At 39.7% G+C, this 72089-nt stretch overlaps 2 protein-coding genes across 2 annotated transcripts; one reads left to right on the forward strand and one right to left on the reverse strand.

Moving 5' to 3' along the window:
• The first annotated feature begins 6933 nt into the window (after positions 1-6933).
• On the forward strand, positions 6934-13860 carry LOC121779023. Its single transcript, XM_042176378.1, has 14 exons — positions 6934-7037; positions 7312-7609; positions 8097-8282; positions 8374-8485; positions 8562-8595; positions 8843-8880; positions 8977-8999; positions 9072-9224; positions 9312-10020; positions 10983-11207; positions 12022-12927; positions 13008-13476; positions 13651-13740; positions 13814-13860. The coding sequence occupies exons 2-14, from the start codon at positions 7383-7385 to the stop codon at positions 13858-13860; spliced, it is 3219 nt and encodes a 1072-aa protein (XP_042032312.1). The 5' UTR covers positions 6934-7037; positions 7312-7382.
• A 16577-nt stretch (positions 13861-30437) lies between these two features.
• Positions 30438-33043, reverse strand: LOC121780331 (ATP synthase subunit delta', mitochondrial-like). Its single transcript, XM_042177903.1, has 2 exons — positions 32669-33043; positions 30438-31009 (listed from the first exon to the last, which is right to left on the reverse strand). The coding sequence occupies exons 1-2, from the start codon at positions 32933-32935 to the stop codon at positions 30665-30667; spliced, it is 612 nt and encodes a 203-aa protein (XP_042033837.1). The 5' UTR covers positions 32936-33043; the 3' UTR covers positions 30438-30664.
• Positions 33044-72089: the final 39046 nt, after the last annotated feature.

A 72089-nucleotide genomic window follows, 5' to 3' on the forward strand; every position in this document is an offset into this window, starting at 1 on the left:
TCTTATTCCAAATAATTTAAGATTTTCTTAAATCTTAGAGTGATTGGATTTTATCTTATGGATTTAGATATATTTGTTTCTATCCTGAAATATCCTAGTATGATTATGATAATGATAATCCAAGATCAGTCTTATCTTGAATTTAAGGATTTGATTTTATTCTTATAAAATCTAGAATAATCCAAAAATGATTTAGATAGATTCAACTCTATCTAGATAAATCATAAATTAATTTGGATAGTCATTATCCAAGATAAATTTATCAAATCCGAAATTCATATTTTGGATAAGATAAGGAATTAATTATTTATTTAAATCTCCCTAGATTTATTAAATAATTTCAATAATTATCCAGTGTGATTAATCACCATGAATTAAATGGATTTATCTATTTATTTGGTGTTAATATATTTTAAGTGGATTATCTGCCTTATCGACTTATGTGATAATTATGCAAAAGCCATATTTAAAATGACTAAGCGATAATTACAACAGTGTGTTGTATATGGTCTCCATAAATTGGTCTATATATGAAGCAGTTTCTAATATTATCGTGACCCACCTTAGTGGGAGCAATAAGCCTACGAAATAGCAAGTTCATAAGATTAGACTTCTTTATAGTAAATTGTTTAAACTGGAAGCATGTTTTTAATATTATCGCGACTCACCCTAGTGGGAGCCATAATCCTACGAAATTACAAGTTCATGTGTTTAAAGATATTTATAAGATAGCTAAGGAATTTTGTTAGTTGCGTGCGACCTTCCCTAGAAAGAGTATCAAAACAGAAACGAAATTCCTAGATGCTAATATTTATGGTTAAAGCTTAGGCAATATTTGGTGGCCATGGCACCTTAGTGGTCTCTGGACTATTCGTCGGTATTGTGACCATGAAATTGTTGGAATCCGAATTTGTATGACCTCCCTAGAGGCGTACTTATTTTGGTTTTGACAGTTCCGAGATACATACATTGTTTTGTGGTTGTTTGCAATTATGTATCAAGCTTAGTATGTGATAAATAGTTTTATTTCTTCTCAGCCAAAATTCTTAATTATGTCTGCGAACCTTAAAGAAATCAAACTCGAAGGCCAAAATTATGTAGACTGGAAATATAAAATGGATAAGATTCTCATTGCTGAAAACTTAAAGTTTGTATTCGCCAATTCATGTCTCTATTTCCTTGACAAAATTCTATAAAGAAAGTTTAAGAATGCATTTAATGCATGTGCCTGACAAGTTCTTTGAGATAGAAGGTCAAACTACTTTCTTTTAAGTAGTAAGACACGTCTTGGTTTATATTGATGAAACAGGAATATCCAATAAGGACGATGTCCAGATTCTATTGGAATATCCACAAGAGATAGAATGTTTTGAGGAAGCTTCTGATTCAGTTACTCAAATAGTTTCTACACTCAGTTCATCACCAAATGTAATAGGAAGTGAGTACAAGAAGGTTGTTACTGAAAAGTTGGAAACCTTCAGCATTGTATTCACTTTATTACTTTTGGAGGAAGATAACATGATAGCTGACGAATTCATCAAGGCTGCATCTTTCCTATGTCTTAGTTCAATCGAACAGAAGACTAGCAATGGAAAGAGGGAAGAGCTGAATTGTCATCAATGAAAGCTATAAAGGCACGAAAAATTGGGCGAAAAGGCAAAAGAGAAGATGCATTGTGAGTCGGATTGACCTCTTCTACAGAAGGACAATGACTTAGATAACAATGCAATTTCTAAAAGAGAGATCTAGATCCAGTTGGGCAGTTGTTGCAGTGGGAGCTATTTTTTATGCTCACTTTATTGTTTTGTTTTGATGTATAAGACTTTGTTTTATTGGTACAGTTTAGTTTGGAAAGAATTCAGTTTCAGTTTCTAAACGTGTTAATGATTAAATGATATTCGATGTCATTTGATAATGCTTGCATCATTGAGAAATGTGGATCGAATATCTATCATGGTACCATAGAAAAACAAATTATACATCATAGTATCTAAACAATATAATTGCAAAAAGATTGAGTTTAACACCACAGTTCAACTTCTTAAACAATGAATGATAAAGTATTTATGGTACTTAATCATAAGGCCAAGAAAGTACTTAGTAATTGTTCAAACTGATTTTGTCTAACTCAAGTGACTATCGAGATTTTAACAACTTGTTTGTTAAATAGCTTGAAGGTCAAGTAAGTCTGGTTGATGCACTATAAGTTAGAATCCTTTGGTGGTTCAAAGGATTCAGAATACTATGCAACATAGAAAGACTAGTAAGTCTCAATGGTTTACACCATAGGAGACGAGCAAATGAATTAAGATCAGTAGTGGGAGTTAAATCCTAGTTGACTACTCCAAGCATTCTTCTAAAGAATGGGATAGTCATATAAGAAGATATCGAAGTCTATCGAAGACAAGTTCGATAAGTGAACAGTTTTACTCAATAACACCTTATCATTGATGGGATATACGTTGGAAACAACGAGTTATACCTTAAAGAAACTATCATAACATCAGTACCTTCTACAACACACGAGTTGTGGACTAGAGGCTAGTTTAGTCCAGCACATCTCAAGGTGTAGAGTTATTCCAACACATGTTTTGGAAAAGGTATCCATGTAATTGGAGTTGTGTACTAAGGTATGTTTTAAGGTTGTCCCAAATGATAGAAAAGGTACAAGTTCTATAATCTTCACGGCAAGATATGTGTTTGTTTACACGAATACTAGATTCCTTGATGAAGATTATGATGAGAACTACAAGCCTAACAAACATGATAATTCTCAAGATAATGAGAATATCTATTTTCCATCTTAACCAAGAAGTCATACCATTAGAAACTTATGCACTAAGAAAATCAACGTTTGTACCTAAGGTTGTAAGAGTCGTGTCGTAGTGGGAGCGTTCTTTGCGAACATAATAAGTTCATGGGTCTAAAAGAGTCTTAAGACTCAGTCTTAGATCAACTTGAACATAATCCCTGTAACTACAAGGACGCAATGACTTATTCAGATAATCATTCTTGATAAGATGATAGATTCTGAATAACAATCTTACATAGACAAGAATGTTTGCAAGACTTGCGATACTATCCATAGACTATTTCAGTCAGTGGGAGCTAGTGGACCTGCAAGTGTAAGCATGGATCTCAGAAGGCTAGAAAAATGGCAAAGGGTTATACCCAGAGAGAATTATATTCTCGCCTGCCATTTTTGCCTAAGTCGATCTGTATATTGTCTATTGTAGCCTACATAAATTAGGATGTATGTACTATGATTGTCAAGACAGTTTTCTTTAAGTAGAAGTCTTGAGGAGATCATCTGCATGGAACATCTTAATGGTTATGTAATACAGGACAAGAAAGTTGAAAGTGCACTATATTTAATATTCTTGGTACTCTACGATGATGACATCTATAAAAGTTGATAAACAACTAAGAGGGTTATCTAGCGTAGGAAACTGGTCGTCTACCCAGTTTAAGGATGATGGATTTAAGATAATCTAGTTACATTCTAAGCATCTGTGTCATTAGATTGCTAGAAAAAGAATGTATGTTTTCTTAAAGAATCCTACGTCTACACAATACTTAGACACTTTAGCATTGAAAATTCCAAGAAAAAGTTTTTCTTTTTCTAGACGGAATTATTTTGTCTCTAGTCAAGTGTTTTTCGACATTGAATGAGATCAAGAAGAATGAGACAAGTTCCATTATTGGAAGTCTTATATATGCTATGAAGTGTATTAAGTTAGATATTAGCTTTGCCGTTGGCATAGAAGCATGATATCATTTTAACCATGGCCAAGGACATTGGATTGGGTAAAGAATATACTATAGTACTTGAAGAAGACTAAACAGTATACTCTAGTTTACCAGACATCCATGTTATGTCCTTTAGGTTACATCGACTCTATTTATAATTGATCAGTGATCGAGTCATCCTCTGACTATGTGTTCACTTTAGGAGTTGAATACTGAGACATGAAGGAGTGTTGATCAAATCATAGACTCCATCATGAAAATTACAAGTGTGGTTTCATCGGAAACTACTAAGGTAGTTGTTCATCTCAGTAACATCCTAATAGCTTTGACCGTGATTCTGAGAATGTGTATGAGTATTATATTTTGTTATAATTGCTCTAGTCATATGTCTAACTCGAGGGAAACACGATCTGATAAAGCTAAGCTATCACATAGAGATGAAGTATGAAATTAATTAAGGATTAAGTGCGCAGCAGACGTTATGGTTTCCAAGATATCATCAGAGAACAACCTGGCAGAACTTTTCACAAAATGCCTATATGGCAACATGTTTTACACATGAGGTGAAAAGTATGGTAGTTCGATGTATCATGGCCCGAGACCTGCTTAGAGTATAAGTGGGAGAGTTTTGGCAGTGGGTATACTCGAAAGCATGATTTTGAGTATAAGTGGGAGATTGTTAGGATTGGTATACTGAAAAGCATATTTCGAGCATGTTGCACGGATAGAATTGCTTGTATACAATAAACTCTACAATCCACTTTTAACCCAAGGCGAGAATAATTAATTTTATCGCATTGATGTTTGCTTGTGCATTTATAAGATGTATCTCAAACATTTATATGTATAAGAAGCAAATAAGTCTAATTCTTCTACATAGTAGACTGGTCGTGAACGACGTTCACTGAAGGTGACACAGTCGGTCCTTTGTAGAATAGAAATAGAATTTCGCAACCCAGATAGGCTTTGGCTACCTATCGTGAAAGATTGCAGTGTCAGTCCGCATGTTTCCTTACCTTAGGAAATAAAAGACACTGGTGTGGTATAGCACTGAAGGATCTAATAGTTGAGATAAGTCTTTATTGTTATTTACTGAAAGACGAAGTCTCGGTGATTGTTATTTCTTAATCATTGTTGATATAACATTGAGCATACGATGTTGATTATGCACTACTTTGATTTATCAAATGGTGCGGATTTTTCGCAATCCAAGAATCCTGATATCTTGGGTAGTGGTGATTAATATCTAGAGGTGCTAGTATTGTTATTGCAATGAATCGTGTGCTGGGTGAGTTCAGTTTGATAATATCCTCAAGAGGTGTTCGAAAAAGGTTTTATTATTCAAAAACCCGTCCGGCTGGAATTTATTCCAGAATAATAAATAAAGATTTTGAACTAGACAACTCTTGAAAAAAGATATTAATTAATTAAAGTCAAATAACATGCTTAAATTAATTAATGGATATTTATATCTTAAACACGAGAAATAATAAATTAAAGAGGTAAAGTCCGGATTACTCGTAATTTGGGATTGGACGGGCAGTCAATATTATTTTACTATAGTGGCTGATAATAATATTTTGTTGGACTTGTATTAAATTGGGGCTCAATTTAATTAGTAAAAGTCCAACAGGTTTGACCCAAGTCCAACCTCCATGGATCCCTAATTTGGCCCATAATAACTCTATATAAAAGGATATTAGAAAGAAGATTAAGTGAGATTAACACATTAATTTTCGTGCTCCCCTCTGGGAGTGGACGAAAAATCGGTTTTTGACAAAACTGATATTTTGTCTTCTTTCTAATCAAGCCCTTTTCGATTCTGACAAGCTTTGCCCACCCAAAGGTTAGATTCTGAGTTCGGGATACAGATTAGAAGATTCGTGGTTGAGTACGAAGAACATCACGTGGAGAAGGCGCAAGCAATCGACGATTATTTGGAGAATCAGATCGGTAATTCTAAACCGTAGGAATTCATGTTTTAGGTTTTAATTCTTTTTACATGAATTATGTGCGTTCTTGGATGCAATTCTGTGTTTAACACGTAGTTAATTAATCCCATAATCGGTCAAATAGATCTGTATGTATGATTTATTTGTGAATGCATGACTTCCGCTGTGCATGGGGCTCTAAACCCCAGCAGGTAATACCCCTGAAACTTTTGGATTTCTTCGTTGGCTCTGAAGATGGCATTGCGCACCATCCTCTCGTTTCGCTCGGTGGTTCCCTCTAGTCGGTTGGCATTGTAGCGGCGAGAGACGCGCCACCAAAACCTCTCCCCGGTTTGGTTCGTGCCGGTTTCCAGATCATCGGATATTTCCAAATAGGCTTTGAACATCTTCTCCATCTCCGGCGGAGTCTACGCGGTGCGTACGTGAAGGTCACTACCACGACTATGAGTAGGAACACTACGAGGAAGAGGAGGAGGAGGAGCGCTGGGGTTGTCCTCCAGAGTTGGGGAGCCGCCGATCCCTCCCGATCCTTGTTCGGGTGCCCACCCGTATTGCCCATCGGTGACATCTTGCTCGTCCACCGGATAAGGCCGGTAGCCACCCGGAATTTGAGAACCTTGGGTTTAAGGAGGGGGTGAGAATTCCGTATCCGGATGAGGGAATGGTGTTGGGCCGTTAAACCATTCGTGGTTCCATCCGCGGGAGTCGGAGGGGTGATCGCCGAAGCCGGACATTTTTTTTGCAAGAGTGAAAGATTGAGAATTGATGAGAGAATTTAGATAAGAGATTTAGATGAGAATTGTACAGTGTGGTGTGAAATTTTTTGTGTGGAAATGGAGGTATTTATAGATGGAAAGGTGAATTTTAGGGAAAAAATGAAAAATAAAATAAAAGTGGTGAGAAAACGGATATAATTTATTGGGAAGTGAGGATTTTTTATTAATTTAAAAATGATTTTTAAATTAAATTCAAATTTAAAATAAAATAGAAAAGCCAACGGCATTGCCGTTGGCCAATAGAATGCTGCTACGTCGTCCTGCTCAGCGGCACGGACGTGCTCGATATATGGGCAGCGACGTACCGTCATCGCGAGCACAGCGACAGACACAGGTGTGTCGCTCCATCATCACGGACACGGTCCGCCCCATCGAGCAGTGATGGGAAGGCTCCATTTATTTTCTCTCTCTAAACCAAATAAGAAAAGAGAAAGGACTTAAACAGAAATCACACTCTCTTGCTTCACTTCCCACTGAGTATTCTCTCTCTCTTGCTTTGCATTTTTGTAGAGTATTTTAGAGATAAGTTGCATATGTGCGCGCGAGTCTCCTTGCTTTTGTGAGTAATGTCTGGATTTAATACACAATTGCTATTTGCTGGCTTTAGATGCTGCTGCTCTACACTTTTATTCACACATATTCCTTTATTTCTCGTCTTTGTTGATTTCTGTTAGCGCTTTCAGCATTGTGCGCTGTTTGCGGAAGCTAGATCTGATCTTCGATTGTTGTTAAATTCAGCCTGACTTAGATTGGATAAACATTAATTTTTTAACTTAAAAATGTGGTATGCCCTTCCAACCATTCAATTCTTATTTTGAATTTGTGTTTTACAGATGTGTAGCTTCTGATTATACGCAATCACAATCGCTCACTTCCCGACCTTGTTATTGTAGCGCTATAATAGATGAGTTTTGTGGTAACTTTTCCTTTTTTTGTTCCATTTTTAGTGTTTGATTCATTGGGTAAAGGGTTTGAAGTTTATATATCTGCAAAATGTGGCAAATGCACTACTTGTAGATTTCTCCTATATGTATTGTGTCTTCAGCCGAGTAAGGTGAAGATGGAAGCAGTGGTAGATGCCAACACTCCAGTGGATTACATCGAGTTTCATATTTTTCCGAGCCAAAACAGGTTATACTTCATACAAAACCTGCTACTTTGTTGGGCGATGCATTGTATCTTCTGATCATCTGTATGTTTTCGTAGACTGATACGTTGATTCTAATATCTCATAATCATTTGTTACCATAGAGTTTGCTTCTTCCAAATAACTAAAAAAAGATTGTTGTAATACTTTATTTAGTTTGGAAAATGTTGTGTTTTAAATAGTTACGAATACTTGAGTTGAGTCAAAGTAGGTGATGGAATTAGCACTCTTAGGAGGTGTTCGATTTGCAAGATTGTATCTCGGGATTAAATATTTGTAGTTTGTTTGTTCATGAGATTCAATGCTAGATGGATAATCATGGGATAATTAGTCATAGCTAACCCCCTCCAACTAAAATAATTTTACAACTCAATCATAGATTATATCTTGGTAATATTTTATATAGGAAACCGATGGTTGAAGTCCAATGCCAGTATATCTTGATCATTGGTTGTTTGGTGATTCTAAAAGATACGAGGCATGTGCATGCTATGCTAACAAGAAGGAGAAAGTCAAATCTGGGCTTTTGGAGCATCTATTGCTGCATTCAGTTGACATCAAAGCTTTGCATTCAAAAGGATCTGATGACAAGTATAAACTTTACCCACCAGAAAATTTGCATGACAATGAATGGTTTACTAAATCCACATTGATAAGGTTTAGGAAATATTCTTCTTATCACTATTTTCTTACATATGCCACAGCTAGTGTATCCCCTTTACATGCAAACTTTGTTTTCATGAAATAGGTACCTTCATATAATTGGGTCAGAAGACATGTTAGAAGTCACCAATTCCTTTAAAAATGAGATATCTCAGCTGGAGGAGGCTCGCACTTTCCATCTTTCTATATATGCAAAGGTAAAATCAATTAATTCCACCGGTGTTGATCTCTCTTCTGCAATGGGGAATTTAATCTTTTAAATTCTTTCCTCAGGGTAGAGAGAATCAGTTCCAAAGTGGGCTATCTGGTAAGCGTCCTTGTTAAGGGCAATCTTCTTTAAGTATGTCGATTTGTAATTCACTACTGTCAACACTTTTCTGGCTTTATTTGAATATGTCAACAAACTCAACACAGGTCGTACTCGTAAGCATAAATAATCTAGCCACGACCTCTTGCCTAACAAAAAGAAAACCAAGACCATTAGGAAAAATAGAAGTTTGCCATCATTTGTGTACAGATATCACGTTAAGCTTTCCCTTAATTTCCTCTGTCAGATAACAGCTTCACGGATGATGTGGGACCTACAGCAGAAGTGAGTTGATTTTTTGCCTTTTGAAGTTTATTGCTTTGTTCAATCTGGATTGAAGATGCTTGTCTGTGTTGTTAACTGCCTATTATGGTTGTGCAGGCTGAAGACTCAAATGCTTCCAAGTATGTCTGTTACTTGCCTGCTGCTACCTAAAATTCCAAATAGCAGACCTATACTCTGACCATTTCCTGCAGGAATGGATTGTTGTGGGCCATGGACATGAGGCTCAATGCACTGCGAGAAGAGTTGGCAACTGCTTTTGACCAAGCTGCTGATTCTCGATGCTCTGTGGAGGAGATGACTGATATAGAGAAGTTTTCTCGACATCTTGGATCAACAGATTTGAGGTACCCTTAGCTGTTAGCCTCTTCAAAGTATTAAATTATATTCATTGGATAAGCTGTTGATCTAATTCTTAATGCCTATCATTGCAGTGATTCCTTAAGCAAACATATAGAACTGAGACATGGAGCTAAAGCTACCCAAATTTCGAGCACTACACATTTCTCAAAGAATGACGATTTAAAACCAAAAGACAGGAGAAATGAGATGCCAGTAATGTATAGCGTCTCGCCCGCCAAAGCAGCACAGGTAGAGAGGCAAAGCTCTACAGGAACCGATGAGTCTTCTTTCTCAAGTGAGGAAGAGCAACTATCTGTGGAAAGAAGTCGGACTCTTATAAGATCTGCTTCACCTAGGAGGTCAGCGTCTCCAATGCGGAGAGTACAAATTGGACGATCTGGGTCTCGAAGGTCAACTGCAATTACTATTAAAAGTCTGAACTATTTTCCTTCTCGGGATAGAATGTTACATAAAGACTCTGCAGACGATAGCGATGAAGATAGTTTGGAGCAAGCACCGAAAAAACCAGAAAATAATGCAAGGAGAATGAGTGTACAAGATGCCATAAATCTTTTCGAAAGAAAACAAATGGATCAAACAGTGGATATTCAAAAGGCTAGGTCCTTGTTGAGTGCAACGACTGGATCAAACAAGTCTGTATTGAGAAGATGGAGAAGTGGGATGGGCAAAGATTCTTCACAATGTCCTCAAGATGATGTTACTGAGGATTCTGCTTCTGAGATTCAAAATAACGTAGAAAGTAGGGATGTCAATGTAACCCGAACCCGCGGGCCGGCCCGAATAACCCGATAAAAATACAGGGTTAGGGTTGTAATTTCGCAGCCCGAATTTAAAATCGGGCCATTCGGGCTGACCCATTCGGGTTGTCGGGTTAGGCGGGCTGACCCGTTCGGGTTACGGGTTGGCCCGTCGGGTTGAAGGCTTCTGCACAGCGAGCAGTTTTTGTAACGGTCATAACTTTCTCTACAAAGCTCCGATTGAGGCGTGCAATATATCCACGCGAAGCTCTTTCGAAGACGAAGAGAATGATATGTATTAGAGGTTTATCAGACTTCAAAAAAATCATAATTCTTAAAACAAAGATAAATTATTATTTGACTTATTTACAGCTAGAATAAATTAAATTTGACCAATCATAATTCAAGAAAACTTAGAGTTACTCTAATTAGCTAACATCTTGATAATTCACTCTTTAACAATTCAAAATATTTTTGTTACATCTACGATGCACCTCTCACGTTATGAAAAATTTATTTAATTTTCTACGAATTGATTTATGTTTGAATTTTGAAACAAAGTGTTGATTTATGTTTTAAATACATAAACATAAACATACTATTTATAGATATTTTGTAAATAATTATGTAATGAATAAGTTATTTAAATTTAAATAACTTAATCTTTTTTAAAAATATTAAAGAAAATTAAAAATATGTATTTCATTGTTGAATGACTAATTAAAAATATGTATATAATTAAAGAAAATTTAAAATACGTATTATTTTTTGAAAATATTAAAAGAATTAAAAATACGCATTGGCCCGAATAACCCGGTGGGTTAGCCCGAAACCCGAAGGGTTAGGGTTAGGGTCGAACTTTTATAACCCGAAAAAATCATAACCCGAATAGCCCGTACCCGAATGGCCCGACAACCCGAACGGGTTGGCCCGAACCAGAACGGGTTGGCCCGATAACGATTGACATCCCTAGTAGAAAGTAAGGAAGTTATATATAGTTCGCAGAAGTCTGAAGCAGTGCAGGTTGTTGCTTCAGAACACTTTCCTTTCGAGCATTGTGATTCAGATGCGAAGTTGGACTCACATGTAAAAGAAGCATGCACTCCTGTAGTTATGCAAGAAGACACTTGTCCGACAGAATCAACTGATGTTAATGATAAAATAGTCACCTCAGCAGAGTGGAGCCGTCAAAAAGAAACAGAACTAAATGAGCTGCTGATGAAGATGATGGAAACCAAACAGTGGCGGATCCAGGACCCGAAAATGGCGGGGGCGGAACTTATATTTAAATATTAAATATTTAATTTAATATTATTTTTAATAATAAAATAAATAAATATTATATTAATATTTAAGTTGCACTAGCTTCATTAATAAAATATAAACATGCTTCAGCTTGCAAATATGTATTATTCATTTTAAAATAAAAAAATATATAAATATAAACATGCTTTAGCTTGCAAATATGTATTATTCATTTTAAAATATAAATTTATTGTAAATATATGTACATTTTAAATCACTGTAAATATTATATACAAAAGTGATATAAGTAGAGAACTAAATATTTATATTTCAAAAATATTTAAAATGTTTATTTTGTTACATAGAGAATAATTAAGATGCATGGATCAAATTATAAGTACTATAGGATAAAAAAGACTTTAAAACAAGATTAAAAATGATTTTAACTAAATAATAAATATAACAACATAATATATGCAACTTAGTAAAAGTTTAGATTACATAAAGTATTTAAAGGTATTATTTTGATAATAAAAGAAATATGAATGGATAAAATAAAAAATGAAAAAAAATATGTGTTTGTTGAGGATTGAACCCTAGACATCTTAGTTAAAAAGCCAACAAACAAACCATTGAACTACTACATTTTATATGACATTTATTGAAAATAAAAATATTTCTACATTCTACGGAGGGGGCGGATATGCTATTTTTGGCTTGATTCAATGAAAAATTTAGGCTCTCCGGACGGTCGGGTAGGGGCGACCGCCCCCACCTGCCCCCACCTGGATCCGCCACTGAAACCAAACCTGTGACAAGCCGTATAGCTGTGGCTGCTGGTAGCAAAAGACAAAGCTTGCCGTCTGAGAAGAGAGGTGGATTTTATGACCACTACAAGGAGAAGAGGGATGAGAAACTTCAGGGAGAAGTTTCTGACAAAAGAGAAGGGAAAGACAGGCAGCTAAGAGGGATGCAACAAAACATTGATAACAAAAAATCACAACTGAGCCCAGCAAATGGTAATGCTGGTAGAAAAAATAATGCGAAGCAGCTCAAGAAACCACAAATTAGTCCATCTCAAGCAAATGGGGCTGTTAAGAAGGCATCTACAAAAGCATCTTTGCTGCCTGCCACTCATAAATCATGGCCATCAATTCCATCACCCGCAGCTAGAGGGCCATCCCCTGGAGCTAGAGGACCATCAGCTGCTACAACCCCCAATGCTCTATCAGCTTCTGGCACAGTGCCAACTCGTAGAAGGTCATGGCAAACACCACCAGCTTCTCAGGTTAGCTCAAATGTAGAGACATCTCAAATACGAGTAAAGTCTGTAAAGCTGAATCAAAATGAAAGCAAGAGGAGCCTGAAACCTGTCATTGAAACAAAGTCTAAGAAAACTGTCAAAAGCAATGTCCAGACTGCTACAGAAGAGAATCTTGTTTCCTCAGCAGAGCCTAACTTATACCACAAGGTGACAAAGAAGAGCAGCGTAGCTCCGCTGGAATCAAAGCCTTTTCTTCGTAAAGGCTCTGGAAATACTACCTCCAGTGTTAATCCAACTGTGAAGAAAAAAGCATATCCTCAGGAACCAGTAAGGAAGGCTGAGGATCTGATGATGTACGATGACAAAACACCAGTTTCTAAGTCCTCTGATCTAGTTGTTCAACATGAAGAGAGTCCTCCACAATGTAACAACAAGGAAGACGTAAGTGAGGTTAACCCCACCACTGCTGAAGCACCACCAGGGTGGAAGAGCCTGAATTTAAACCTGATGCTGACGTTGAGGCTGAAGAAGAATCAACCATTTCACCAACAGCTTGGGTGGAAATAGAAGATCAAGATCACTCCATAAAATCTGTTGAACACGGTAACCAAATCGTGGGTTCACCGGCTTATAAAGCGCCAATTGGAGCTTCAAGTCCTCGAGTCCGTCATTCTCTTTCACAGATGCTTCTTGAGGAGAGCAGTGAACCTGATTCTGTTGACTGGGGGATTGCTGAAAATCCTCCAGCAATGGTCTACCACAAAGATGCACCAAAAGGATTAAAGAGGCTGTTAAAATTTGCTCGTAAGAGTAAGACTGATGCAAACTCAACAGGTTGGTCAAGCCCATCTGTCTTTTCTGAAGGAGAGGACGATTCTGAGGATTCCAGATTCACAAGAAAGAGAAGTGCTGAAAATTTGTTGAGGATAGCAACCCATCACTCAAAGAACAACGGGCACCAGAAGAACTTCTCTGACTATGACAACCATGGTATAGCATAATCTGGAGTTGTAGAATGTAAGACTGATATAACTAAGATATTCAATCACAATTTAAAGCAATAGATATAACTAAGACTTCCAATCACAATTTAAAGTATAAATCTAATTCATTCTTTTATGCTGAAGTTGTTTATCCTATAATTTGGAACATTTTGTGTTTCAGCTCAAGCAAGTATTAGGAAGCTTGATGCTCAGAGTTTATCACAGCAGTTTCAGGAGGGAAATGTTCCTGCTTCTTTGACTACAACGAAAGGTTTTGCCTTTTGCATTCTGCTTCCATATGCTTAATATTGTGTACTAATTTTTTTATATATATTTTCTTTCAGCAACAAGGTCTTTCTTCTCTCTTTCAGCATTTAAAGGCAGCAAATAGGACATGAAAACAGTAATACCAATCCTACTGGTAGCTTGCGACTCGGAGGTACGGCTGGTTATAATTTTCGTTTTTGCACTATACATTTTCATGAACCAGACAAAGTAGAATGCTGCAAGAATTGGTGAGGTTCGAGTGCGATTTCTTGATCTAGCCTCTAGATCTAGCATTTGGCTTGTAACGAAAGACATTACTTGGAGTCTTAGCTATGTCTCTAGGACACCAATCACACCACAAGATTTGTATTTTATCTCTTTTGGATGATTATTGTGTTGTATTTGTGTCTATGCAGCTTGGCATTTGTGTGTGTCAAATCTTGTGTAATCATTCAAATTTTAGTTTCGATTAGTCCAATACAATGCGGAAGAGATCACCTCTTACGTTGTAGTATACTACTAAATTTCCTAATACGCTATTAACAAGTTAACAAGTTGACAAATAGATCTCATTTTATGAAAATAGAAGATATTGCATTCCATGTGGAAATTCTTTATAATAATAAAATAAGGACTTCAATTCCAACTTTTGTAATATATCTTCTACTACACTAATATAAAATAATAAAGTTTAACTATCCTAATTTCGTTAACTTTTAAATTAAAATATAATAGAAATAAAATAAATTACTAATAAGTTTTTTTTATCGTCAAGCCGTATAAGATAAGATGTGCCTAGTATATAAGGTTTAAAGAACTATATATTTTTTTTATAAATTAAGTTTGTATAAGTATGACTACGTATCAATTTTATTAGTACTACTATTAGTTTACACAAAATTTGTATCAATTTTATTAAAACGAATCATCAAAATATTACTAGTATTAATTTAGACAAAACTTGTGTCATCATGCATATGGCCTTTTCTACAGTTTTTTACATATTTATTACTCCATCCGTACCCAAAGATTATGCACATTGAGTTCGACATGAATTTTAATGTAAAATTGGTAAAGTAAGAGATGTAGAGAGAAAAAGTAATTAAAGTATTATTAGTGGAGAATGAGTCTCACCTCATAAAGAGAAAAGAGTTTCCAAAATTGGAAAGTACATATTCTTGTGGGATGGAATAAAAAATTCTAAGCACTCATTCGAGTCACCCTGCGGGCTAATCAAAACACTATTGATAACATTAACATGTGATCAGTTCAATACATGATGCAACGTTTAATTATGATAATATTGAGCTATATATGATTCAACTTACACATGATTAAATACTTTGTATAATAAAATTAAATATGAATATATTTTGAAATTTTTTTAAGATATTTATAAATTTAAAATATTCTTAATGGTAAATTTAATTTTTTAATTTATTTATCCATTATTATTAATAAAAATCTAATATATATATATATATATGTGGGGTCCTGTTAGGTTGAGATTTTTTAGCTTAATTGAGAATTGAGATGCATTTTCAGCCACCCATCCACAACATTTTCGAAATGTCAACTATAAGTAGATTATGTCAACTCGAGGGTATTATCGTCAATAGCTTGCACATCAAATGTCAATAGTCTGCACATCAAATGCCAATAGCCTGCACATCAAATGTCAACAACTTATAGTTGACATTATATGTGTATAATTGGCATGAATTGTATATGTAGTTGACATTATATGTGTGTAGTTGACATGAATTGTATATGTAGTTGACATGGATTGTACACATAGTTGACATTATATGTGTGTGGTTGACATGAATTGTATATGTAGTTGATTGACATGAATTGCATATGTAGTTGACAAAAAATTTAAAAGAAATTTATAAAAAAATTTAAAAAATTTAAAAATTAAAAAAAAGTACTACCTCCGTCTCCAAATATTGTCCCACTTTAACCCGGCACGGGTTTTAAGAAATATAATGAAAAGTGAGTTGAAAAAGTTAGTGGAATGTGAGTCCTACTTTTATATATTAGTTTTATAATAAAATGTGAGTATGAATGAGTTAGTGGAATATGAGGTCCACTACCAAAAATGGTAAAAAGTGAAATGGAACAAATTTTGTGGGACGGACGGAAATGGAAAAATGGGAAAAACTTTCAGGGACAAAGGTGGTATTTATTAAATAAAATGTACCATGAAATTACCATTCTGCCCTTTCATAATTAATTAATCTAAAAATATTTTCCATGTTGCAAATTATGGACCACTCATTTAATAAAAATGAAGGGCTGATAATGCATCTCCATTCTCAATTAGGCTAAAAAATCTCAATTAATCACAACCATATATATATATATATATAGAGAGAGAGAGAGAGAGTTGTGATCAATGTTCGAACCCTTCTTAAACACCGAACTAGAGACCAAATTTGGGTCATCCATTTTCTTACTCTTGTGGTCAGGATTAATTTACAATTAATTTAATATTTAATTCAATAAATACTTTTTTTTTAAAAATTTTTTTAAAATCTTTTAAAATTTTTTATTATTTAATAAAAACTTGTTGGAGTAAATAATGAACTATATTCACTACATAATGAACTAAATGACCGTATGTTATGAAGTAATTTTTCGTATTCATTACATATCGAATTTACTTCAACTGAAAGATAATTATGTCATAACACATTATGAAGTAATAAACTAATGAAATGAAGTAATAAACTAATGGAATGAAGTAATAGCATGACTGAATGAAGTAATAAGTCCATTACTTTTACTTGATGTTTAACACAGTTAACATTGTATTTCAATAAAATGTCATTATTTATTGAATATAGTTCATTACTACCGCTTACGTTTAACACTAAAATTTATTGTATCATTATTGTATTTCAATAACATGTCAAAATTACTTCATAAACATACTTCATTTAGTTCATTATTTACTTAATATAGTTCATTATTTACTCGGCAAGTTTTTATTGAATTAAAAAAATAAAAAATAATAAAAATAAATTTAAAAATTAAAATAAAAAAGTTTTTATTGAATAAAATATTAAATTAATTATAAATTAATCCTAACCACGAGATTAAGAAAATGGATGACCCTAATTTGGTCTCTAGTTCGGTCTTTAAGAGTGGATTTGGGGATAATGGGACTATATATATATATATATATATATATATATATATAGGGTTTTCATCTACCAAAAGAAGTCCCTAACTATAGAAATAAAGACCATATATGGACCGTTAGATTTGGAGATTAATGGCCACGATCTGGAATGCCTCCTCGTTTTTGTTGGGTCATAATAAGACGGATTTGTGTCATGTGAGGGGTAAATTAGGAATAAAAAAAATTAGGAACCGTCGTTCCATTTTTTAAGTGCGAATTAATTGGGAGTCATTCCTCCACACGCTAAACTCTTCCACTTTCCCTCAAATCCTCTTCTTCTTCCACAAAATCAAGAAAAAGCCTACCTCCACACAAAACGGCTACTCCACAAAATCGGATACTCCTTAAAAACCCTCATCCTAATTTACGATTCTGAAATCGACGAGGAGGGTGAACCAAAAGCCTACTTCAACAATGGTCGACACTCGAGCTTCTGGATCGGCGAGGTATGACGGGAAAGGTTAGTAAGATTTCGTACAACGATTGACTTAAAATTGACAAAATCTGGCAAAATTTTCACTTCAATTGGTTGGATGTCACGTAGTGTATCAGAGAACGACTGTGAAGAAGAAGATATCGCCGATCCCAAAAGCACTGAAAGGATGTTTAGATTACCACTATTTTAATGAAACAATGTTTAGAGCTTGTAATTCTCATTTTTTAAACCATGTTTATATGTCGGTTGGATGTCATTGTTACTATATATTATTTCATCTGTAAGATGAGATAAACTTCCATAACAATGACCTTGGAATGCTTTCCTCTTGTTTCTTGTAGACGATAGCCCATGTCACGCCCGCATTTTCTAAGGATAGAAAACACGGTTCATCGCGACTAGGGGAGGGTTAAAGAAGCGGAGAAGAAAGGGGGAAAACAACACAACTCGACCATAGCTCGAAACAAACGGGAATAGCTTGAATAAAATCAGAGTATCAATTCAACAATCAATAACTTCAAATGAAAATATCTTAGTGATACACGAACTCAAAAGAAGAACAACTACTTAGCGGAAGCATTTAAGAGAAGGAATATGCCACGTATGAAGACATGACACATTCTACACACTTAAATTTCTTCAACGGTCTTGCTCAACACCCACCGCACCCGTCACGCTCATCCTGCACATTTTTTAAAAAGAAATGCAGGGCTGAGTACTTGATGCACTCAGTGGACAAACGCCAAAACAATTTTATAAAAACAGTTATATCATGACACCATTGAGTGACCTCGGGGTTTTAACTTGAAAAGGCCCGAGACACTAAAATATCACTAACACAAACTTTCAACTCATCCTCAAATCTTTTTTCCTCATCATTTCAAAACACAACCATTTCTCCTTGATTTATTTAAGAAACTGCCATATCTGTTCTTTAGAGTGTCGTGTAAGGGGGCCACTTCCCACGAGCACGAAAACCGGCCAACCCGTTCGATGACTCACGGTCCTCATCGTGTACACTAGTCCGAGTAGGGACGCACCCTTGCTAGGACCCAAATTCGATTAAACTCATAGTAGGGACTCACTCCCACTAAGCAATCATCAACATCAACATCAACATCAATCTCATCAACATCAACATCAACATCCTGTGAACGAGAATGTGGCCGCAAACTCGATCACTAGACCGGCCGACCCAAAAGACGGCTCACGATCCCCATTGGTGTACACTAGCCTGAGTAGGGACTCACTCCCTAGTCAGACCCGAATTCGATTTCAATAGGTCTAGTAGGGACAACTCCCTTGCTAAACAAACAGATAGGCATTTTTCAAAACAAAAACATGGCATGATATTCCCTTTGCAAACTTTATTTTCCTCAAAAACGTATTTGAAACATAAATCATTTTTCTGCATAGGCCGAGCATCATCTCACATCACATCAACAAGTCGAACAATTCACAACCACTCAAAAAAACTATACAGCGCAACACATGACAATCACTTTCACTTTAAGCACGTAAATCACATAATCATGTAATAATCGCAATCGCAGGCATTTCGTCACATAAAATGATGCTTAAACCAATATATTAAATCGAAAGCTCTTGAAAATACTTTAGTTCGAAAGCCCACAAAATACTTAGTTAGAAAGCCCACCTCGTTCGTGTAATTTTATGAATTTGAATTCCTGACTTCGACTTGGATTTTGTCCGCAGAGAAATCCCTCCTCGAGTCCATGCTTCTCTTCTCTTTCATTTATTTTTGAGGCCGACCATCGCCTTCCCAACTCCATCGACCCAACACTCCCAAAACTATTTTCTCCTTTTTTATTATCAAAAGCCCAAACATTAACTACTCCATTCCAAATCCTTTATCAAAACCCTCTGCCAAGATCAGCAATTTCCCATTAGATTTACTAACCCAAAAAAAATGTGTGTTCCCCACAGTGAACTCCAATTCCACTCCTAACATCATTCTTCTTCTTCTACAAACAATTTGTACAGCAACGTCTCTATCTCCCATCTCTCTTCTCAATTCCTTTTATTCTTCCCCTACAATGCAGCCCCAATTTACTTTTATACACAACAACCCCTTCTCAATTTGAGTGTTCCATTTATTCGGTTTATGAGCAGAGGCTCGCGGACTGGATTCTGGAGTAACTCATCTAGGTGGAGGGACGATAAATTTATTTGGCAGATCAAAGATATAGCATCCACGGTCACCACCAGATCAGGGTTGTCTACAGGAGATCCATTTCCGTTCGATTCGGAAATGAGAACGAACAAAATCAGCCAGCACCTCAGGTGGACTGAGAACGAACAGAATCAGCCAGCACCCTGGAGGAACCATCCAAATTTCAGGTGGACTGAGAACGAACAGAATCAGCCAGCACCACAACAAAATCAGCAGTTTGCACCTCAGCCCGAGAGACAAGGTAACTGGTCAGGAAGGAACCAAGAGGGGCAGGGCAACTGGATCAATCGGAACTAAGGAGACCACTCGAGCTAGGGAAACAGAAATCAGAACAATCAAGGGAACTCTTATGTACCACCGCACCAAAGGAATTTTCAAAACAATTACCATGGTCCAGGAAATCAGTATAACAACTCCTCAGGAGGTCAAGGAAACGCTCGTCAGAATCAAGTGAGTGGACCGACTCTGAGTATAGGGCCAGGGCCCAGTCAGCCACCAAAGAGTATCGATGATATGGTGCACGACCTCGTCAGTTCTCAGCAACATATGCAAAACAACCTGCAATTGAAGAATGACGTAGTGCACAAGCTTCAAGACGCTCAGCAGGAGCAAAAGCCAGCAATGGATATGCTGGCAAAGCAATTATCCCAGATAGCCACCTCTTTGAGTGATATGAGGGGAAATGAAGGAAAGATTCCCGCCTCAGTAAGGCCACCTGATAGAGCAAATATAAGTCAGATTACCTTGAGATCCGGAAAAGGATATGAGGGGCCAGTGGTAAGAACGAAGGAAGCGACAGATCTCAAGGATAACCTTAAGGCACGAGACTTGGAGAGATCCTTGCCTAGGTCAACTGAACCATTCTTCCTTGATCCAGAGCCGGAGTTGGAGAACGAGGCAGTAGGGGAGGAAACTGGAGAGTTCTCGGCTGAAAGTTCTACAGGAGCAGGGAAGCGACTGAAGCCTTTCCCAAGCCGGGGGGAAGCCAAGAAGAAGAAGGAAGAGCCGGTAGATTTCATGGATATTTTTGGGAAGCTGGAGATTAATCTACCATTCTTACAGGCTTTGAAATTGTCGGTGTTTAGAAAGTTCATCAAGGAATTTATAGCTGGGAAGGCTAGACCCAGTGGAAAAATTTTGATAGGCGAGAACGTCTCCGCAGTGATTCAAAAGCGGATGATGCCTTCGAAGTGCAATGATCCAGGTATGTTTACTTTCCCATCTCTATTGGTGATGTAAAAATCGAGCATGCTATGTGTGACTTGGGTACATCCATAAATGTGTTACCACTGTCTATATACAAGAAGTTGGTAGGGGTAGGCATGGTGGACACGAAAGTTGTGATCCAATTGGCAGACAGGTCATGCATTTGTCCTGAGGGAGTGCTTGAGAACGTGATAGTAAAGGTACATGACTTCTTGTACCCAGCTGATTTTCATGTGATTAAAATGAGTGATAGTGAGTCTGCAGAGTCTGGCGGAGTACTTTTAGGGAGACCTTTCCTACGTACCGCTAAGACTATCATTGATGTTTTTGACGGCACCATCTGCCTTGATTACAATGGGGAGAAATATACATTCAGCATCGATGAGGCAATGAAGAAACCTCTTGACGTTGAAAATTTGCATGCTATAGATGTTATTAACCCTTTGGTCCAGGAATATCTTGAGACTGAATTGATGCAGGAGCAGATTGCGAATTCTGAGATGAGTCAGGCCATTGATAGAGAAGTAGCCAGTTGGTGTGAAGCCATGAAGACGAGTGAGTTATCAGATGAAGAACTAGCTGAAGCGATTCTGGAATTCTGCACTAACCCGGAGCTAGCTAGATCAAGGAGGACACCTTATGTGGCGAGCATGGAAAGATCTACTGAGTCTATGAAGGGAATAACAACTGAGTCGACAGAGAAAAATCCCTTACCCCAGGAAAAAGATGTCCCCAAGAAAGAGTTGAAAACACTTCCACCTGGGCTCAAGTATGCATATCTAGAGGAGAATGACAATTTCCCAGTGATTATTAACAGCAGCTTGACCAAGGGACAAGAAGATGAATTGTTGAAGGTAATTATGAGGAACAAGAAGGCTATTGGGTGGACACTCTCTGACTTGGTGGGAATCAGTCCGAATGAAGTAAGGACGATAGAAAATGCCTTAGATAACCTAGCTGTGCAGCCCTACTATAAGAGCGAGTTATAAGCCTAAACACTTTGAGCTAGCATGTAAAAATTGGGTTGCCACTTGATGCTTAGGGAGTAGAGTATAAAAGAGGAAAAATGGGTTATGGAGGAATAAGCTGGACAAAGTCCAGAACTGGAGGTATAAGCTGGACGAAGTCCAGAAATAGGAGGTATAAGCTGGACGAAGTCCAGGGGAGAAATAAAATAACAATTCGGAGGTATAAGCTGGACGAAGTCCAGGGGAGAAATAAAATAACAATTCGGAGGTATAAGCTGGACGAAGTCCAGGAGGAAAATAGAAAAAGAGAAAGAATAAAAAGGGGGAAAAGAAGATTAATTACCTAAGGGCAGGAAGTAATAGTTACCTGACACAGGAAAAAAGGAAAAAAATGGGAGACGATAGAAAGGAGAAACTCTCATAACCCGACGCATCAGTGGTGTAACTTTAACTTTGGAATGTTTCGATCCTAACATCCCTAGTGAGACATGAGTGATCGAGCGAACCTAACCGCTGGGAAATCAATAGGCTATCTTGACAAACTGACGAACCGTTTAGGTAGCAGAAGGAAGGGGGAGGATTTGAAGACTGTAAACGATCGGAGAGAACTTGAGCTTGTGGGGACAGTCGCCAAAAAGTTGAAACTAGTGCATGCTTATCTGTTGTGTTTTGTTTTTCTCTTTGTGTGATGTTTTCTTTTATGAGTCTGTAGTTATCTAGGTCTAGGAGTCTGTTTTTGTGTTAGTGTCTTGTTTGTAGAGTCGTTCTTGGGGACCGTGCGTTGAAATTTGCCTTATTCATTTTTCTTGTCTTTCATGCTTGAGGACAAACATGGTTTTAAGTGTGAGCAGTTTGATAAGGCTAATTTCATGCATAGGTCTAGGGGATAAATTCGTGAATTTGCTGGGTCTAACACATGTCTTAAGCCAGGTGTATAGAAGAAATTCGCCAGGTCCAGGAAAAGAAGGAGGCAATCACACGCCCGAGGAAACTGGCGAATAAGTGAACATTGTGAAAGAAATTGCAAGACGGAGTAAATCTCAGAACTGAAGGGTAGAATGGAGATTTCTATGAAGGTTCTAGAAGATTATGTCCGTGTCTATAAAAGGAAGGATGCATGCATTCTGTAGGGATCTTCTCGGTTGGAGACCTCACTAACAGTCTGCAGCTAGTTCACTTTTCTATACACTTGGGTTCTTCGAGGGAAATTCAGGGGGTTTCGCACTTGGGTTCACTTTCTACTTTCTCGTATTTTCAAGCTGTGGTGTAACACCGTCCTGTTGAGGGCGAAGAAACAAGTTTCCGTTTATTTTGCTCGTATTTTGTGGATTTCACCGAGCTTCGCTGCTCGAAGCTCGGCACTCTGTTTTATCGACTATTCCCGTGTTTTATGCAAGTTTAATTTTCTGTTATGTCGATAATGTTGATTTCTGTTTTTGCCGTTGTAATTTTATGGAGTTTGAGCTAGCTTACTTGTTTTGGATGCGTTTCGCAATTGTTTACTGAATCTGTGTAGAGTAATGGCTGGATCAGAGTGATCGGAGTTTGTTGGTGAATGAATCGGAGGTTTGAATTTGGTTTGTAGCTTGATTGTGGAAACGTTTAAATTCGGTGTTGATCGGAGTAGATCTGTTAAATCAGAAGTTATGGAGAAGAATCGAGTTATGGATGGTTTCAGATTGCTTGGATCCGGAGTGGATTAAGCGTTCGACGTGAGATCTGAGCAGAGTTGGTTTATTTTGATGCCTAGTCTTCGTGTTTTCATTTCGCTTCGTCTAGTATATGTAGATCTGAATTATTTCCGGTTTATCGTAAGTTTCCGACGACCAAACTTTTACATTCTGTTCGAATCTGGGAATGTGCTCTGTTTCCTTCATCTTCGTGTTTAATTCCGTTGAAGAAATGCATGCCGTGTTAGTTAAGTGCTCAGTTAGTTATTTGCAGCTTTATTAATTGTACGCGCTATTTCTGGGTCATGGTCCCCACTGTTAGTTGATTTCTGTCTAGCTAAATTAGATAGTCGTTTACACGGTCTAGGAAGTGAGTTTAATATACCAAAGTCTCGATGATGTTTGATCTCAGCATATTTACAGTTCTCTAGGTCTAGCGTTTACATTTCCTGCCTAGGTCTAGTAGTAGTTATACCTCAACCCTGTTTGCGTGGCAGCAACCGCCTTTGTCAAGAGTCTCTAAATGCTTTCTTACGTTTCCATCTTCGTGGGATCGACCCCTGCTTCTCTATACTAATCCATAGTATTCGGGTTGAGGGATCTTTGAAGGAGAGTTTGTGTATACAACGACAGAGTATTCCTTGTTACATTGAGTTCCAGACCAAGTGATCTAGTGGATTCATAGGACTTGGTGTCTCGACCTAGCATCGCATTTTCACAACAAATGAAAACACATAACAAACTCCCACTCAGTTTCCTTTGTAATTAGCCAGGGGTTAGCCACTTTGCTAAAATTCACAATTAGCAACATAAAACTAGTGGTGGAGCTTGAATGAGAGTATACCTCCAGTGGCGGAGCTCGAACGAAAGTAATGGAGTAATACTATTTAACTTTTTTTATAAACTTCGCTTGATACACATAATTGATATATTTGATATTAATTGAATTTAAAAATTTGTGAACACACACTACATGTGTTGCACAATCATTAAATACTCACATTGTACACACACTCACTTAAAACACACTACGCACACATACATAACTCACTATATTCACACACTACCCCACTCACAATACACACAGTATATGCTATATGTGTATGAGAGTGCATGTGTGTAACGTGTGTGAATATATGTGTGTGTGTCAATGTGTGTGAATATGTGTCAATGTGTATGAATGTGTGCAGTGTGTGTAATTTCATAAATATTTGGAATTCCACTATTTTTATTATATGAAATTCAATTTGTAGAATTGAATAATTTTGAATCGCAATTCAATTCCAAATCCAAGAATTTTTATGATGCTAAACACTGGAATTAGAGTTTTTCAAGATCACTCACTTGACCCGGCGCCCTTTTTCTCAAAGTAGAAATACGTACAACACTATGTATCTAACTTGATAGACATACATAAAGTGAGCATCAGGGACGGACCTAGCACTGGCCAAGCCCCGCTAAAGCGGTCCGAATGAAGTAAGGACGATAGAAAATGCCTTAGATAACCTAGCTGTGCAGCCCTACTATAAGAGCGAGTTATAAGCCTAAACACTTTGAGCTAGCATGTAAAAATTGGGTTGCCACTTGATGCTTAGGGAGTAGAGTATAAAAGAGGAAAAATGGGTTATGGAGGAATAAGCTGGACAAAGTCCAGAACTGGAGGTATAAGCTGGACGAAGTCCAGAAATAGGAGGTATAAGCTGGACGAAGTCCAGGGGAGAAATAAAATAACAATTCGGAGGTATAAGCTGGACGAAGTCCAGGGGAGAAATAAAATAACAATTCGGAGGTATAAGCTGGACGAAGTCCAGGAGGAAAATAGAAAAAGAGAAAGAATAAAAAGGGGGAAAAGAAGATTAATTACCTAAGGGCAGGAAGTAATAGTTACCTGACACAGGAAAAAAGGAAAAAAATGGGAGACGATAGAAAGGAGAAACTCTCATAACCCGACGCATCAGTGGTGTAACTTTAACTTTGGAATGTTTCGATCCTAACATCCCTAGTGAGACATGAGTGATCGAGCGAACCTAACCGCTGGGAAATCAATAGGCTATCTTGACAAACTGACGAACCGTTTAGGTAGCAGAAGGAAGGGGGAGGATTTGAAGACTGTAAACGATCGGAGAGAACTTGAGCTTGTGGGGACAGTCGCCAAAAAGTTGAAACTAGTGCATGCTTATCTGTTGTGTTTTGTTTTTCTCTTTGTGTGATGTTTTCTTTTATGAGTCTGTAGTTATCTAGGTCTAGGAGTCTGTTTTTGTGTTAGTGTCTTGTTTGTAGAGTCGTTCTTGGGGACCGTGCGTTGAAATTTGCCTTATTCATTTTCTTGTCTTTCATGCTTGAGGACAAACATGGTTTTAAGTGTGAGCAGTTTGATAAGGCTAATTTCATGCATAGGTCTAGGGGATAAATTCGTGAATTTGCTGGGTCTAACACATGTCTTAAGCCAGGTGTATAGAAGAAATTCGCCAGGTCCAGGAAAAGAAGGAGGCAATCACACGCCCGAGGAAACTGGCGAATAAGTGAACATTGTGAAAGAAATTGCAAGACGGAGTAAATCTCAGAACTGAAGGGTAGAATGGAGATTTCTATGAAGGTTCTAGAAGATTATGTCCGTGTCTATAAAAGGAAGGATGCATGCATTCTGTAGGGATCTTCTCGGTTGGAGACCTCACTAACAGTCTGCAGCTAGTTCACTTTTCTATACACTTGGGTTCTTCGAGGGAAATTCAGGGGGTTTCGCACTTGGGTTCACTTTCTACTTTCTCGTATTTTCAAGCTGTGGTGTAACACCGTCCTGTTGAGGGCGAAGAAACAAGTTTCCGTTTATTTTGCTCGTATTTTGTGGATTTCACCGAGCTTCGCTGCTCGAAGCTCGGCACTCTGTTTTATCGACTATTCCCGTGTTTTATGCAAGTTTAATTTTCTGTTATGTCGATAATGTTGATTTCTGTTTTTGCCGTTGTAATTTTATGGAGTTTGAGCTAGCTTACTTGTTTTGGATGCGTTTCGCAATTGTTTACTGAATCTGTGCAGAGTAATGGCTGGATCAGAGTGATCGGAGTTTGTTGGTGAATGAATCGGAGGTTTGAATTTGGTTTGTAGCTTGATTGTGGAAACGTTTAAATTCGGTGTTGATCGGAGTAGATCTGTTAAATCAGAAGTTATGGAGACGAATCGAGTTATGGATGGTTTCAGATTGCTTGGATCCGGAGTGGATTAAGCGTTCGACGTGAGATCTGAGCAGAGTTGGTTTATTTTGATGCCTAGTCTTCGTGTTTTCATTTCGCTTCGTCTAGTATATGTAGATCTGAATTATTTCCGGTTTATCGTAAGTTTCCGACGACCAAACTTTTACATTCTGTTCGAATCTGGGAATGTGCTCTGTTTCCTTCATCTTCGTGTTTAATTCCGTTGAAGAAATGCATGCCGTGTTAGTTAAGTGCTCAGTTAGTTATTTGCAGCTTTATTAATTGTACGCGCTATTTCTGGGTCATGGTCCCCACTGTTAGTTGATTTCTGTCTAGCTAAATTAGGTAGTCGTTTACACGGTCTAGGAAGTGAGTTTAATATACCAAAGTCTCGATGATGTTTGATCTCAGCATATTTACAGTTCTCTAGGTCTAGCGTTTACATTTCCTGCCTAGGTCTAGTAGTAGTTATACCTCAACCCTGTTTGCGTGGCAGCAACCGCCTTTGTCAAGAGTCTCTAAATGCTTTCTTACGTTTCCATCTTCGTGGGATCGACCCCTGCTTCTCTATACTAATCCATAGTATTCGGGTTGAGGGATCTTTGAAGGAGAGTTTGTGTATACAACGACAGAGTATTCCTTGTTACATTGAGTTCCAGACCAAGTGATCTAGTGGATTCATAGGACTTGGTGTCTCGACCTAGCATCGCATTTTCACAACAAATGAAAACACATAACAAACTCCCACTCAGTTTCCTTTGTAATTAGCCAGGGGTTAGCCACTTTGCTAAAATTCACAATTAGCAACATAAAACTAGTGGTGGAGCTTGAATGAGAGTATACCTCCAGTGGCGGAGCTCGAACGAAAGTAATGGAGTAATACTATTTAACTTTTTTTATAAACTTCGCTTGATACACATAATTGATATATTTGATATTAATTGAATTTAAAAATTTGTGAACACACACTACATGTGTTGCACAATCATTAAATACTCACATTGTACACACACTCACTTAAAACACACTACGCACACATACATAACTCACTATATTCACACACTACCCCACTCACAATACACACAGTATATGCTATATGTGTATGAGAGTGCATGTGTGTAACGTGTGTGAATATATGTGTGTGTGTCAATGTGTGTGAATATGTGTCAATGTGTATGAATGTGTGCAGTGTGTGTAATTTCATAAATATTTGGAATTCCACTATTTTTATTATATGAAATTCAATTTGTAGAATTGAATAATTTTGAATCGCAATTCAATTCCAAATCCAAGAATTTTTATGATGCTAAACACTGGAATTAGAGTTTTTCAAGATCACTCACTTGACCCGGCGCCCTTTTTCTCAAAGTAGAAATACGTACAACACTATGTATCTAACTTGATAGACATACATAAAGTGAGCATCAGGGACGGACCTAGCACTGGCCAAGCCCCGCTACAGCAAGAGCTTGGCCGGTGCTGGACCCAGTATCCTCGTCGTTACCGCCATCGTCGCTCTATAATTGTGCGTGTGAGAAAATCTGATTTGGGGAAGAAGATAGTCTTATTGGGCTAAGTATATGTTATGTTGGGCTTGGGTAATTAGGGTTTAGTGGTTGCAATGAAAGCCCAAATATTGAAGTACTATCTAATTAATTACTCTCTTCGTCTCAATCAAGATGTCCACATGCTTGAGTGGTTCAAGATTTTAGTAGTTGTTAGGTGGAGTAAGTAAAAGAGGAAAAAAGTGGTTGAATATTTTAATGAGGAGAGAGGAGAGAGAGATTTATTTCTAAATAGAGAAAATGAACATCTTGAGTGGGGCAAACTAAAAAGGAAATATGGACATCAGTAAAATGGAGGGAGTACTATATATTAAATCTACTTTATACATCTTCAAATTATTAAGAGTGTGCAATAATAAATATGCTATCATATTCCTAGTTTCCACGCACCATTTTTTGCTTTAATATTTTTGTGATCTTAATATTATCGTGTACATTTTTAGGATATTTCTTTATTCTCTTTTTTCAGTATTCATCTATTTTTTTAATATTATGAAAATTTATATACCTCTTTTTATATCAGTATATAATTATGTGTTATGTATGTGATTTTTGAGCAGTTACTTCCTTTTCACTATGAAAAATAGTGGTGGTGATTTAATGTCGTCCTCTCAAATGTATATTAGAAGAGCATATAAAGTATTGTCAACGTCAAGCGCTCCAAATATCAGTGAATTAATTTTTCTCAAAATTGATAATAAGACTATTCTTTGATAGTTTAAAGTCATGGCGATCCGTCTAGAACAATTTTCATTTAGCGTTTCCTAAAAACTATACTATAAAAATTATATATAAAAATAAAATTGAATATTTTAATATTATTTTTTTAAAAGTTTGACACCGGCTTCCTTAAAATTCTAGTTCCGTCCTTGATGATCATATTCTAAGAAAATATCTTTATTATTGATAATTTTACACAAAGTTAAATCCAATTTTTAGTATTTTCGTTAATATATAAACCTTTTAATTTGTGTATATCTTCTTAAATGAATGAGATATATTGGAACTTATGTATAAGAAAAGTTAATGAAAATAAAATTGAGTAGAGAATATAACATTGAAAAACTTGAGTGAAAAAGTATTTCCTCTGCCCGTTAATAAAAATTTCATATTTTACTGATTCTGAGTTTTAATAAATGGTTTCACTTTGCGAAAGAAAGTGCTAGAAAATGTTAATGGAATGCAAGTGAAGTGAGTTAATGAAGCGCGAGTCTTACTTTTATATATCGATTTTATTATAAAATGTGGGTGAAGTAAGTTAATGAAATGTGGGATCCACTTGCAAAAATAATACTCCAACAGTCCCTACGCAAGTGATCAAGTTCTTTTCAACTCGGAATTTAAGAAAACGATATCTCTTAAATTAACTGGAGAGAAAATAAAGTATGAGACAAAAAAAAAATAAAGTATGAGAGATAAAGAAAGAATAAACTAATAAAGTATTGTTTTTTGCTAAAAAAATGATATTAATCACTTAATTTGATACAACCCAAAATGTTGTTGTTGATCGCTTGAGATGAGATAAAAGGAGTAAAATTGAAATAATATATTTATTGACGGACAAATGTTAAATGAGACATTTATTGGCTAACTAATATAGTATATATTTTACAAAATTAAAGTAATGCATAACTTAAACATAAGAGCACAAAAGTCTGATAATTTTACTCTTTTACTCTTCCATATTCCGGGCTTCCTTGCAAGCTTTTCGGTTCAGTCAGATAGTCAACCAAGCCGTTCGGGCTACGGGGCTTGTACAAATAAATAGCAAAGTTATGATTTCTGGTTATAAACAATTCACTAGCAACTCTCATTTTTTAAAAAAATTTATTTGGACCAACCCATGAATTTGAATTAGGATTAATATTTAAAAAAACATATATTGGGTTATTAACAATTAGGTATTATGAAGGCTCTTCGTTTCTGGAACATATTTGGTCTCGCACCGCTGGAAATTCAAGAACGTCCTATTTGAAATACCTTTTATATCTCAAGACATCACATTTTTGTAGGGTATATAATTTATCTAGATATTGAATTCTATGAACGAAACTGTTAAGGATGAAATTCTATGAACAAAAATGACTTATTTGATAAAATACTATCCGTAGATGAGTTATTAAGCATACCAAACATGATTTTTACATCTCTAACTAATGTAGCTTTTGAAGTTGGATGTCATATAAATCTATGAATGCATATAGTTTTGCAAACGAGCAGTTTTGATCAACATTCTAGTGTATTCATTGACCACAAAATAGAAAAGCTCCATCATAAACTCACATAGTTAAAAATGACCTTAAAATGAGACCATCTAATTGTAAATTTGTTTTCTGGCCACAACCACCATATCACAAGTTGAGGGAAATGCATCAAAGCCAGTATTTATTCCATAAAACCATATAAATAAAACTCAGAGATCTAAAAGTTCGATCACCAAGCATAAGGCCTTTAAAAAAGGGGGACAAAAAGAATCCACAGAAGCAGAAATAAATCAATTCCGGTGTAACTTTAACCTGTAAGGGCAGCATTGAGAGCGCTGTGTACGTCTATGCCAATTTGTGCTTCAGCTTTCTCCACATCGGTTGATGCTGTATTTAGCTTTTGTTGAAAATCTGCGAGGCCTTTCTGAACCAGATTTGGGTCTAGGCGGTCTACAGGTGTGGCCTCAATAGCAATTATATCTGCAACAGAGTTTGCATGGACAAAAGCAAACCCGCTGCTGAGGAAATATTTGGTCACATCATTGCCTTCATGAACTGATAATATCCCAGGTTTTAGCTCCGCAATTGTAGCTACATGACCGGGTAAAACACCCATTTGTCCCGTAGTTGCTGGTACTATGACCATATCAACCTGTATAAAAAGCAGAGACGCATTCATCACTTTACATGTTCGCTTCTAGGCTATATCAACACTCAAACCACACCAGTGAACGGAACAATGAATAAGCGTAATTTATAATACATTGATTATATTACTCCAATAAATTTAAATGATCCAGGAATTGATAGTTATAAGTTCAACTAAGGTCTATTAAACAACATAGTAGCATTTGCAGATAATATAAAACACAGAAATTTTCCATCTTGGCAAACAAATTAACCATTAACTGTTCTACAGTATTTCCGTGTTTGAAAATGAGTGATGTGATGTTAGCTGCATTGACTTGAAGGTAATAGTCATTAGCATGGAATAGATAATGAATGCTGGATTAAATAGTATGAGCATATCGTTCACAGTGATTGTAGGTATCTCAAATGAATGAGAACAGACAATTCAACAAGTAAATTTTACTAGAGCTCCTAATGATTGGCAGAATAACCCCTAAGAGATCTTAGCCAAAGATTATAGCCTGAAGAATGTGGAATCTCCTAAAATAAAGTAATTATCTGAAGAGTGGAAATTATATTTGGACATAAATATAGAATTCACTTAGCAAGAAAACGAATAAGAATCAAAATTTAACAGACTCTTCCCTAGGAAAGAGCAGGGGCACACTTGATAACACAGCACAAACACAGGTAACCCTTAAGATTGACTGAAATAAGTAAGGAGAAAATCTCTAATTTGCTTACTAAAAATACAAATGTACCTAGTTGACAATGGAGAAAGAAATCAAAGATCATAGTACAGAAAAATAGGTCCTAATACTCGGTGGCAACGTGAGCTCTAGGAGGGCCAATTTTGCATAAACATATACTCCCTCCGTCCCTAAAAAATAGACTAGTTAATCTATTTTGGGTCGTCCCCCAAAATTAGATTAAGTCTCAATAAGGAAGGTTTTGAACAAACACACACCACTAATAATGTGGACCCCACAATCCAATAACACTACTTCCACTGCCTTTTTCTCCCTCCCTCTTACTTCTTCCTAACTCTCTCTTACTTTACCAATTCGTGCCATATACAACTTTGTCAATTTTTGGGGGACTAAGGGAGTATTACTTTGTTCTTCAATTCTGCAAATTTATCCAAATTTCCACATATATACCCCTTCAAAACTCCTCAAAATATCCTCAACATATATTTTTACCCCACCTAAGTTGAATTCCTAGCGAATAAATTTTCACCTAAATTTTTGTAAAAGGTCCAAGATAAAACCCTAAACCTATATGCCAACTGTCCATAGGAAGAGTCTGACAAAAAATAGGTTGTAAGAAGCAAGCATCTTAAAGGAAATATGAAGAATCCATCCTAAAAGGTTAATGAAAAAACAAGCAATAGAAACACCTATTTCCACCTAAAAACATAAAATTGCATATCCTGGAGCTTTGGATCCAAATTTAAATAAATTAGCTAGAGATTTCCGATTTAAAAATGCAGCATACAACCATAGTCACAGTAAAAGAGGGAAAAAGCAATAATAAGCTACAACAGCTTAGGAACCATTCCAAGAAGAATAAATTAGAGACAACAGTCAAAACCTATAATCTATCAATACCAATTCGCATCAAAACATGGTTACCAATAATCAAATTGCCTAGAACCACAAATGGGTGTAGGGTAGGGTACCTCTTTGGAAGATAAGACAGAATCATAAGGAAGCACCAAATTGACAGTGAGCTTGGACGGAATGTTGGCCGGGGTGGGTGGTCGAGGCTTCATGTAGGCCGATGGGGTTTTCGGCGGGTCCATATTCGGATTCATTTTCTTCCATGATTCCACAAACTTGGTGTCTTCGGCAGTCTCCGCCGGTAGATCGGTAGAAAACTGACGGCGCCACCTCAATGATGAGGCGGAAGCTCGGTTGAAGAGGGATCGTGAACCATGTCGCAGCATTTTGGGGGAGTCAGGCGCGTGTTTCAGTAACAGAGAGAAAGAGGAAAGGACTGACAAAATGAGATTTGCGATTTGAGAATTGTGGAGATGATATACCGTGGGCTTCACACTTAAGGCCCGTTAACACGAGAGCTAGTGTAAATAAATGAGCAGATTCGGTAGAGTGCTTTATACTTGTTTCCCAATAAAAAAATAATAAATTCAGTTTGAATCCACCGTAATACGAATTCTAAATCTGTTAGAGCATCCGCACCATCATCCGCAATGGTGCGGATGTCCCAGCGGATTTTCCAAAAACACCTCATGTCACGTTATAAGGATCTCTCACTGCACAATCATGTCATAAGGACATCTCATTGCACAATGGCAGACATCCCCAAGGACATCTCGGCAGACATCCACAATTAAAAAAAAATTACAAATTCACCAAATTAAACAATTTACGTAATTAAAATTTCAACACGAATACGGGAAAAATGCAACGATTTTATTTAAATAGTAAAAAACATACATAATTATTTATAAAAAAAAATACATAGTTAAAAAAAATTACACCCCAAGGCTTCGACAAACGCAGCCCCTGTCTCATTCCTCGTCGTCCCCGGTGTCAGTCCACGCGTCACTCCCGGGCAGGGTGGCATCCCCAAATCGCGCCTCAGACTGTCAATGGCATCCTTCAACATCATCTTGTATAAGGGATCAGTCGATGCATGCCACTTGTCCATGGTGTCTAGCAGGCTCTACGTTTGCTACATGCGGGCGAGATGGGAGAGCTCGGGATTGAGCTGGGAAGGAGCTTCCGATTGCACCTCATGGGACCCGCTGGCGCTTCCCCTAGCCATCCACATCGCGATCTTTTGCCCAATCGGGTGACGGCGGCGGGAAAACGATTTAGGGGTCGGGAACTCTTCCTCGGCGTCGGGGAGGTCGTGGGAACCGGCACTGCTGTTGTACTCACCGGAGGCGTTGATCTTCATCCGCTTCGGCCGGCCAGCTTCAACACCCGCACTAAACTTGGCGGAAGTCTGCACCACAAGATAGACCTCCAAATATTTGAATTCGCCGAAATTCAAAGACCTGTCGGGGTACTGCTGCATGGACAAATTCTTCACATCCTCGGTGGACATGCCGCAGTTGCTGTGCGGAGGTTATTTTGGTAGATGCCGGCAAATCGGATGAGTAGCCTCCTCAGCCGGCTCCCACTGTTTCAGGCATTGCTCTCCATCGTGAGGCTTCCCACCTGGCGGTTTGAATTGGAGGTAGCTTTGGCTAATGCGTCACCATATTCTATCGATATGCTGGTTTGCCCCGATGTAGGGATCCTCGACTACACCGACCCAAGCCTGAGCCTGCGCGACGCACTCCGGCACGCTCCAGATGGTCCTCTTTCCTTCGCCGGCCTCCTCCCCCTCCCCCCCGGCCCACGCCCCACCCTCGTCCCCCGCACGCGAGGACGAGGTAGTGCCCTTGCCCTTGCCCTTCCCTTTGCCCTTCTTCTTCGACCTCCTTCCTGCCGTTGGCATCTCAATGGGAGACTCCCTGACCGGAGATAGCCCCAACTCCTCAAAAGAGAAAGTCTCAATGCCGGTGAACTGAATCTCCAGAGGAGTACTCTGGGGGAATCGCTAGACAATAAATCCATGTAGGGGCGATCGACGTTGTCCCAGCTGATTGGGTGTAACGCCCGTACTTTTTAAGTACTAATTTAATATGTCTTGTTTTAATAAAAATAAAATTTTGTCGTTATTCTTCGCCTCTCGTTTTGTTGTTATAAAGTATAGTATTTATTGTACTTGGAACAACACCAAGTTTTTTTTAAGGTTTACGAACTTTAATTAGTGATCAAGAATGCAATATAATAATAAAACACTTGGAAATTCTCAAATGATGAATTAGAGTCCAAATGTTTATTTAAAATGGGTTTGGGCCATAATAATCAACAAGTCCAATCAATTAATAATTATACAAACTTGGGCTTACAATTAATTAGGGGCCCAAATCTTTCCAAATAAATGGGAGCAAGCCCAAGAAGTTTTTCTTCTTCTTCTTCTTCCTATCCCTCATGGCCGACGCCTCTTCAAGTGGAGACCCTCCAATCTCCAACTTCTTCACCTTCCACATCCCACAATTAATTCTACAAAATCAAAGGTCATACAAATTATATTTGATATTCAATTCTCTCCTCTCCTCCCCTAATCTCATCGGCCATATTCCAAGCAAATTCAGAGACAGAGACAGCCGAGAGAGAAGGGAGTAGAAGAGCTTTGGTTTCCTTTCTCTATCAACACAATTCACGAGAATCACATCCGAGTGGACCTTTCTGTTGTCCAACTTCCCATCGAAGGAATTTCCAACCAACAAGGCTGATCCTTCCATCTTTTGCACACAATTCAACCAAGGTATAAAGCTTTCCTCCCAAATAATCAAGTCATGAACATACAGTTTCGGTGCAAGCATGTCATCATAAATTCAATGAGAATCGAAAGCATAACTCAAACAATCCAACACCCCTTCCCCGGTAATTAAACTAAAATGCGCAAGAATATAACTTTGTAAAAGAAACTTATCTTTTGGGGTTGTGCGGGGTGTTTTCGGGGTGATTCGGGTTCGTTTCGGGATAGGTTCGGTGATAACCGGAGGCTGACCGACGGGCTGGGACAATAGCGGCTGACGGCAGTTCTACCGGACATCCGACGGTACAGAAGCGGCGGCGTGGGACCGCGATGGTGCCCTAACCCACGACGGCGATGCCTGACCAAGGGCAGCACTCACAGCGGAGCGGCGCTGGAGCAGACGCGCAGCTGACAGCGACGATGGCAGGGAGGGGCGGCGGAAATTTTAAAAGATGAAGAGGATAAGAGAGAGAGAGACGTGGGTAATGTGGGAGTTTAAAATGGGCTGTCTGTTTATTTTAGTTTTGGGCCTCATATAATTTTGGGGATTTAATTTAAGCTTTGGGCTTTTTTTTTTCTTCTTTTGAAAGAAGTTGGGCCGATATTAATAGAGGCGAATAATATTATCCCAAGTCCGAAATAAAATTATGGCGAAGAAAAATAGTTGAGATAAATTAATTATGTGCTTAATTAATTTTCAAAAATTATTCCGACGTCAAGGAAAATACGAGGAGCCAACGGAGTAAAGTATCGGCGTAAGCGGCCGACCGGCGTCGCACGCGACGCCTTGGGCGGCCACCGAATAATCGAAAATGCATGAAAACCGAGAAATGAGATAAAAGACATTAATTAGAGTGCATGCATTCTAAATGTTTTCTTTCTTGAGATTGATGTGTACTTTAATTTTCTCAAAAAGGTTGTTCGCACGCTCGTTAAAGTCGGATCAAGAAGTTTGTTAAGGAAACTACTAAGCTTTTGAAGTGGGCTTTATTACTTAAACTCTTTTAATTGCAATAATATGTATATGGTGAGATAAGGGTGGTTTAAATGTTATATCATGCCGTATTTTATGTTTTGGAATTGCCTATCTGATTGTCTACTAGGATAATGTCCTACTAGACTTTGATGGTTAACGAATTCGGGTCTGACTAGGGAGTGAGTCCCTACTCAGACTAGTGCACTGATGGGGATCGTGAGCCGTCCTTTGTGGTCGGCCGGTCCAGTGATCAAGTTTGTGGCCACATTCTCGTTTCACATGATGGTTCAGATATGGTACATGATGGGGGATGACGATGATAATTGCCTGCAGACACCTTTTTATGGAAATGATTTTAGTGTTTCTCGGCATTTTAAAGTAAAACCCGAGTTTCACTCAATGATGGCTTGAAATAACTTTATTGATGAAATGTATTTTGGGCATGAGTTCACTGAGTGCATCAAGTACTCAGCCCCTGCATATGTTTTCCCTATGTGCAGGTTGAGCGTGGACGGGAGACGGAGGATGTTGAGCATTGGACCGAGACCATATTCAATAAACGTTCCGGTTGCTATTGTGTCTTCATACATAGTAGTAGCTAACTCTCAAATGCTTCCGCTACGTCAAGTTTTAAAACTCTTATGTTTCCTTAATCTGTTGAACTATTTTCATTCAAACTATGTTGCTTCGTGATCGCAGACTATAATTTGATAATAAAGTTTCGTCTTTTTGATCTACATGTCGTACCCTTGATTGTTTCTCATTTCTTCCCCGCTTCTTAATTCCCCCATTTGTCGCGACCAACCGTGCTTTCTATCCTTAGGAAGTGCGGTCGTGACAGAATAGTATCAGAGCAACTTTTCCTTCCGCTCTAGACCGAGAGTCTTTTATTCAATCTAGTCTAGACTCGTTTCGCTAGACTAAAAGTGTATTCACTAAAGGCTCAACATTCCGTCTCGCCGCGCTCAACGAAAAAGAAGGTAAAATGTTTTGAAATGAGAAATGTTTATGCAATTGATGTTGGACGTGTTGATGAATGGAGTATGATTGAGATGTAAACTTCAAAGGCCTTAGATGTAGGCTAATTGTATACGCGCATACTATACCTTTTTTAAGGCAATATATGTATCGATGGAACGAATGAGGCTTAGAAAAGAGCGAATTCCAAGTGGTGAAAATTTGGGATAATTGTACTAACGTGTATGATACTCAGAATGCCTCCAAGATGCGCACCAGTTCATAACCAAAACGAGGCCAGCAATGAAACCCAGAGTAGTGTGGGACCTGAGGGACAACCACCACCACCGCCACCGCAACCAGAACGAAACATCGAAAAGGAATTTCGAAAAGAATGCCCTTCAGTGTTTGATGAATGGGAGATCCGGCCAAGGCTGAAACATGGATACGTGCCATAGAGCGCATATTTAAATTCCTAAGGTGCACCGATCAGGAACGTCTATCTTGCGTGATCTACCAGCTCACTGGGTCCGCAGAATATTGGTGGGAGACCAAGCAGCGAACGATGTCGCGGGAACAACTGGACGCCCTAACTTGGGAAGACTTCAAGGGGCAATTATATGATAAGTACATTCCGAGGAGTTACCGTAAAGCTAAAGAGGCCGAATTTTACAATCTGAAGCAAGGGCGGATGACAGTGACTGAATATGACCGTGCCCTATGCGATATGTCTCGTTATGCACCAGAACAAGTGAATACCGATGAGAAAATGGCTGAGAAATTTTGTGCTGGTCTAAGGCACGAAATAGGAATGGCTTTGGCATGCCGTGGAAGGCTCTCGTATGCCGAATCTGCTGGGGTTTGGTGCCCCTTGCACAGCGGAAGTCATACATTCACAAATAAATCATACATATGGATCTATTTGACCGATTATGGGATTAATTGATTCACATGTTAAACATTGAAATGCATACAAGAACGCACAAAAATCATGCTTAAGGAATTAAAATCCTAATTCATGATATTCTACGGTTTAGGATTACCGATCTGATTCTCCAAAGAATCGACGATTGCTTGCGCCTTCTCCTCGTGATGATCTTTGTACTCAACCACGAATCTTCTAATCTGTATCCCGAACTCAGATAATGACCTTAGGGTAGGCAAAGCTTGTCAGAATCGAAAAGGACTTGATTAGAAAGGAGACAGAATATCAGTTTTGTCAAAAACCGATTTTTTCGTCCACTCCCAGAGGGGAGCACGAAAATTAACTCTTGATTCTCATTGAATCTCCTTTCTAATCTCCTTTTATATAGAGTTATGATGGGCCAGATTAGGGATCCATGGAGGTTGGACTTGGGCCAAACTTGTTGGACTTTTACTAATTAAATTGAGCCCCAATTTAATACAAGTCCAATAGAATATTATTATCATCCAATATAGTATAATAATATTGACTGCCCGTCCAATCCCAAATTACGAGTAATCCGGGCTTTACCTCTTTAATATATTATTTCACGTGTTTAAGATATAAATATCCATTAATTAATTTAAGTCTGCTATTTGACTTTAATTAATTACTATTTTTTTCCAAGAGTTGTCTAGTTCAAAATCTTTATTTATTATTCTGGAATAAATTCCAACCGGCCGGGTTTCTGAATAATAAAACCTTTTTCGATCACCTCTTGAGGATATTATCAAACTGGACTCACCCAGCACACGATTCATTGCAATAACAATACTAGCACCTCTAGACATTGATCACCACTACCCAAGATACCAGGATTCTTGGATTGCGAAAAATCCGCACCATTTGATAAATCAAAGTAGTGCATAATCAATATCGTATGCTCAATGTTATGTCAACAATGATTAAGAAATAACAATCACCGAGACCTCGTCTTTCAGTAAATAGCAAGAAAGACTTATCTCAACTGTTAGATCCTTCAGTGCTATACCACACCAGTGTCGTTTATTTCCTAAGGTAAGGAAACACGCGGACTGACACTACAACCTTTCACGATAGGTAGCCAAAGCCTATCTGGGTTGTGAAATTCTATTTCTCTTCTACAAAGGACCGACTGCGTCACCTTCTGTGAACGTCGTTCACAACCAGTCTACTATGTAGAAGAATTAGACTTATTTGCTTCTTATACATTTAAAGTTTGAGATACATCTTATAAATGCACAAGCAAACATCAATGCAATAAAATTAATTATTCTCGCCTTGAGTTAAAAGTGGATTGTAGAGTTTATTGTATACAAGCAATTCTATCTGTGCAACTTGCTCGAAATATGCTTTTCAGTATACCAATCCTAACAATCTCTCACTTATACTCAAAATCATGCTTTCGAGTATACCCACTGCCAAAACTCTCCCACTTATACTCTAAGCAGGTCTTGGGCCATGATACATCGAACTACCGTACTTTTCATCTCATGTGTAAAACATGTTGCCATATAGGCATTTTGTGAAAAATTCTGCCAGGTTGTTCTCTGATGATATCTTGGAAACCATAACGTCTTGTAGCGCACTTAATCCTTAATTAATTTCATACTTCCTCTCTATGTGATTACTTAGCTTTATCAGATCGTGTTTCCCTCGAGTTAGACATATGACTAGAGTAATTATAACAAAATATAATACTCATACACATACTCGGAATCACGGTCAAAGCTATTAGGAAGTTACTGAGATTAATAACTACCTTAGTAGTTTCTGATGAAACCACAATTGTAATTTTCATGATAGAGTCTGTAATGTAATCACACTCCTTCATGACTCAGTTTTCAACTCCTAACGTTAACACATAGTCAGAGGATAACTCGATCATCAATCAATTATAAAATCGAGTCGATGTAACCTAAAGGACATAACATGGATGTCTGGTAAACTAGAGCATACCGTTTAGTCTTCTTCAAGTACTATAGTATATTCTTTACTCAATCCAATGTCCTTGGCCATGGTTAAAATGATATCATGCTTCTATGCCAACGGCAAAGCTAATATCTAACTTAATACATATCATAGCATATATGAGACTTCCAATTATGGAACTTGTCTCATTCTTCTTGATCTCATTCAATGTCGAAAAACACTTGACTAGAGACAAAATAATCCCGTCTAGAAAAAGAAAAACCTTTTCTTGGAATTTTCAATGCTGAAGTGTCTAAGTATTGTGTAGATGTAGGATTCTTTAAGAAAACATACATTCTTTTTCTAGCATCTAATGACACAGATGCTTAGAATGTAACTAGATTATCTTAAATCCATCATCCTTAAACTGGGTAGACGACCAGTTTCCTACGCTAGATAACCCTCTTAGTTGTTTATCAACTTTTATAGATGTCATCATCGTAGAGTACCAAAAATACCAAATATAGTGCACTTTCAACTTTCTTGCCCTGTATTACATAACCATTAAGATGTTCCATGCAGATGATCTCCTCAAAACTTCTACTTAAAGAAAACTGTCTTGACAATCATAGTACATACATCCTAATTTATGTAGGCTACAATAGACAATATACAGATCGACTTAGGCAAAAATGGCAGGCGAGAATATAATTCTCTCTGGGTATAACCCTTTGCCATTATTCTAGCCTTTTGAGATCCATGCTTACACTTGCAGGTCCACTAGATCCCACTGACTGAAATAGTCTATGGGTAGTATCGCAAGTCTTGCAAACATTTTTGTCTATTGAAGATTGTTATTCAGAATCTATCATCTTATCAAGAATGATTATATGAATAAGTCATTGCGTCCTTGTAGTTACAGGGATTATGTTCAAGTTGATCTAAGACTGAGTCTTAAGACTCTTTTAGACCCATGAACTTATTATGTTCGCAAAGAACGCTCCCACTACGACAATCTTAGGTACAAATGTTGATTTTCTTAGTGCATAAGTCTCTAATGGTATGACTTCTTGGTTAAGATGGAAAATAGATATTCTCATTATCTTGAGAATTATCATGTTTGTTAAGCTTGTAATTCTCCTCATAATCTTCATCAAAGAATCTAGTATTCGTGTAAACAAACACATATCTTGCCGTGAAGATTATAGAACATGTACATTTTGTATCATTTGGGACAACCTTAAAACATACCTCAGTATACAACTCCAATTACTTGGATACCTTCTCCAAAACATGTCTTGGAATAACTCCACAACTTGAGATGTGCTGGACTAAACTTACCTCTAGTCCATAACTCGTGTGTTGTAGAAGGTACTGATGTTATGGTAGTTTCTTTAAGGTATAACTCGTTGTTTCCAACGTATATCCCATCAATGATAAGGTGTTATTGAGTAAATCTGTTCACTTATCGAACTTGTCTTCAAGAGACTTCGATATCTTCTTATATGACTATCTCATTCTTTAGAAGAATGCTTGGAGTAGTCAACTAGGATTTAGCTCCCACTACTGATCTTAACTCATTGCTCGTCTCCTATGGTATAAGCCATTAAGACTTGCTAGTCTTTCTATGTCGCACCTCTATAAGTATTCTGAATCCCTTGAACCACCAAAAGATTCTAACTTATTGTGCATCAACCAGACTTACCTAACTTTCAAGCTATTTAACAAGTAAGCTGTTAAAATCTCGATAGTCACTTGAGTTAGACAAAATCAGTTTGAACAATTACTAAGTACTTTCTTGGCCTTATGATTAAGTACCATATATACTTTATCATTCATTGTTTAAGAAGTTGAACTGTGGTGTTAAACTCAATCTTTTTGCAATTATATTATTTAGATACTATGATGTATAATTTGTTTTTCTATGGTACTATGATAGATATTCGATCCACATTTCTCAATAATGCACGCATTATCAAATGACATCGAACATCATTTAATCATTAAACTGTACCAATAAAACAAAGTCTTATACATCAAAACAAAACAATAAAGTGAGCATAAAAAATAGCTCCCACTGCAACAACTGCCCAACTGGATCTAGATCTCTCTTTTAGAAATTGCATTGTTATCTAAGTCATTGTCCTTCTGCAGAAGAGGTCAATCCGACTCACAATGCATCTTCTCTTTTGCCTTTTCACCTAATTTTTCGTGTCTTTATAGCTTTCATTGATGACAATTCAGCTCTTTCCTATTTCCATTGCTAGTCTTCTGTTCGATTGAACTAAGACATAGGAAAGATGCAGCCTTGATGAATTCGTCAGCTATCATGTTATCTTCCTCCAAAAGTAATAAAGTGAATACAATGCTGAAGGTTTCCAACTTTTCAGTAACAACCTTCTTGTACTCACTTCCTATTACATTTGGCGATGAACTGAGTGTAGAAACTATTTGAGTAACTGAATCAGAAGATTCCTCAAAATATTCTATCTCTTGTGGATATTCCAATAGAATCTGGACAACGTCCTTATTGGGTATCTCTTTATCATCAATAAAAACCAAGACTTGTCTCACTACTTAAAAGAAAGTAGTTTGATCTTCTTCCTCAAAGAACTTGTCAAGTAAATGCATAAAATGCATTCTCAAACTTTCTTTGTGGAATTTTGTCGAGGAAATGGAGGACATGAATTGGTGAGTACAAACTTTAAGTTTTCAGCAATGAGAATCTTATCCATTTACATTTCCAGTCTACATAATTTTGGCCTTCGAGTTTGATTTCATTAAGGTTCGCAGACATTATTAAGAATTTGGCTGAGAAGAAATAAAACTATTTATCACATACTATGCTTAATACATAATCGCAAATAACCACAAAACAATTTATGTATCTCGCAACCGTGAAAACCAAAATAAGTACGCCTCTAGGGAGGTCATACAAATTCGGATTCCAACAATTTCCGGGTCACAATACCGACGGATAGTCCAGAGACCACTAAGGTGGCATGGCCGCCAAATATTGCCTAAGCATTTACCATAAATATTTGCATCTAGGAATTTCATTTCTGTTTTGATACTCCTTCTAGGGAAGGTCGTACGCCACTAACAAAATTCCATGGCTATCTTATAAATATGCTTAAACATACGAACTTGCAATTTCGTAGGATTATGGCTCCCACTAGGGTGGGTCGCAATAATATTAGAAACAAGCTTCTAGATTAAGCAACCTACTATAAAGAAGTCTAATCTTATGAACTTGCTATTTCGTAGGATTATTGCTCCCACTAAGGTGGGTCACGATAATATTAGAAACTGCTTCATATATAGACCAATTTATGGAGACCATATACAACACACTGTTGTAATTATCGCTTAGTCATTTTAAATATGGCTTTTGCATAATTATCACATAAGTAGATAAGTCAGATAATCCACTTAAAACATATTAACACCAAATAAATATATAAATCCCTTTAATTCATGGTGATTAATCACACTGGATAATTATTGAAATTATTTAATAAATCTAGGGAGATTTAAATAAATAACTAATTCCTTATCTTATCCAAATTATGAATTTCGGATTTGCTAAATTTATCTTGGATAATGACTATCCAAATTAATTTAGGATTTATCTAGATAGAGTTGAATCTATCTAAATCCTTTTTGGGATTATTCTAGATTTTATAAGAATAAAATCAAATCCTTAAATTCAAGATAAGACTGATCTTGGATTATCATTATCAAAATCGTACTAGGATATTTCTGGATAGAAACAAATCTATCCAAATCCATAAGATAAAATCCAATCACTCTAAGATTTAAGAAAATCTTAAATTATTTAGAATAAGAAACTAGAATATATCATATCTGTTAGGATTTATCTAGATAAAACTAACTTTATCAAAATCCAATTGGATTAGGATTATCTTGTATTATCTTTATCCAAATTTATCTAGGATATTTTCTAAATAGAAATAAATCTATTTATATCCATAAAATTAGGATAAACTAGAATTAATATTAATTAATTCAACTAGGATTTAACTAGATAGAACTAAATCTATCTTAAATCCAAAAGATAATTACAATACTGGATTAACAATTATCTAAATCTTCTAAGATATATTCTAGATAGATATAAATCTATCAATATCTATAAGATAGAGATACATTTAATTATCTAAATCTACTAGGATATTTTATAAATAGAATTAATTCTATAAATATCCACAAGATAAAGATAGACATGAATTTTAATTATCCAAATCTACTAAGATATATTCTAGATAGATATAGAACTATCAATATCTACAAGATATGGATAAATTTAATTAATATTTATCTCAGTCAGTGAAGGATTCAACAAGATAGAATAAAATCTATCTAAATCCATATGACAAAAATAAATTTAATTATTCATCCAAATTTATCTAGGATTTGTCTAGATATAATTAAATATATCTAAATCCATAAAATAAGAATAAAATTAAAATTTAATTAATTATTTATCTAGTCTATCTAGGATTCCTTTTCATAAAATTAATTTATATAAATCCATAAGACAAAAGAAAATAAATTAATTATTATTATCCAAGTTTATCTAGGATTTATCAGGATATCTATCCAAATCCATAAAATAAAGATAAATTTCAACTAATCAATAATTTAATTAAAATTAAATTTTAGATAATCCATTTAAGATATGTCAAATCTTATTCTAAATTATATCTTGAAAAATATTCAAAATTAATTCATAGGGTTTGGAAACCCTAACTAATTTGGAATGCTGTGTCTCTACACGAGCCTAGGAAACGCCACCAATGAGCTCCCACTCGAATCGCGAGCTCGGCGAGCCTGACGTCTCCGACGCTGCTGCGTCGACGTCGCTCGCCGGCGCTGCTTGCTAATCGCCTGCCCAGCCTGCCTTCTGACTCTGCTGCTGCCCTGCAGTTGCCTCACGAGTCCAGGAAGCCACCTACGGCAAGCTCCCACTCTGATCGCTACCGCTGCTGCAGCTAAACCGCAGTCGCAGGCGCTGCTGCTGAGTCGTCGTCGCTGCTGCGACGTCGACTTTGCTGCCGCCGCTGGACATCTCTGACGCTGCTGCGTCGATGTCCCACCGCTGTTGCATCCTCGCTGCTGCTGCAGTTTCGACGTGATGCTGCCCGAAATCCGCCGTAGCAGCCTGCCTTTCTCGCGAAGTTTCGCAAGGACGCTGTTACTGCGTTGTTTCCAAAACTCCGACGCTGCTGCGGAGTAAACTCCACGACGCCGTCGCGATCAAATTACGTTGCAATTACTTAGCCAATTAATTACCTTATTATCAATATGTGTAGCAAAACATGAATTGGGACAAATCGCCACAAACAGGTATATGTATTGCAACAATTGAAAACAAAGATTACTTAATGCATCAGGTAATGATCACTAATTTGGAATAGGAGAATTAATTCTCCCAATTCGGCTTCCTCGCACACACGTTATTCATATATTCAAAAAAAACAACCATCACGCAACGAAGAAAACCATGCATTCAAGCAATTCACATAACATGAAAATAATCCACATAATCAGAGCCAAAAATTGGCTCTGATACCAATTGCTGGGGTTTGGTGCCCCTTGCACAGCGGAAGTCATGCATTCACAAATAAATCATACATATGGATCTATTTGACTGATTATGGGATTAATTGATTCACATGTTAAACATTGAAATGCATACAAGAATGCACAAAAATCATGCTTAAAGAATTAAAATCATAATTCATGATATTCTACGGTTTAGGATTACCGATCTGATTCTCCAAAGAATCGATGATTGCTTGCGCCTTCTCTACGTGATGATCTTTGTACTCAACCACGAATCTTCTAATCTGTATCCCGAACTCAGATAATGACCTTTGGGTGGGCAAAGCTTGTCAGAATCGAAAAGGACTTGATAAGAAAGGAGATAGAATATCAGTTTTGTCATAAACCGATTTTTTCGTCCACTCCCAGAGGGGAGCACGAAAATTAACTTTTAATTCTCATTGAATCTCCTTTCTAATCTCCTTTTATATAGAGTTATGATGGGCCAGATTAGGGATCCATGGAGGTTGGACTTGGGTCAAACCTGTTGGACTTTTACTAATTAAATTGAGCCTCAATTTAATACAAGTCCAATAGAATATTATTATCATCCACTATAGTATAATAATATTGACTGCCCGTCCAATCCCAAATTACGAGTAATCCGGGATTTACCTCTTTAATTTATTATTTCCCATGTTTAAGATATAAATATCCATTAATTAATTTAAGTCTGGTATTTGACTTTAATTAATTACTATCTTTTTCCAAGAGTTGTCTAGTTCAAAATCTTTATTTATTATTCTGGAATAAATTTCAACCGGCCGGGTTTCTGAATAATAAAACCTTTTTCGATCACCTCTTGAGGATATTATCAAACTAGACTCACCCAGCACACGATTCATTGCAATAACAATACTAGCACCTCTAGACATTGATCACCACTACCCAAGATACCAGGATTCTTGGATTGTGAAAAATCCGCACCTTTTGATAAATCAAAGTAGTGCATAATCAATATCGTATGTTCAATGTTATGTCAACAATGATTAAGAAATAACAATCACCGAGACCTCGTCTTCAGTAAATAGCAAGAAAGACTTATCTCAACTGTTATATCCTTCAGTTTTATACCACACCAGTGTCGTTTATTTCCTAAGGTAAGGAAACATGCGGACTGTCACTGCAACCTTTCACGATAGGTAGCCAAAGCCTATCTGGGTTGTGAAATTCTATTTCTCTTCTACAAAGGACCGACTGCGTCACCTTCTGTGAACGCCGTTCACGACCAGTCTACTATGTAGAAGAATTAGACTTATTTGCTTCTTATACATTTAAATGTTTGAGATACATCTTATAAATGCACAAGCAAACATCAATGCAATAAAATTAATTCTTCTCGCCTTGAGTTAAAAGTGGATTGTAGAGTTTATTGTATACAAGCAATTCTATCCGTGCAACTTGCTCGAAATATGCTTTTCAGTATACCAATCCTAACAGAATCACTGTCTCGTGCTTTGGATGTGGAGGAAGCAATGCCACGAGAAAGGACAGCAACGCCTACTACTCCAACACCACCTACACCACAACAAAATTTTCGTGAGAAGTGGGATGGGAACCGAGAATCCTTTGACAACAAAAGGTTCCAAGGTACCCCAAACTCTGCCCGGGGCAAGGGAAAACAAGCTACTCCCTACCAAGGTGGAGAGTACCGTCAGAGAGCGCCTCCTGCACCAAGTGCCAAAAGAATCACTTGGGTGAATGCAGAATTGGGACTAATGTATGCTACTAATGTGGCGGAGTTGGACACTTTGCCAAAGAGTGTCCGAGCAACAACCATGCTGGTTATGAGGAGGCTACCTGAGAACTCGAGGAGAAAAGGAAAGAGAAGTACCCGGATTTGTTTGTTTGAAATGAGCAAATTTCGGGACGAAATTTTTATTAAGGTGGATAGAATATAACGCCCGTACTTTTTAAGTACTAATTTAATATGTCTTGTTTTAATAAAAATAAAATTTTGTCGTTATTCTTTGCCTCTCGTTTTGTTGTTATAAAGTATAGTATTTATGGTACTTGGAACAACACCAAGTTTTTTTTAAGGTTTACGAACTTTAATTAGTGATCAAGAATGAAATATAATAATAAAACACTTGGAAATTCTCAAATGATGAATTAGAGTCCAAATGTTTATTTAAAATGGCTTTAGGCCATAATAATCAACAAGTCCAACCAATTAATAATTATACAAACTTGGGCTTACAATTAATTAGGAGCCCAAATCTTTCCAAACAAATGGGAGCAAGCCCAAAAAGTTTTTCTTCTTCTTCCTCCCCCTCATGGCCGACGCCTTCAAGTGGAGACCCTCCAATCTCCAACTTCTTCACCTTCCACCCCCCACAATTAATTCTACAAAATCAAAGGTCACACAAATTATATTTGATGTTCAATTCTCTCCTCTCCTCCCCTAATCTCATCGGCCATATTCCAAGCAAATTCAGAGAGAGAGACGGCCGAGAGAGAAGGGAGTAGAAGAGCTTTGGTGTCCTTTCTCTATCAACACAATTCACGAGAATCACATCCGAGCGGACCTTTCTGTTGTCCAACTTCCCATCGAAGGAATTTCCAACCAACAAGACTGATCCTTCCATCTTTTGCACACAATTCAACCAAGGTATAAAGCTTTCCTCCCAAATAATCAAGTCATGAACATACAGTTTCGGTGAAAACATGTCATCATAAATTCAATAAGAATCGAAAGCGTAACTCAAACAATCCAACACCCATTCCCCGGTAATTAAATGAAAATGCGCAAGAATATAATTTTGTAAAAGAAACTTATCTTTCGGGGTTGTGCGGGGTGTTTTTGGGGTGATTCGGGTTCGTTTCGGGATTGGTTCGGTGATAATCGGAGGCTGACCGACGGGCTGGGACAGCAGCGGCTGACGGCAGTTCTACCGGACCTCCGACGGTATTGAAGCGGCGGCGTGAGACCGCGATGGTGCCCTGACCCACGACAGCGATGCCTGACCGAGGGCAGCACTCACAGCGGAGCGGCGCTGGAGCAGACGCGCAGCTGACAGCGACGATGGCAGGGAGGGGCGGCGGAAATTTTAAAAGAAGAAGAAGAGGAGAAGAGAGAGAGAAGAAGAAGAAGAGAGAGACATGGGGAATGTGGGAGTTTAAAATGGGCTGTCTGTTTATTTTAGTTTTGGGCCTCATATAATTTTGGGGATTTAATTTAAGCTTTGGGCTTTTTTTTTTTAAAGAAGTTGGGCAGATATTAATAGAGGCGAATAATATTATCCCAAGTCCGAAATAAAATTATGGCGAAGAAAAATAGTTGAGATAAATTAATTATGTGCTTAATTAATTTTCGAAAATTATTCCGACGTCAAGGAAAATACGAGGAGCCAACGGGGTATAGTATTGGTGTAAGCGGCCGACCGGCGTCGCACGCGATGCCTTGGGCGGTCACCGAATAATAAAAAATGCACGAAAACTGAGAAATGAGATAAAAGACGTTAATTAGAGTGCATGCATTGCCTATCTTTTTCCAAGAGTTGTCTAGTTCAAAATCTTTATTTATTATTCTGGAATAAATTTCAACCGGCCGGGTTTCTGAATAATAAAACCTTTTTCGATCACCTCTTGAGGATATTATCAAACTAGACTCACCCAGCACACGATTCATTGCAATAACAATACTAGCACCTCTAGACATTGATCACCACTACCCAAGATACCAGGATTCTTGGATTGTGAAAAATCCGCACCTTTTGATAAATCAAAGTAGTGCATAATCAATATCGTATGTTCAATGTTATGTCAACAATGATTAAGAAATAACAATCACCGAGACCTCGTCTTCAGTAAATAGCAAGAAAGACTTATCTCAACTGTTATATCCTTCAGTTTTATACCACACCAGTGTCGTTTATTTCCTAAGGTAAGGAAACATGCGGACTGTCACTGCAACCTTTCACGATAGGTAGCCAAAGCCTATCTGGGTTGTGAAATTCTATTTCTCTTCTACAAAGGACCGACTGCGTCACCTTCTGTGAACGCCGTTCACGACCAGTCTACTATGTAGAAGAATTAGACTTATTTGCTTCTTATACATTTAAATGTTTGAGATACATCTTATAAATGCACAAGCAAACATCAATGCAATAAAATTAATTCTTCTCGCCTTGAGTTAAAAGTGGATTGTAGAGTTTATTGTATACAAGCAATTCTATCCGTGCAACTTGCTCGAAATATGCTTTTCAGTATACCAATCCTAACAGAATCACTGTCTCGTGCTTTGGATGTGGAGGAAGCAATGCCACGAGAAAGGACAGCAACGCCTACTACTCCAACACCACCTACACCACAACAAAATTTTCGTGAGAAGTGGGATGGGAACCGAGAATCCTTTGACAACAAAAGGTTCCAAGGTACCCCAAACTCTGCCCGGGGCAAGGGAAAACAAACTACTCCCTACCAAGGTGGAGAGTACCGTCAGAGAGCGCCTCCTGCACCAAGTGCCAAAAGAATCACTTGGGTGAATGCAGAATTGGGACTAATGTATGCTACTAATGTGGCGGAGTTGGACACTTTGCCAAAGAGTGTCCGAGCAACAACCATGCTGGTTATGAGGAGGCTACCTGAGAACTCGAGGAGAAAAGGAAAGAGAAGTACCCGGATTTGTTTGTTTGAAATGAGCAAATTTCGGGACGAAATTTTTATTAAGGTGGATAGAATATAACGCCCGTACTTTTTAAGTACTAATTTAATATGTCTTGTTTTAATAAAAATAAAATTTTGTCGTTATTCTTTGCCTCTCGTTTTGTTGTTATAAAGTATAGTATTTATGGTACTTGGAACAACACCAAGTTTTTTTTAAGGTTTACGAACTTTAATTAGTGATCAAGAATGAAATATAATAATAAAACACTTGGAAATTCTCAAATGATGAATTAGAGTCCAAATGTTTATTTAAAATGGCTTTAGGCCATAATAATCAACAAGTCCAACCAATTAATAATTATACAAACTTGGGCTTACAATTAATTAGGAGCCCAAATCTTTCCAAACAAATGGGAGCAAGCCCAAAAAGTTTTTCTTCTTCTTCCTCCCCCTCATGGCCGACGCCTTCAAGTGGAGACCCTCCAATCTCCAACTTCTTCACCTTCCACCCCCCACAATTAATTCTACAAAATCAAAGGTCACACAAATTATATTTGATGTTCAATTCTCTCCTCTCCTCCCCTAATCTCATCGGCCATATTCCAAGCAAATTCAGAGAGAGAGACGGCCGAGAGAGAAGGGAGTAGAAGAGCTTTGGTGTCCTTTCTCTATCAACACAATTCACGAGAATCACATCCGAGCGGACCTTTCTGTTGTTCAACTTCCCATCGAAGGAATTTCCAACCAACAAGACTGATCCTTCCATCTTTTGCACACAATTCAACCAAGGTATAAAGCTTTCCTCCCAAATAATCAAGTCATGAACATACAGTTTCGGTGAAAACATGTCATCATAAATTCAATAAGAATCGAAAGCGTAACTCAAACAATCCAACACCCATTCCCCGGTAATTAAATGAAAATGCGCAAGAATATAATTTTGTAAAAGAAACTTATCTTTCGGGGTTGTGCGGGGTGTTTTTGGGGTGATTCGGGTTCGTTTCGGGATTGGTTCGGTGATAATCGGAGGCTGACCGACGGGCTGGGACAGCAGCGGCTGACGGCAGTTCTACCGGACCTCCGACGGTATTGAAGCGGCGGCGTGAGACCGCGATGGTGCCCTGACCCACGACAGCGATGCCTGACCGAGGGCAGCACTCACAGCGGAGCGGCGCTGGAGCAGACGCGCAGCTGACAGCGACGATGGCAGGGAGGGGCGGCGGAAATTTTAAAAGAAGAAGAAGAGGAGAAGAGAGAGAGAAGAAGAAGAGAGAGACATGGGGAATGTGGGAGTTTAAAATGGGCTGTCTGTTTATTTTAGTTTTGGGCCTCATATAATTTTGGGGATTTAATTTAAGCTTTGGGCTTTTTTTTTTTTAAAGAAGTTGGGCAGATATTAATAGAGGCGAATAATATTATCCCAAGTCCGAAATAAAATTATGGCGAAGAAAAATAGTTGAGATAAATTAATTATGTGCTTAATTAATTTTTGAAAATTATTCCGACGTCAAGGAAAATACGAGGAGCCAACGGGGTATAGTATTGGTGTAAGCGGCCGACCGGCGTCGCACGCGATGCCTTGGGCGGTCACCGAATAATAAAAAATGCACGAAAACTGAGAAATGAGATAAAAGACGTTAATTAGAGTGCATGCATTCTAAATGTTTTCTGTCACGGCCGCACTTCCTAAGGATAGGAAGCACGGGAAAATCGTGACTAGTGGGGGAACTAAGGAGCGGGGAAGAAGGGGGAATCAATCAAACAGTTCAAGGCAATACAACTTAACAGTCAAAGGCGAAATGCCATTCAAGTTAACTAACGTTTCAATCCCGAAGTTTACAAAATGAAAGGTAACAGAGTTCGACAATAAAGGAAATAACAGAGTTCAACAGTTCAAAGGAAATAACAAGAATTCTAAAACCATTGAGTAGCGGAAGAAATTTTGAGAGTTTAGCTACTACTATGTATGGAGACATAATAGTAACCGGAACAGTGACCTAATACGTTCTTGGATCATCGCTCAACATCCTCCGCCTCCCGACCTCGCTCAACCTGCACAGAGGGAAGACATATGCAGGGGCTGAGTACTTGATGCACCCAGTGAACTCACGCCCAAAAAACATTCATCATTAAGATATGTCAAGCCATCATCGTGTGAATCCCGGGTTTTACTTGGAAAAGAACCGAGAAGCACAACAAATTCATTTCCATAAAACAGTGTCCGCGCGGACTAACATCATCCTCCGTCATATACCATATCTGAACCATTATGTGAAACGAGACTGTGGCCACAATCTCGATCACTGGACCGGCCGACCTAGGGGACGGCTCACGATCCCCATCAGTGCACTAGTCTAAGTAGGGCGTAGACCCTAGTTAGACCCGAATTCGTTAACCATCAAAGTCTAGTAGAATTTTATTCTAGTAGACAAACAGATAGGCAGTTTCAAAACATAAACACGGCATGACATACTTATAGAAACATCCTTATAACATCGGAAACATATTGATTTAAAATAAACGTTAAAGAATAAAGCCCACCTCAACAGCTTAGAAATTTCCTTTTATAACTTCTCGATCCGACTTTAACGAGCGTGCGAACCACCTTTTCGAAAAACAATTAAAGTGCACATCAATCTCAATAACTAAAACATTTAGAATGCATGCACTCTAATTAAAGTCTTTTATTCCCCTTTTTCTCAGTTTTCATGCATTTTCAATTATTCAGCGGCCGCTCAAGGCGTCGTGTGCGACGCCGGTCGGCCGCTTACGCTCATTCTTTTCTCCGTTGGCTCCTCGTATTTTCCATAACGTCGAAAATAATTTCTAAAATTATTTGAGCGCATACTTAAATTTCCGTAATTATTTACCGTTGAACAAAAAAAAGAAAGTATTATTTCATACTTAGGTAAATTATTCGTTCTTCCAAAAGTCTTCCGGGATTTAATTAAATATTTCCTCCGATTAAACTCTCAATTACCGACCCGGGATTAAATTTCTTAGCCACTTTATCCTCAAAATTAATTAGAAAGCCCCAACAACTTCCAACAAAAAGAAATTAAAAGCCCAAACTAAAAGATTTAAAACAAGGCACAAAACTCTATCTCATTCCCCACTTCTCTCTCTCCTCACATCTTCTTTCTCTCTCCCCATTTTCTCTTTTTTTTTTCTTCCTGTCGTCCGCCACCACACGACGAAGGCACACTGTCGTCGTCTTCTCTCCGGCTCGACGCCGTCGACGGGTCGTCGCCTCTGCGCTGTCGTCGAGGAGTTGACGTCCTCGGTCGTCGCCATCGCTAGTTCGCCATCAACCTAGCTTCGCCGTCGCGCTACCACCGCCGCGTTGCCGCTGCTGCTTCACCGGGCCGCTGCCACGGCGGGGACGGGGAAAAGCTACTGCCGTCGGAAGCCGTCGCCCGCCCCGGAGCGTCAGGCACGGCTGTCCGCCGCTGCCCATCGCCGGCGACGGTTTTTCCTCCCCCGAAACCATTCCGAACCCGCCCGGAAACACTCCGCAAAGACTCGCAACACGTGATATTAACATAAAGCTAAGTTCTTTCTAAGCTTCGGCTACGTACGACGATCGTTCGATTGGTTCTACGTCGGTTTCTACTTAATTTGATTATGGAAGAAAAGCTATGGAACAAGGATATATATCATGTATGCAAAGCTAGTAAACGTCTCATGCTTTGAGGGCGGAAAAGAATTATACCTCCAAGATGGTTGAAAATGGTAGAAGAACACAAGGTGGTGGCTCAAGCTTCCTCATTCTCTCTCGGCACTTCTCGTCGCTTCTCCTTCTTCTCTCTTCTCTCTTCTTTTTTTTTGCCAAGTGAAAGTGGTGAGTGGGTTAGAGGGGTTTGACGAGGGTGTAGGTATTGATGAGGGAAGTGGAGAGGTGGAATAGAGAGGAGTCTCCCCCTTGAAGAGGAAGAAACCGCCGAGAATGGGGGTGAAGAGGGGAAACCGTCGACGTGGGGGGGCGGAAAGAATTAATTTGGGCTCAGCTAATTAAAAATCCATACCTGGTCTTCCATGATTTAATTTCAATTGGGCCAAAATCATCAAATAAATTACAAGCCCAAGTAAAAAAAACCACTTGATGGATTTAAAGAGTGATTAGATTTAAATTATCTTGTATTTAATTGGTCTTCAAATTTATTTTGGAAAAACCAAAATAAATTCATACATTTTTATATTTTTCATATTTTCCTTCGTTAATAAAAAATTCACGGGCCTTAATTAAATTTTGTTATCTCGTTCTTCATAACTAAAAATTAAAGTACGAGAAATCGCACATAATTTATATTTGGTGTTGCTCCATTCAACCGTTCCTCGCTTTACGCACGTCGTTATCCATAAAACATATATTTCTTTCCATTTAATTCATTCGTCTTGCTAAAGAGTAGCAATTTCATCATCGACCTTTCAACGAGACCTTAAACGTGTCTCCCATAGCTCACAACAAGAAAACACCTAAACACATTCCTCTTCACACCACACACAAACCATAATTTTTCCCATATCACATTTATCGAGAAGCATAGCATTTCGAAATAATTTTATCAATTATTCCGTTACATAAGATTAATTTCAAACTTAAGGTACGGGTGTTACATTCTACCCACCTTAACAGAAATTTCGTCCCGAAATTTACTCATTTCTAACGAAAAGTTCCGGGTATTTCTCTTTCATTTTATCCTCGAGTTCCCAAGTAGCCTCCTCGTGGCCATGGTGTTTCCAAAGTACTTTCACGGACGCGATCGATTTGTTCCTCAACTCTTGCACTTTCCTGTCCAGAATAGCCTCGGGCTTCTCCTCGTAACTCAAGTCAGGATTCAAAATCATTTCCTCTTGATGAACCACGTGTTTGGGATCGAACACGTACTTTCGTAACTGTGACACATGGAAAACATTGTGCACAGTCCCAAAACTTGGTGGTAGTGCCAACCTATACGCTACGGGTCCCACCTTCTCAAGGATTTCATAAGGCCCTACGTATCGTGGCTTCAACTTCCCCTTTACACCGAACCTCGTTATCCCCTTCGACGGAGATACTTTCAAGGACACCTTATCCCCCATATTGAACTGTAAATCTGTACGCCGGACATCAGCATACGACTTCTGTCGGTCTTGAGCTTTTTTTATCCTTTGTCGAATTTGTCGCACGATCTCTATCATTTCTTCGACCGAATCTGGCCCGAGTATTCTTCTTTCACCAACCTCATCCCAGTAAAGTGGTGATCTACATTTCCTCCCATACAATGCTTCATACGGGGCCATATTTATTGTCGCCTGGAAACTATTGTTATAAGCGAACTCGATCAATGGTAGTACTACTTCCCAATTTTCTCCTCTGTCGAGCACCACGGCTCTCAGCATGTCCTCAAGAGTTTGAATCGTTCTCTCGGACTGTCCATCGGTTTGTGGATGGAAAGCAGTACTAAAATTCAGTCGTGTACCAAGCTCCCGTTGCAGACTTATCCAAAACCTTGAAGTAAACCTTGTATCCCGGTCTGACGTGATTGTTACTGGCACCCCATGTAGCCGAATGATTTCTTTCACATAAATCCGAGCTAGCTTGTCGGATCCATGTGTTATAGGGATAGGTATAAAATGCGCACTCTTGGTGAGGCGGTCTATGATTACCCAAATGGCCGTATTCCCTTGCCGGGTCTTTGGTAAGCCTTTCACAAAATCCTTAGTGATATGTTCCCATTTCCACTCCGGAATCTCCAACGGTTGCAACTTCCCATAGGGTCGTTGATGCAAAGCTTTTACTTGTTGACATGCCAAACATCTTTCCACAAACAAAGCTATGTCCCTCTTCATTCCATCCCACCAAAATGATCCCTTCAAGTCCTGGTACATCTTTGTACTTCCAGGATGAGCGGTGTATGGAGTCTCGTGTGCTTCGGTCAAAATTTCATTTCGAAGTCCTTCGTCGCCTGGCACACATAGTCTCCCCTCGTAGGTGAGAGCATTATCAGCCTCTTCTCGAAACTTCTCTTGTTCGCCCTTCCTCACCTTCAGTCGAACTTTCTCCAAATTTTCATCATTGCGTTGCCCTTCTATTATCCTTGTTCGTAGATCGGATGCAATTACCAAGGTGGCAATCTTTCCCTTCACAGTTTTCGGAGCTCTCACCACCTCCAATCGCATCTTGCTAAATTCGCGAATCAACTCCGCTTCCTGTGTGAGAAAAGTAGCCAACTGCGGTTGAGCTTTCCGGCTCAAAGCATCCGCCACCACGTTTGCTTTACCCGGATGATAGTTAATACCACAATCATAATCCTTGACTAGCTCGAGCCATCTGCGTTGCCTCATGTTCAAATCTTTCTGCTCAAAGAAGTATTTTAGACTCTTGTGGTCGGTAAAAATCTCACACCGAACTCCATAGAGATGGTGCCTCCAAATCTTCAATGCGTGCACCACAGCCACTAGTTCTAAGTCATGAGTAGGGTAGTTCAACTCGTGTGGTCTCAACTGCCGCGATGCGTAGGCAATCACCTTACCATTCTGCATCAGAACACACCCCAGTCCAATCTTCGATGCATCAGTGTAAACCACATAGTCTACTCCCGGTTCCGGCACGGCTAGAACAGGTGCGGTGGTCAATTTCTCTTTCAACAACTGGAAGCTAGCTTCACACTCCGGTGTCCAATTGACCTTGGTCCCCTTCTTCAATTGTTGAGTCATTGGCTTGCGATTTTAGAAAATCCTTCAATAAATCTTCGGTAGTATCCTGCCAGTCCAAGGAAACTCTGAATCTCGTTTGGGGTCTTTGGCGCCTTCCACTGTTGTACGGCCTCCACCTTTGCGGGGTCAACTCGAATCCCTTCGGCCGTCACAACATGCCCCAGAAAATTCACTTCCTTTAGCCAGAATTCACACTTACTGAACTTGGCGTATAACTTCTCTGTTCTGAGTGTTTCCAGTGTGATCCTTAGATGCTCCTCATGTTCCTTTTCATCCTTCGAGTAAACTAGCACATCATCTATGAATACCAGGACGAACTTGTCCAAGTATGGATGGAATACTCGATTCATTAAGTCCATAAATACCGCCGGTGCATTTTTCAGTCCAAACGGCATTACTACGAACTCATAATGCCCATACCTCGTTCGGAATGCCGTCTTAGGTATGTCCTCCTTTCGTACCCTCAACTGATGATATCCCGACCTTAAATCCATCTTCGAAAATACTCCTGCTCCCATGAGTTGATCGAACAGGTCGTCTATTCTCGGCAGAGGATACTTGTTCTTGAGAGTTAACTTGTTCAATTCCCGATAGTCTATGCACATTCTCAGTGTCCCGTCTTTCTTCTTCACAAACAGCACAGGTGCTCCCCACGGTGATACACTTGGTCGGATAAAACCCAAGTCCAGTAGCTCTTGTAGCTGGATTTTGAGTTCTTCCAACTCCTTCGGTGCCATCCTATATGGTGTTTTTGATACTGGTGCGGCTCCTGGTTCTAGATCGATAGTAAACTCCAACTGTCGGTCAGGCGGAGGGCCTGGCAACGCATCGGGAAATACGTCGGGAAACTCACGTACCACCACCGTATCTTCAACTTTCCTCTCCTTCTTGTCATGTCCTTGTAAATACACCAGATAGGCCGGACGCCCCTTTCTAATCATCGTGGTTGCTTGAAGTGCCGATATCACACAAGTTCGTTGATTCATCGAAATTCCGTGGAAGGTAGAGGGCTCCTTCCCCGGGGTTTGTAACGAGATTTGCCTCTCTTGGCATCGGATAGTGACATAGTTTTCAGCTAGCCAGTCCATCCCCAGAATAATGTCCATATTATCCATCGGCATAACGTGTAAGTTGTGCGCCACTAAACTAAGTTCTCCCACCATGAGTTCTATGTTCGTACAAGATCGTGAAATTTCTATAAGGCCTCCTACCGGTGAGTTCACATTCATCTTATGTTCAAGTTCATCAACAGGCAGTCTTAAAGCTTTCACGCAGGAGTGCGATATAAAAGAGTGCGACGCACCCGTATCAAACAGAATAGCAACAGGCATGTCAAGTAATGTTCCCATACCTGCCAGATTATCTCGTTTTGGCTCTCCCTGTGGGGCTTTCGCTTGCTTGCGTCCCAAGGCATAGGCCCTGGCTTGAGTCGGGTATGGCTGGCGACGCTGCTGCTGCTGCGGAGGTGGTGTAGGATTCCCTCGAGGTCCGTTCGGCGTTCCCCCACCTCCAGTATTGTTGTTGCTCGGGCACTCTTTGGCGGAGTGTCCGACTCCACCACACTTGTAGCACACATTGGTCCCGACTCTGCACTCTCCCATGTGGTTCTTCTGACATTTGGCACAAGGAGGTGCTCTCTGACGGAAATCTCCACTTTGGAATGGAGCAGCTTGTTTTCCTTTTCCCTGGGAAGAGTTTGGGGTACTCTGGAACCTCTTGTTGTCGAAGGGTGCGCGGTTCCCGTCCCATTTCCTCTTATCCCGGAAATTCTGCTGTGAGGTCGGCGGTGTTGGAGTAGTGGGTGTAACCGTCCTTTCCCGTAGCATCGCTTCCTCCACGTCCAATGCACGAGATAATGACTCGGCATACGAGAGTCTACCACGGCATGCCAACGCCATCCTGATTTCGAGCCTCAGACCGGCACAAAACTTCTCCGCCATCTTCTCGTCCGTGTTTACTTGCTCAGGTGCATATCGAGACATGTCACATAGGGCACGGTCATATTATGTCACAGTCATCCGCCCCTGCTTTAAATTGTAGAACTCGGCCTCCTTTGCCTTACGGTAGCTCCTTGGAATGTATTTGTCATACAGTTCCTCCTTAAAGTCTTCCCACGTCAGGGTGTCTAACTGTTCCTGCATCATTGTCCGCTGCTTAGTCTCCCACCAGAATTCTGCGGACCCGGTGAGCTGATAAGTCACGCACGATAGGCGCTCCTGGTCAGTCCACCTCAAGAACTTAAAGATGCGTTCTATGGCCCGAATCCAGGTCTCGGCCTTGGTTGGATCTCCCATTCCATCGAACACGGGAGGACGTTCCTTTCGGAACTCTTTCTCGATATTCCGTTCCGGCTGTGGCGGTGGTGGAGGTGGTGGTGGTTGTCCTTCAGGACCCACACTGCTTTGGGTCTCGTTGCTTGCCCCATTCTCGTGGTGAACTGCGGCACGTCGGGGGGGCATTCTGTTCAACACATGCATTAGTATAAAATCCAACTTTACCATCACCACTCTACACAACCTTTCCAAAGCGAAAACACAACTTTCCATACACAACATGGTAAAACGAATACAACGATAAAACAACGGGAAACTTTATTATCTTAAAACCAACAAGTACGTGTTTCCACAAGGTCTTTGAAACAAGGAAGGAAAAACAAACGTCGAAAGAAACTACTACATAGTTCGTCAAAACAAAACATTCGAAACTAACAAAACAGCAACAGAAGCACTACTCCTCGGGAGCTCTCTCGTAATTCGCCCCTTCCTCGCTTTCAACCTCAACCTCCCTTTCAAGGGGCTCTTCTTCGGGGTCTTCCTCATCCTCCATGGGATTCTCCTCGTCTTCCAGGGGTTCTTCCTCATTTTCAAGAGGATCTTCCTCCTCTTCCTCGTCGTTCTCCCGAACATAAGTAGCGACGTCGATATGCTTATCGACCACAAGAACTTCCGTCGCGGGAGGTGCGGAGGTGCGCATCCCAAGTCTTCTTTACTTGGGGCAGTTTGGTTGCGGCGTCTCACTCTCGTATCGACCTCCGCTGTAGGGACTGCGGCTCGATGAGGACGCCTCCTTCCTAGGAGGAGCATAGGGTGGCGGTCCATCACGAGCATCGACCAGTGCTTCCAAGAGAACCTTCACAAAACCATACATGTCTCCCTGCATGCTGTAGTCGGGAAGCTTATGCCAGACGTATGACCGTGAAGTCTCGTCGGCCCACCTATTCCAAGGTGCCGGTAGTCCATCAATCAATCTCTTGATTCCCTCATAGTGCCTCACTCCACAGCCATGAGCATCCCGCCATAAGGTCAAGTAATCGACGACATAAGATATCAAAGGGGCCCTCGCGTCCCTCTCGAACTCGCGATACATTTCCACCGCCCGCAATCCATTCTTGACGTACCTTCCCCTTAGCGGTGCGTGGATCGTGATCGCCATCTACAAAAAGTAAGTTCCCTTAGCAACCAATCGTAGAAAAAGAATAAACAAGGTAGAAAGAGATAAAAACGCGTAGAGAACGTCATACGTGCTACCGTGCATATACCTGTCGATTTCCATAAGGAAAAAGTCATAGCAGTTCTTTTCTTGTTAAGTTATCATCTAAGGATAGATGTTTCGTATTTTATAAACGTTGTACTATTACAATTCCGTCTATCCTTCAATCTAACGCTAATCGCGCTTCACAAGGTTTTCCTTGTCTCGTCATCTCATCATTCCTTTACTTCTAATATGCTTCGTTTCAAACTTTTGCCTTCTTTCATGTTGAGCGCGACAAGACGGAGTGTTGAGCTTTAAACAGATGCTCTTTTAGTCTAGCGAAACGAGTCTAGACTAGATTGAATAAACGACTCTCGGTCCAGAGCGGAAGGAAAAAACACGGCTTTGATACCATTCTGTCACGGCCGCACTTCCTAAGGATAGGAAGCACGGGAAAATCGTGACTAGTGGGGGAACTAAGGAGCGGGGAAGAAGAGGGAATCAATCAAACAGTTCAAGGCAATACAACTTAACAGTCAAAGGCGAAATGCCATTCAAGTTAACTAACGTTTCAATTCCGAAGTTTACAAAATGAAAGGTAACAGAGTTCGACAATAAAGGAAATAACAGAGTTCAACAGTTCAAAGGAAATAACAGAAATTCTTAAACCATTGAGTAGCGGAAGCAATTTTGAGAGTTCAGCTACTACTATGTATGGAGACATAATAGTAACCGGAACAGTGACCTAATACGTTCTTGGATCATCGCTCAACATCCTCCGCCTCCCGACCTCGCTCAACCTGCACATAGGGAAGACATATGCAGGGGCTGAGTACTTGATGCACCCAGTGAACTCACGCCCAAAAAACATTCATCATTAAGATATGTCAAGCCATCATCGTGTGAATCCCGGGTTTTACTTGGAAAAGAACCGAGAAGCACAACAAATTCATTTCCATAAAACAGTGTCCGCGCGGACTAACATCATCCTCCGTCATATACCATATCTGAACCATCATGTGAAACGAGACTGTGGCCACAATCTCGATCACTGGACCGGCCGACCTAGGGGACGGCTCACGATCCCCATCAGTGCACTAGTCTAAGTAGGGCGTAGACCCTAGTTAGACCCGAATTCGTTAACCATCAAAGTCTAGTAGAATTTTATTCTAGTAGACAAAAAGATAGGCAGTTTCAAAACATAAACACGGCATGACATGCTTATAGAAACATCCTTATAACACCGGAAACATATTGATTTAAAATAAACGTTAAAGAATAAAGCCCACCTCAACAGCTTAGAAATTTCCTTTTATAACTTCTCGATCCGACTTTAACGAGCGTGCGAACCACCTTTTCGAAAAACAATTAAAGTGCACATCAATCTCAATAACTAAAACATTTAGAATGCATGCACTCTAATTAAAGTCTTTTATTCCCCTTTTTCTCGGTTTTCATGCATTTTCAATTATTCAGCGGCCGCCCAAGGCGTCGCGTGCGACGCCGGTCGGCCGCTTACGCTCATTCTTTTCTCCGTTGGCTCCTCGTATTTTCCATAACGTCGAAAATAATTTCTAAAATTATTTGAGCGCATACTTAAATTTCCGTAATTATTTACCGTTGAACAAAAAAAAGAAAGTATTATTTCATACTTAGGTAAATTATTCCTTCTTCCAAAAGTCTTCCGGGATTTAATTAAATATTTCCTCCGATTAAACTCTCAATTACCGACCCGGGATTAAATTTCTTAGCCACTTTATCCTCAAAATTAATTAGAAAGCCCCAACAACTTCCAACAAAAAGAAATTAAAAGCCCAAACTAAAAGATTTAAAACAAGGCCCAAAACTCTATCTCCTTCCCCACTTCTCTCTCTCTCCTCACATCTTCTTTCTCTCTCCCCGTTTTCTCTTTTTTTTTCTTCCTGTCGTCCGCCACCACACGACGAAGGCACACTGCCGTCGTCTTCTCTCCGGCTCGACGCCGTCGACGGGTCGTCGCCTCTGCGCTGTCGTCGAGGAGTTGACGTCCTCGGTCGTCGCCATCGCTGGTTCACCATCAACCTAGCTTCGCCGTCGCGCTACCACCGCCGCGTTGCCGCTGCTGCTTCACCGGGCCGCTGCCACGGCGGGGACGGGGAAAAGCTACTGCCGTCGGAAGCCGTCGCCCGCACCGGAGCGTCGGGCACGGCTGTCCGCCGCTCCCATCGCCGGCGACGGTTTTTTCTCCCCCGAAACCATTCCGAACCCGCCCGGAAACACTCCGCAAAGACTCGCAACACGTGATATTAACATAAACCTAAGTTCTTTCTAAGCTTCGGCTACGTACGGCGATCGTTCGGTTGGTTCTACGTCGGTTTCTACTTAATTTGATTATGGAAGAAAAGCTATGGAACAAGGATATATATCATGTATGCAAAGCTAGTAAACGTCTCATGCTTTGAGGGTGGAAAAGAATTATACCTCCAAGATGGTTGAAAGTGGTGGAAGAACACAAGGTGGTGGCTCAAGCTTCCTCCTTCTCTCTCGGCACTTCTCGCCGCTTCTCCTTCTTCTCTCTTCTCTCTTCTTTTTTTTTGCCAAGTGAAAGTGGTGAGTGGGTTAGAGGGGTTTGAGGAGGGTGTAGGTATTGATGAGGGAAGTGGAGAGGTGGAATAGAGAGGAGTCTCCCCCTTGAAGAGGAAGAAACCGCCGAGAATGGGGGTGAAGAGGGGAAACCGTCGACGTGAGGGGGGGAAGAATTAATTTGGGCTCAGCTAATTAAAAATCCATACCTGGTCTTCCATGATTTAATTTCAATTGGGCCAAAATCATCAAATAAATTACAAGCCCAAGTAAAAAAAACCAGTTGATGGATTTAAAGAGTGATTAGATTTAAATTATCTTGTATTTAATTGGTCTTCAAATTTATTTTGGAAAAACCAAAATAAATTCATACATTTTTATATTTTTCGTATTTTCCTTCGTTAATAAAAAATTCACGGGCCTTAATTAAATTTTGTTATCTCGTTCTTCATAACCAAAAATTAAAGTATGAGAAATCGTACATAATTTATATTTGGTGTTGTTCCAAATATAATATCCATTCAACCGTTCCTCGCTTTACGCACGTCGTTATCCATAAAACATATATTTCTTTCCATTTAATTCATTCGTCTTGCTAAAGAGTAGCAATTTCATCATCGACCTTTCAACGAGACCTTAAACGTGTCTCCCATAGCTCACAACAAGAAAACACCTAAACACATTCCTCTTCACACCACACACAAACCATAATTTTTCCCATATCACATTTATCGAGAAGCATAGCATTTTGAAATAATTTTATCAATTATTCCGTACACAAGATTAATTTCAAACTTAAGGTACGGGTGTTACATTTTCTTTCTTGAGATTGATGTGTACTTTAATTTTCTCAAAAAGGTTGTTCGCACGCTCGTTAAAGTCGGATCAAGAAGTTTGTTAAGGAAACTACTAAGCTTTTGAGGTTGGCTGTATTACTTAAACTCTTTTAATTGCAATGATATGTATATGGTGAGATAAGGGTGGTTTAAATGTTATATCATGCCGTATTTTCTCAGACTAGTGCACTGATGGGGATCGTGAGCCGTCCTTTGTGGTCGGCCGGTCCAGTGATCGAGTTTGTGGCCACATTCTCGTTTCACATGATGGTTCAGATATGGTACATGATGGGGGATGACGATGATAATTGCCTGCAGGCACCTTTTTATGGAAATGATTTTAGTGTTTCTCGGCATTTTAAAGTAAAACCCGAGTTTCACTCAATGATGGCTTGCCATATCTTTATTGATGAAATGTATTTTGAGCATGAGTTCACTGAGTGCATCAAGTACTCAGCCCCTGCATATGTTTTCCCTATGTGCAGGTTGAGCGTGGACGGGAGACGGAGGATGTTGAGCATTGGACCAAGACCATATTCAATAAATGTTCCGGTTGCTATTGTGTCTTCATACATAGTAGTAGCTAACTCTCAAATGCTTCCGCTACATCAAGTTTTAAAACTCTTATGTTTCCTTAATCTGTTGAACTATTTTCATTCAAACTATGTTGCTTCCTGATCGCAGACTATAATTTGATAATAAAATTTCGTCTTTTTGATCTACATGTCGTACCCTTGATTGTTTCCCATTTCTTCCCCGCTTCTTAATTCATCCATTTGTCGCGACCAACCGTGCTTTCTATCCTTAGGAAGTGCGGTCGTGATATTGGGGGGCCTAGCCTGCTACCCCCCGTAGCGGCAGGCGTGCCCTGCATCATACCTGGCATCATTTCCCCCACCCCCGCTGTCATTCCGGGCATCATTCCCCCCATCATCCAGGGCGCCATACCTGTCATCCCTCTACTCATCCCGGGCATTTGGGGCATCATCCCACCCATCCCTGCACACCAAGGGCATCATCCCCGCCATTTGGGGTTGGTGCATCATCGGTGCCATTCCGGGCATCATCCCGGACATCCCTGCAGTTCCGCTGGCGTTTGTGACTCGCTTGTGGCGGGAGAATCACTATCGTGCTCCATTTATCTTCAAAAAATATGAAAGTAGAGAGAGAAAAACTCGTTAAAACAAGTAGTTTTTTTTAAAATGGTGTTCAACGAGCCGTATGTATAGAGTTTTTTTATGAAAAAATCAAAATAAAAATTTGGGACGTCCGTCGTGGCACCGCAATGACGGACGTCACTGGAAAGCCACGGATGTGAGGTGTCCGCAGCGGACGTCCTCATCCGTCCCTCCCACGCCTAATGGCGGACGTGTCAGCAGCGGACGTCCGCATCCGTCCCTCCCACGCCTAATGGCGGACATCCGCCGGAAAATCCGCCATTGCGGATGCTCTTAGTTCGGTAATCTTGAAAATGATCTCATGACCTGATAAAAACTAAGTGGTTTCTCACTCCCATATCTATGTATTCATTGTAACTCAATTAGGTTTGAGGGCAGGTATTAGAGATGCTCATTTCTCCCTTGTACACTATCCATCCCACTATCTCCACTTTCATAAAAATTACTTTTCAAGCTACCACCCATGCCCTTACTAGTGTAAACAATTTGAAGAAATGCATTATTTTCTAAGAACAATCTTGTTTGTTTAAATTGATGTTTACAGATGTCCATTGATGGGGTACGAACTAAACAACTAAACCCTAATGGCGAGCCCAATAGCAGTGACGGCCCATTAGCCCAAAACCCAAGAAAGAGTATCAGTTCGGCACGACCAAAGAGTTCAGTTCGGTTCGGCACAACCAAAGAGTTCGGTCGCAGCCTACAGCTCGGTAAAAGCCAACCAATCAAGCTCTACTCTCAGATCGGCAAAAGAACCAATCAAGCTCTACTCTCAGATCGGCAAAAGCTGATCGGCAAAGTTCAGCAGTTCGGTCTTAGTATTCGACCGAACAAGGAGATAGTGGACCCATGCAGGACCTCCACGACCTCCACTACACCCACGATCTATCTAGTGGTATGAAGCAGTTGTCAACCTGCAAGCCACGATCTTGGTTCAAATGTATAAATAGAACTTAGATCAGATAGACAAGGGTTAAGCTCTCTAGATATCGAATCTCATATAGCAAGTCAGTATTGTAAGCTGTAATCCAGATCAAGCAATACAAATTTGCCCTCCTTTCTTCCCGTGGACGTAGATTTACCTCAGTAAATCGAACCACGTAACTTTCTGTGTCGTGATCTATATTTATTACCTGCATTTATTACCATCAAAAATTCGCCAATCATCACTGGCGCCGTCTGTGGGAACCAGAGAACCAAATCTGTGATAAAAGCGAGTTTTTGATCCTCTTCCACCAAAAAAATGCATACCAGATCACATAATACCCGTGCTTCCGTCCGTGATAACCATGAGGAAGCTAGTCCAGCCCGTCGGTCTGGAAAACAGCCTCGTGAGAAATCTGTCTCCAGTCCTCACGGTGAAGGAACAAGCCACTCCAGAAGTCGTCGCACCGAGTCTTCCCAGCAGCCCGATTTGAACGAGGCTGTCAAGTTGTTTTTGGCCGAGAAGCAGGATGAATTCTTAACATTCCTGCAAACAGGCCAAAAGCCGGAGACGAAAACGACGGATTCTCCCTCTCCATCCAGACATGAAAGTCACTACCGCAGTAGTGTCGCATCTCCCCGGAGAAAGAATCCTCACCACCGACATGTTCCTCTTCCTCCTCGTTACCGGAATCACAGGAGAACTCCATCTCCACCATACCGAAGAGATGTCGGGTTCGCCATGTATAGAGCGCTGAAGACTCTATTCTCGGATGATATCACCCGAACTCCGTTGCCGCAGAATTACCGAACTCCGTCAATGACTTATGACGGGTTAGTGGATCCTCATGATTTCTTGGGACGCTATCAGTATAATATGGCGAACCAAGGTCTCAATGAGGTTCACATGTGTAAGCTGTTTCCCGAGCTGCTCATCGGGAACGCAAGGAGGTGGTTTGATAGCTTCCCTCAAGGCAGCTTTAGATCTTACAGAGATCTAATGGATGCTTTTCATAGGAGATTCTTCCAGAAAGCGGAAGCCCGAATCACTTCGGCTCAGCTGCTTTCTATTCGTCAAGGTCGCGATGAAAAAATTAGCGACTTCATGACGAGGTTCCACAAGGAATGCCTACAAGTAGATGATCTCAATGATCTACTTGTCATTTCGGCATTCCAAAATGGAATACTGCCAGGAGCTCTCTACAGGAAGCTCGTTGAATGCAGTCCGCAAACAGCTCAAGAGATGTGGGACATTGCGGACCAGTTTTCTCGTGCCGATGAGGCAGACCGTCGAAAACGGTCTTTAGACAGCTCATCTAGAGGAGACAAAAAGAAGCCCGATCATAGCGATCAGAGGCTTCCTCGCCGAACTCCTTTTGAAAGAATTCAAAGGGCACCGGTACAAGGCAGATTGGGACCACGTCTCGATCTTGAGAAACCGCCCGCTCAGTTCGTACCATTGAACAAGTCGAGAGCGGAAATTTTCGAACTGCATTCCGATATGTTCGAAAAGCCAAAGCGGATGACGAAATCGGCCGCGCGCCGAAGTCAGGATAATTATTGCTCCTTCCATCAAGACCACGGTCACGATACCGAGGTGTGCCGACATTTGGCTGCAGGTATTGATGTTCTTGTGAAAGCAGGGACGTTAAAAAAATACCAAAGCAAGCAGCCGAAAAAGAACAAGAAGCAGAGAGGTGCGAACTGCGCTCCTCAGGATCCGAAAAGGCAACAGGATCCCGAAGACGATGACGAGCCGCAATATGATGGAGTAATCCAGACTATTGACGCTCTCCCAGCCGGGAAGACTAAATCGTCCCTGAAGTCAGAGCGCAGAGGCTTCAATCGAGAGGAGCCAACGCATAAAAGGCTGAAGCAGGACGAAGTGATTACATTTTCAGATGCCGATCCCGTCCCGGCCATCTCTCCTCATCAAGACGCCATTGTCATTCAAGCCGGAGTGGCAAACAAACTGATCCACAGAGTGTTCGTGGATACAGGAGCGTCAGTTAGCATTCTTTTTAAAGAATGTTTCGATAAACTGGAAGTGGATCCAGCTCGGCTCAGTCCGGCTCCGCTTCCTCTGAAAAGTTTCGCCCAGGAGGACACCCGCCCTGAAGGTATTATCAGCCTTCCGATTACGGTGGGAAGAGCGCCTACAAGCTCCAGTACGATGATCGAGTTCTTTGTGGTAAAAGCTCGGTCCCCGTACAACATTATACTGGGAAGAGACTGGCTCAACACAGTTCGGGCCATTTGCTCTACTTATCACCTCACCATCAAGATCCCCACTAAAGGAGGGATAGCGGTCATCCGAGGTGATCAAAAGAGAGCAAAAGAGTGTTTGCAGATTGCGCTTAAAAGTGCCGAGCAATCAGATCGGCACCATCAAGCATAGCAATCACAGCAGCCGGAGTCAGAGGCAGGCGAAATGACCGAAGTCACACCGGAGCCGAACTCGGTGGAAGTTCGGTTATATGAAGATGATCCATCCAGAACGGTGAAGATCGGTTTCGCGGGAACACCTCTACTCCGGGAAAAGACCATCCAGCTCCTCAAAGAGTACAAAGACGTCTTTGCGTGGTCGCCGTTGGACATGACCGGAGTGCCCCCCGAGGTAATTACACATCGGTTAAATATTGATCCTTCAGTCCGGCCTATAAAACAGAAGCAAAGACTCTTTGCGGCAGAAAGAAGTCAAGTCATCCATGACGAAGTCCGCCAATTACTGAAAGCGGATGTGTTATTTGAAGTGAAATATCCTTCTTGGGTGACCAACCCTGTGATGATCAAGAAAAAAGAGGGAGGATGGCGGATGTGCATAGATTTTACCGATCTAAACAAGCACTGTCCTAAAGATTGCTATCCCCTTCCGAACATAGATAAAAAAGTAGAAGCTTTGATAGGCTTCGAAATTTTTTGTTTTCTTGATTTATACAAAGGATATCACCAAGTTTTAATGGATGAGAGTGATGCTTCAAAAACGGCTTTCATTACTGACTTCGGCATTTTTGCTTACAAAAAGATGCCATTCGGTTTAAAGAATGCCGGAGCCACATATCAAAGGATGGTTGACAAGCTATTTCGGCACCTAATCGGAAAAGAGGTTGAAGTGTATGTTGACGACATAGTCGTTAAAAGCAGAAGCACTTCGGAGTACGAAGACAATCTCAAGTCCACTCTCGACGTGCTCCGAAAAGCCAACCTCAAACTCAATCCCCAAAAATGTACCTTTTTGGTAGATTCGGGAAAGTTTCTAGGTTGTTGGGTTTCAAAGGAAGGACTCAAGGCAAATCCGCTAAAAGTTCAAGTTGTTCAGAACATGGCAACGCCGAAGTCCATACATGATGTGCAAAGGCTAACTGGATGTCTAGCCGCACTGAATAGATTCCTTTCCCAAGCAGCCGAAAAGCAAATGCCGTTCTTCAATGTGTTGAAGAAGGCACCAAAGTTTGAGTGGGGAGTCGAGCAGAAAAAGGCTTTTGACGAGCTCAAAAGTTATTTAGCCGAGCTTCCTATTCTCTCTGCTCCAACAGATGCCGAAGTGATATTCTTATACTTAGCGGCATCAGATCAAACCATTAGCGCGGTGCTTGTACGAGAAGAAGGCCTAAAGCAGCTTCCCATCTACTTTACAAGCCGAGCATTAAGAGGTCCAGAAACAAGGTATCAACCTCTGGAAAAAATTGCTCTGGCATTAGTAAATGCAGCAAGGAGACTGCGGCCATATTTCTATGCTCACAAGGTATGCGTCTTAACCGATCTTCCACTTCGGCAAGTTTTGACTAAGCCTGAAGCATCAGGCAGAATTGCCAAGTGGGCCATAGAGCTGGGAGAACACTCAATAGAATATCTACCTCGGAAAGCCATCAAGGGACAAGCCTTGGCAGATTTTCTTGCAGAGGCAAAGTTCGATCAAGCAATCCCTGTTATTGCCGAACAGAAAAATCCTGCCAATGACGAACTAACACAGCCCCAGGAATCCGAAGTAGAGCCGCCGGACTGCTGGAGTGGATTCGTAGATGGAGCTTCGAATAAGACGGGAAGTGGAGCTGGTATTCTACTTATCGCTCCCGACGGACACGAGGTAACTTATTCACTTCGGTTCTTATTCCCAACTACTAATAACGAAGCCGAATACGAAGCCCTCCTTGCCGGACTTCAATTAGCGCAAAGTCTATTTGTCAAATCTCTCAAAATCCATTGTGATTCACAAGTCATAGTGAATCACATGCTGGGTACAAGTGAAGCCCGAGATGAGAGGATGAAAAAATACTTGGACAAAGCGCAAAGCATTAGCCGAAGTTTCTCTTATTTTCGGATAATCCGCATTCCCAGAGCGGAAAACAGCCGAGCAGATACTTTAAGTAAGTTGGCCTCATATCCGAGCTCAAAGGTGGAGGAATTACTACACCGAAGCATTGATGAAGCTGAGGTACATTCAGTAACCAGCTCGCCGAACTGGATGACGCCGATCTTACAGTATCTAGATCAAGGACAACTGCCCGAGGATAAGAGAGAAGCTCGGAAAATCACATGCCGAGCACTTCGGTATGAACTTCATGAAGGAGTCCTATACAGAAAGTCCTACCTTCAACCGTTATTGCGATGTGTAGGACCAGAAGAGACGGACTACATCCTTAGAGAAGTTCATGAAGGATCTTGCGGTAGCCACATCGGAGCTAGAGCTTTAGCTAAAAAAGTTCTGAGATGGGGATATTATTGGCCAACTTTGGTACAAGAAGCAGTGCAGCTCGTCAAGACATGTACGAAGTGCCAAATCCATGCAAATATCCCAAGGATGCCGCAGACCGATCTATGTGCTATGCAAAGCCCTTGGCCTTTTATGCAATGGGGCATAGACATAGTAGGACCACTACCACAAGCTCCTCGGCAAATGAAATTCCTTATCGTTGCCGTGGATTACTTCACGAAGTGGGTGGAGGCTGAACCATTAGCTACGATAACGAGCTCGAAGGCATTGGATTTTGTCTGGAAGAACATAGTTTGCCGATTTGGCATACCCCATATCCTCATTTCGGATAATGGGACTCAGTTCACCGACAAGACATTCAAGAATTGGTGCCAAGAGCTGAATATTCAACAGCGGTTCACTTCGGTCTCTCACCCACAAGCAAACGGACAAACGGAAGTAACAAACCGTATTCTGGTGAAAGGTTTAAAAGCTCGGTTAGAACAAGCCAAAGGACAATGGGTAGAAAATCTTCCTCAAGTCCTATGGTCTTACCGAACTACACCAAAAACCTCAAACGGTGAAACTCCGTACAGTCTGGTGTACGGCACTGAAGCCGTGATTCCGGTTGAGATCGGCATACCCAGTCCCCGAACTCTTAATTTCTCAGCAGAACTGAATGAGGACGGACTGAGAGCCGAACTAGATCTTGCCGAAGAAAGAAGAGAATTGGCCTGCATAAAAGCAGCCAAGTACAAGGAGCAAGTAGCCCGGTATTATAACCAAAGGGTGAAAAAGCTGCAATTTCAAGTGGGAGATCTCGTCTTGAGAAACAATGAAGTAAGCCGAGCAGAAAAGCTGGGCAAACTCGAACCCACATGGGAAGGTCCATATCGGGTGTCAGAAGTCCTCGGCAAAGGGTCTTATAAATTGACTCACATGTCAGGAGAACAAGTACCCCGAACATGGCACATTTCCAACCTCAAGAAGTTCCATTTGTAAGAGACAGTCCGGTCAGTCAGTCTTGTGTCTAGTTCGGTCCTAGGGGTATGTGCTTTCTTTGTTTTTTACTTGTTTTTCATGCTTGTCGTTTTATAAAAGTTTAAAACCTTTTTCGTCTTTTTTATTTGTCTTTATGTGCGTTGTCTCTCTATGTGCGTGTCGTCTCTTACAAATGTTACTGAGGTATCTTGTTCTTTAAAGGCTGATCCCCTTTTTAGAACATGTATTAAAGACAATTGTGAGTCCAAGCTTCTCAGGAAGATACAAGACTCCACAATTCAGCTTAAGAAACAAGCAGTTCGTCTGAAACGAACTGCAAAAAGGGAAAGTCCGATCCGAGCGATAAAACTCGCCAAATTAGGACACAAACCAA

The sequence above is a fragment of the Salvia splendens genome, chromosome 19 (genome assembly GCF_004379255.2).
Source record: "Salvia splendens isolate huo1 chromosome 19, SspV2, whole genome shotgun sequence".
Classification (NCBI taxonomy): Eukaryota; Viridiplantae; Streptophyta; class Magnoliopsida; order Lamiales; family Lamiaceae; genus Salvia; species Salvia splendens.

Coding starts and splice junctions, on each gene's coding strand:
- LOC121779023 (XM_042176378.1), top strand. CDS start 7,383: ATGAGTTTTGTGGTAACTTTTCCTTTTTTTGTTCCATTTTTAGTGTTT. Junction 8,881..8,976: donor ATGTGGGACCTACAGCAGAA/GTGAGTTGATTT, acceptor ATGGTTGTGCAG/GCTGAAGACTCAAATGCTTC. Junction 12,928..13,007: donor AATGTAACAACAAGGAAGAC/GTAAGTGAGGTT, acceptor GCTGACGTTGAG/GCTGAAGAAGAATCAACCAT.
- LOC121780331 (XM_042177903.1), bottom strand. CDS start 32,935: ATGCTGCGACATGGTTCACGATCCCTCTTCAACCGAGCTTCCGCCTCA. Junction 31,010..32,668: donor CTGTCTTATCTTCCAAAGAG/GTACCCTACCCT, acceptor CTTTTTATACAG/GTTGATATGGTCATAGTACC.